General features: G+C 48.2%; 2 protein-coding genes and 1 long non-coding RNA gene across 10 annotated transcripts in view; 1 reads left to right on the forward strand and 2 right to left on the reverse strand.

The window, feature by feature from the left end:
- Positions 1-7,246, reverse strand: part of CD2H10orf143 (chromosome D2 C10orf143 homolog) — a 46,292-nt gene extending 39,046 nt beyond the window's left edge. For 2 of the 7 annotated variants that reach the window (XR_007460857.1, XR_007460853.1), the window contains exon 1: positions 6,792-7,142. Coding sequence is in view for 1 of the 7 variants with exons in the window: in XM_049645904.1 (XP_049501861.1) it covers positions 6,792-6,893 (102 nt within the window). In the remaining 6 variants the exon portion in view is untranslated. The other 5 variants (XR_007460854.1, XR_007460855.1, XR_007460856.1 and 2 more) reach the window with 5 other exon arrangements.
- A 16,106-nt stretch (positions 7,247-23,352) lies between these two features.
- Positions 23,353-54,931, forward strand: GLRX3 (glutaredoxin 3). 2 transcript variants are annotated; one of them, XM_049645902.1, is made up of 11 exons: positions 23,353-23,477; positions 29,535-29,643; positions 38,284-38,358; positions 39,098-39,299; positions 44,157-44,329; positions 44,569-44,630; positions 46,714-46,771; positions 48,503-48,555; positions 51,211-51,250; positions 51,345-51,437; positions 54,680-54,931. In XM_049645902.1, exons 1-11 carry the CDS (start codon positions 23,389-23,391, stop codon positions 54,728-54,730), a joined length of 1,005 nt encoding a protein of 334 aa, XP_049501859.1. In that variant the 5' UTR covers positions 23,353-23,388; the 3' UTR covers positions 54,731-54,931. The 2 variants fall into 2 exon arrangements, with proteins under 2 accessions (XP_049501859.1, XP_049501860.1); XM_049645903.1 differs by lacking the exons at positions 46,714-46,771; positions 48,503-48,555.
- A 14,120-nt stretch (positions 54,932-69,051) lies between these two features.
- Positions 69,052-70,279, reverse strand: part of LOC125933049 (uncharacterized) — a 1,266-nt gene continuing 38 nt past the window's right edge. The window contains exons 1-2 of the long non-coding RNA XR_007460859.1: positions 69,929-70,279; positions 69,052-69,272 (exon numbers count right to left, since the gene is read on the reverse strand). The exon at positions 69,929-70,279 is cut by the window's right edge and continues 38 nt beyond it. This is a non-coding gene — a long non-coding RNA (uncharacterized LOC125933049). The remainder of the gene's footprint in view (positions 69,273-69,928) is intronic.

Genomic DNA, 70,279 nt, shown 5'->3' on the forward strand with positions numbered 1-70,279 from the left:
ACAAATGGGCGAGAAGTACATAAAGATGCCCAACACTATTAGATATCAGGACAATGCAAGTCAAAACCACAGAGATGGCACTTCCCATCCACTTAGGATGGCTACAGTTAAAAAGACAAATAGCAAGTGTTGGAAAGATGTGGAGAAACCAGAACTCTCGAACAATGCTGCTGGGAATGTAAAATAGCATAGCTACTTTGGAAAACAATCTAGCAGTTCCTCCAATGGCTAAAGATAGTTAGCACAGGGGCACCTGGGTGGCTCAGTCAGTTACGCGTCCGACTTCAGGTCAGGTCACGATCTCACAGTTCATGGGTTCGAGCCCCACATTGGGCTCTGTGCTGACAGCTTGGAGCCTGGAGCCTGCTTCGTATTCTGTGTCTCCCTCTCGCTTCAGATTCTGTGTCTCCTTCTCTCTCTGCCCCTCCCCTGCTTTCTCTCTCTTTCTCTGTCTCTCTCTCAAGAATGAATAAACATTAAAAAATTTTTTTAATTAAAAAAAAAAAGTTACCACATGACCCAGAAATCCCACAACTAGGTTTATGCCCAAGAGAAAGGAAAATATATGTCCTTACAAAAACTTGCACTTGGATGCTCATAAAAACATTATTTACAAAAGCCAAAAAGTCAAACTGTACACTTAAATATGTGCCATTGTTATAGTCCAATAATAGTATTTAAACCAAATCTAACAGTACATTTAAAAAATCATTCAGGGGCGCCTGGGTGGCTCAGTCGGTTAAGCGTCCGACTTCGGCTCAGGTCATGATCTCGTGGTCCGTGGGTTCGAGCCCCGCGTCGGGCTCTGTGCTGACAGCCCAGAGCCTGGAGCCTGTTTCAGATTCTGTGTCTCCCTCTTTCTCTGACCCTCCCCTGTTCATGCTCTCTGTCTCAAAAATAAATAAATGTTAAAAAAAATTAAAAAAAAAATCATTCATCTCAATCAAGTGAGATTTACTCTAGGGATCTAGGGTGGTTCAATATTCATAAATCAATCAAAATGATTTATCACATTAACAAGAGAATGGATAAAAACCATATGATCATCTCAACAGATGCAGAAAAAGCACTTGACAAAGTACAACATCCATTCATGACAAAACTCTCAACAAAGTAGGTTTAAAGGGAACATACCTCAACATAATAAAGGCCACAAATGAAAAACCCACAGCTAACATCATCCTCAGTGGTGAAAAACTAAGTTCTTCCTCTGAGATCAGGAATAAGACAGGGATGTCCACTCTCGCCAATTTTACTCAACAGTGTATTGGAAGTCCTAGCCACAGCAATCAGACAACAAAAAGAAATAAAAGGCATCCAAACTGTTAAGGAAGAAGTAAAATTTCAACAATTTGCAGATGACATGACACTATATATAGAAAACCCTAAAGACTCCACCAAAAAACTACTAGAACTGACAAATGAATTCAGTAAAGTGTCAGGATACAAAATTAATAAAATCTGCTGCACTTCTACACTAACAATGAAGTAGCAGAGAGAGAAATTATGAAAACAATCCAATGTATTTTTTTAATGTTTATTTTTGAGAGACAGAACAAGCCCAAGTCGGGGAGGGGCCAAGAGAGAGAGGGACAGAGCACCCGGAGCAGGCTCTGTGCGGCCAGCAGCAAGCCAGATATGGGGCTCCAACTCACCAACCATGAGATTACACCTGAGCTGAAGTTGGACGCTCGACCAACTGAGCAATCCAGGCGCCCCAGAAAACAATCCCATTTATAATTGGACCAAGAATAACAAAATATCTAAGGATAAATTTAAGCAAAGAGGTGAAAGACCTGTACTCTGAAAACCATGAAACATTGATGAAAGAAATTAAAGAGGACACAAATAAATGTAAAGATATTCTAAGCTCCTGGACCAGAAGAACCAGTATCATTAAAACGTCTGTACTACCCAGAGCAATCTACAAATTTAATGCAATCCTGGCCAAAATGCCAACAACACTTTCACAGAACTAGAAACAAATAATATTAAAATTTGGATGGAACCACAAAAGACTCCAATGAGCCAAAACAATCTTGAGAAAGAACAAAGCTGGAGGTATCACAATCCCTGACTTCAAGATATTCTACAAAGCTGTAGTAATCAAAACAGCATGGTACTGGCACCAAAACAGACACATAGGTCAATGGAACAGAATAAAGAGCCCAGAAACAAAACCAGTTATATGGTCAATCAATCTATGAGCAAGGAGGCAAGAATATGCAATGGGAAAAGAGAGCCTTTTCCACAAAAGGTTGGGAAAACCAGTAGCTACATGCAGAACAATGAAACTGGACCCCTTACTTACACCATACACAAAAATAAACTCTAAATGGATTAAAGACCTAAATGTGAGACCTGAAGCCATAAAAATCCTAGAAGAAAACACCGGCAGTAATTTCTTCTGACATCGGCCATAGCAACATTTTTCTCGATAGGTCTCAAAAACAAAAATAACCTATTGGGACTGCATCAAAAGTAAAAGCTTTACATAGCAAACTACCAATAAAAACAAAAAGGCAACCTATTGAATGGAATGGGAGAAGATATTGGCAAATGATACATAAGGGGTTAATATCATGGGTGAAGGGATGGGCTAAATAGGTAAGGGGGATTAGGGAGGACACTTGTTGGGATGAGCACTGAGTGTTATACGTAGGGGATGAATCACTGGAAATCTACTTCTGAAGTCATTATAGCACTATATGCTAACTAACTTGGATGTAAATGAATAAGTAAGTAAAAAGAAAAAAAGGGATTAATATCCAAAATACATAAAGAACTCATACAACTCAACACCAAGACACCCAAATAATCCGATGAAGATGGGAAGGACATGAATAGACATTTTTCCAAAGAGGACATTCAGATGGCCAACAGACACATGAAAAGATGCTTAATATCATTAATCAGCAGAATGGTGAAACTAAAAAACACAAGAAATAACAGGCGATGGTGAGGATGTGGAGAAAAAGAAACTCATGCACTGTTAGTGGGAATGCAAACTGGTGCAGCCACTGTGAAAAACAGTATAGAGGTTACTCAAAAAAATTAATATAGAATTAGCATATGATCCAGTAATTCCACAACTGGCTATTTACCTCAAGAAAAACACTAATTCAAAAAGATATTTGCACCCTGTGTTTATTGCAGCATTATCTACAATAGCCAAAGTATGGAAACAGCCCAAGTGTCCATCAACAGATGAATGGATAAAGATGTGGTATATACATACAGCAGAATATTACTCAACCATAAAGAAGAATGAGGTCTTGCCATTTGCCACGCAGATGGATTTAGAGGTTATTACACTAAGTGAAATAGGTCGGTCAGAAAAAGACAAATAACATATGCTTTCAAGCAGAAGTGGAATTTAAGAAATAGAAGAAACAAAAACAAACAAAAAAAGACTCAAACACAGAGAACACCAGTGATTGCCACAAGGGAGGTGGGCGGGTGGGGGGATGGGTGAATTCAAGGGGATCAAGAGTACAGTAATCATGACGAGCGCAGAGTAATGTAATACAACTGTGGAATTATTACAGTGCATCCCTGAAACGATCACTGTATATACAGCATTCTTCAATTTTACTTTCTTACTTTATTTTTTTTAATGTTTATTTTCGAGACAAAGAGCGCGAGTGAGGGAGGGGCAGAGAGAGAGAGAGAGAGAGAGGGAGACACAGAAGCTGAAGCAGGCTCCAGGCTCTGAGCTGTCAGCACACAGCACAGAGCCCGACACGGGACTCAAACCCACAAACCATGAGATCATGACCTGAGCCGAAATCAGACACTTAACCGACTGAGCCACCCAGGAGCCCCTATACTTCAATTTTAAAAAATACATATCAACAAAGAAATATAAAGGTAAAAATTTTTAAAGAAAAAAACTAGTGATAAAAAAACGGTCAATAGCCAATTAATTTTTGCATCCTGATACGTTATTTCTACGGGTCACTGATAAAGAATGAAAATACATTAGAGGAAATGGTCACTAATCCCAGGATAAGCTGGAAAATGGGATCCTGGATCAACCGAGAGGAAGCTAGAAAAGATACCAATTGGAGGGTGAGCCCAGACACCTCGGGTGTCGCTTCCCTGGAGAATTTTTACAGAGGTCGTCAGGAAGGAGCACCTTCACGGACAGTAAAGGCTGAGTATGCATGAAGGTGGGCGTTCTGGGCACACCCTCTTCTTCCCGAACATGTAGGGTGGTGAGGGTGCGGGGGGCAGGGGGGCTGAAGCAGCCAAGCGCTGGATGCCTCCAAGTCTCAGGGTCAATCTCGCCAGGATTTCACTTCTCTTTCCTTTCCGCAGAGCCCACAATAGTGCTTGCTGTTCAGCAGGCACCCTAACAGGAATGATGAACCCTACTCATCGTCCATGGCTACATGTGGCACCACACTGGGCGAGCTTCCCACAATCTGGACACCCAGGGGGTTACGGGAGGCACCTGTGGCTCCGCCGGAGAACACTTGTGGAGCTATTACAGACATGGGTCCCGGCAGCTGCAGGGGTTTCTACAGCTCCACTGGTGGTTACAACGCACAGGGTGTAGACCCACTAGTCTGTGAACAGAGGTAGGACACGAGTTGCTCTTTGCACGTAACCAAACTCTGAGGAGGCCGGGGGGGGTGGGGGGCGTGTGTGTGAGAGAGAGAGTGAGAGAAAAGAGAATGGAAAACTTGGGACAAGGACTCAATCTGAATTATTGGATCAACGACTGAGGCACAATACAATACGAATAAGAACTTTATCAAATTAAGAGTCCACACACACCATGGCAATAAGACACCCAAGTCACCAATCCTTGGTAACAGGAAGTATTGCAGCCTCCAGCTGGGCACTTAATTTCAGCATCGCAATCTGCAAGATCATTCCAAGTTTCTCCTGTAAGCCTTTCTCGTTCTCTCTGATCAATAATGACCTCCAGTGCCTGGTCCCTGACAGCCTGTGGCATCACACCTTTCATCTCTGTATGGCCAATTCAGGGCTTGGTTGCAAGCCCCACATGGGAGGCTACAGACGTCTTAGGCTGTGACTAAGACGATAGGCTCTGGAGGCAGGCGGTGGGGTCAAAGACCTACGTCCACCGCTAGCTGTGTATCCTCAGACCAGCTGATTAACCTCCCTGTGCCTCCGTTTCTTCATTTGTAATATGGGAATAAAAACAGGTTGCTGTGAGATTCAGACAACCCACCTGCTAAGTGCTCAATGACGAGCACTACCTGTGACAAACGTGCCCAAAGCGGAAAACGCAGTGACAAAACCAGAGCCGGTGTTCTCCTGCAGCTCCACACCAATCTTCTCCCGTAAGAGCACCATTGCCCAGCCAGGTGCTCAAGTCACAGCCCTGGGAGCCATCCTGGGCTCCTCCTCTCCCATGACCTTCCACGTCCACTCCACCAGCAAGACTAGTCCGTTCTTCCTCCGATACACAGAGCCCTCTGTCTACATTCACTGTCCAAACTTGTAACCTCTCGTAATTTATACGCCCCTTGCCCCCCTCCTTAGCTCTGATCACCATCCCTTTCATTTTCCCCAGAGTCCCCAGAATAGGCTCTTAAAATGTCAGTATGATCATGTCACTCTACATTTACTTCCCACCATACGCAAGGTGAGCAGTGTAGTGATGACCTGGTGTTGACCTCACGTAAAAGGACACCACCAGGGAATGCAGGAAGCAGGTGACGGGAGGAACCTGGGTCCCTGGATGTCTTTGATCTGGGTAGCACCAGCCCCACCCTGTATTTAGGGTCCCCCCGGTCTGCTCACCTCTATACATTATGGACAGCAGGATCAAGCTTCCACCTCGTTGGAACCAATGTGGTTTGAAACCTTCAGTTACAGAAGCTTAATCTGTGCCCTAGTAACACGGTCCCTGGAAGTAGTGTGCTTCTGTGACAGGGTGTTAAGTGACACTGGCTTCGTGGCCAGGCAGTGGTGGGTGAGGAAACACATGCAGGGAAGGAAACTAGGCACTCGTTATGCTGTAAAATCATGCCAGAAAACTGTGCCTGCATGAACTCGGGAGACAGATCCCGTGCTCAGTAAGCCTGTGGGTCCAGAAGACACAGAACACTTCAGGTGCTGGGTATGTTGGCTGCTCGTTGGTGCTCTTAGCAAGGAACCATGAAATAAAGCAGGCGGGGTGAGACCAGCCAGTTCGCAAGCGGAGGTGGAAGTCACGGGGCGCTGCTCAGGGGCTCTGCCTTAACGTTCCAATCCGACGGTACTTGACTTCCAGTTCCCTAAAAGGCTAAGCAATCCCCTGCCTCCTATCCTGTTCCCCTTCCAGTCTCGTGCAGGCCCGATTACCCACCCGCGGATCTCGATCAGGGCTGTTATCACCAGTCACGTCACCTGACCCTGCTCCCTCGGGTCAAAGTGCTCAATCCAGGTGTGTCTGCTCACCTGGCAGCCCCACCACACCCAGCCCAGCGCCTGCACGCGGAGGCCTGACTCAGGAGCAGCAGCGAGCAGACCGCGGGGCGCCACCTGACCCTCACCCCGAGTCCACCGAGTCTGCCAGGCCGCACAGGGAGCCCGCGCTCCTGAGAGGGACCCAGGGTCCGGGGCCCCGCATCTCTGCGCAGGCGCGGCCGCGGGGAGGCGGAGTGCCAGAGTCGCGGCCTCGCCCCCGGTCCGCCCACCTTGGCAGGAGGGCGCCAGCGCTAGTCCGGCTAGATTTCCTCCCGGGCCGGCCCGCGGGGAGACACGAAGCCCAGTGGGCCCGCCCGGGGGCTCCGCCAACCCGTTCCTAACGCCCAGGCCCCGGGGGGGCTCACCGCGTCCCCCGGAACCTGCAGTTCCTCCGGCCTCCGCCGTCGCCACGGGACCGGCACCATGGTATCCCTGCGGCCCCAACCCCGAGTCCACGGGCCTCTCATGACCTACGGACTCCGGCCGCCCGCCCCAGCCACTGCATCCACGCCTCTTTGCCCCCCCCCCCACGTGCCCCGAGGGCGCCAATGAGAGACGGGGGGCGGGGCGCCGCGAAGACGGCTGGGCCTTGCTTCGCGAGGGCAGCAGACAGGAGTAGCGGAGACCAGAGTCTTCTGGGCAAAAGGGGACTTCCGCCCAGGGTTGTCATTTCGCACAGAGGGCCAGCCTGTCACTTCTCCAGTCACTGAATCGACTGTGGGACTCCGAAGACCTTACTCCTTCAGGGTCCTGCCAGGCTTCGACTGCTGGTGGCGGATCGGCAGGGGGAGCTCCCTCCTCCTCGCTCTTGTGATTGGTCATCGAGCGCCGTCGGCAACCGTCTTCCTGTGGCTGGTCGGTTGATGGATGGCGCAGCGAGCCAATCCGCGTGGGCGAGCTGCCCTGGAGGGTGTGTCTGGGAGCTGTAGTCTCGGGAAGGGGGCCTCACTTCCGGGCGGGCGTGGCTGGGGGCGGTACGGTGATCGCCCGCCCGGGTGTGGCCCTGGGCGGGGAGCTTCTCTGCGGGCTGTGCAGAGGAGGAACGGGGGCCTGGCGGGCCGCGCCGGCTGCCCTCTGCGCTCGCACCCTAGGGGAGCTGGCAGCCCCCGTAAAGGCCGAGGCGCCCAGCCCCGTACTCTGATTAAGTAACACGTGTCCGAGCCGGGCCTCTGCCGGGTATCTGCTAGCGGTGGGCAGGGCCGGAGCTCTGCGCAGTGGCAGTAAACTAGGTCTGCGAGGGCGGGGCTCCGGGACAGAGTTTCCCGTCTGTGGTAAATGGATGGATGGGCGGGGGCTGCGTTCTTTTCAGCTATTGTTGCGGTCGTTCCCCGCCGAAGCGTGAGCTTCCCGGAGCTGCTGCAACCTTCCTGCCACCATGAGGGGCGGCTGGCGGAAAACCTGGTGAAAAGTGCGACAGCACCTAGGCCGAAACGCCTTGAGTTCCGCACCAATCCACAACTACATGCCTGCCAGCCTCCGGGCTTTTTGTTGCATTTCAATTATTTGAGGGCTGAGTTTACCATTCTGCTGCAGGCAAAGGCATCTTTTTTGTTGCAAAGCCTGGTTCTTACCCGTTAAGGTGAAATGCGTGACTCCTCCACTCCGTTGGGCGTCTGGCTGCATGATCTTCAGCAAGCTAGGTAGCTAATCTATATCATTTTTGTTATTTATTTAAGATAATGATGAATCAGGGCATTATGAAGATTAAGTGAGGTGTATACATATAATGTACTTAGAACAACGACTGACACAAACTACTCAATAAATGGTATATTACTATTACTAGTCTTCCTATACTAACACTCCTGCTCCTAGTTGACAATCCTATATCAAAACCCTGGACTTAACAGTTGTGAGCGAAAGTTAACAATACTGTATATTTGAAAGTTGTTAAGAGACTCCATGTTGAAAGTTCTCACCATAAAACAAATAAACAAACTGTGTAAGGTGATAAATGTGCTAACCGATCTTATGGTAATCGTTTTGCAATGTAAACATGTCAAATCATTCCAGTTGTACGATGTCCTATGCCAGTTATATCTCAATAAAGTTCGGGGTGGGACTTTGGGGCTGGCTGTGTTTTGGAATTCAAAATCTTTAGGATTTTTTTGTTTTTGAAGCGCTATATATATATATATATATATTACATATCTAGTATGAAACGCCTTCAGTAGGGCCTGGGACAACACCCTATGATCAGACATAATATTTATGTGGCAAAATGTGTGAATGTTCAGAAACATTCACCTTAAGTGGGACATATAACTGCTTTAAATAGTCTCATATCCGTTCAAATGTGTTTGCTTGAAACTTAGGAAGAACTGATTTTTAGAACTGTTGGATTTCAGAGTTGAAAATAAGGTGCTATCGAGAACCTGTACTACTGCCCCTACTTTAAAAACTTTGTGGTTTTTTGGCCTTGCAGTTTACCTTAAATGATGTGCTGTGTGGTCCAGTGTCAGTATCACTGGCCTTTGGACTTGGGGCTGCTCTTTCAGGCACTTGAACCAACCATTGAGTAATGGGGGAACGCTTAGCCCACAGGCTGGTGACAGCTATTCTCCTTGACCAAACTCTACCCAGGCTCCCCTGAACTCTTCTCAACTAGTCCCTGACTCTGGGGTTTCCATGTTAGTCTCTGCATTGTCCAGGTTTAGCAAGAGTCTCCCACCCTTGCTCTCTTTTCAGCCTCAATGTCTGATGGGGTTCCTCATTCCCCACATTCCCCCAGGTGATGTCTGATCACCCCGGCCTGCCTTCAGCAAGAATCCTGTTGGGTTGATTTAGAAAGAATTGTCCCTCACCCCAGATGTTTCCTTCTAGGATTTTTCACCCACTGACCTCCCCCTACCCGTATCACACTCCTAGGCTATGAATTCCCACTCTTCTTTGTGTTGGGAGTTAATCCCACTCTTCCTCTCCTACTGCAAAACCCCGTGATAATAGTCTCTATATCTGTCACAATGGACCCCCTGAATAAAGTCTGCCTTACCACTCATGTCAAGTGTCATGCATTTTTTTTTCTTTAACACGATGTACAGCGATAGGTATATTTAATACATTGCAATTTAGTGTGATACGCTAGTTACCAAACAACAGTCAATTGGATACAATTACGATGTATACAAAACTCTGCTACTACTTAGTTTATTTAAATTAATATCATATATTTTTCAAACTCTAAAAATAATATGATATCTGTTAAATGATATTTATAGTACTTATTATTTCAGTATGTTAAAACAAATACATTAGTTATTAGGAAAAAAAACTGGAAAATTCTCAGGACGTTGGATTCTTGCATATGACATCAAAAGCATAGTCAACAGCAACAACAAAAGTGGATAAATTGGACTACATCAAAATTAAAAACTTACGTGCATCAAATAACACTATTAATACAGTGATAAGGCAACCCAAAAAATGGACTAAATATTTGTAAATCACGTCTCTGATAAGGAGCTAATACCTAGACTACATAAAGAATGTCTACAACTCAACATCAGGGAAAGAACCTGATTAAAAAATGGACAAAGGACTTGAATAGACATCTCTCCAAAGATGATTCCAAACAGCCAATAACCACATGAAACGATGCACAACATCAACTACTCATTAGGGAAATACAAATCAAATCCACATTGAGATGCCATCTCACGTCCATTAGGAGGTGCATTACAAGAAAACAAGTGTTGACCAGAATGTGGAGAAGTTAGGACACTTGAGCGTTGCTGGGGAGACTACAAAATGGTGCGGCACTATTAAAAACAGTATGGCATTTCCTCAAAAAATTAAGAATAAAATTATGATCCACAACCCTACTTGTGGGTGTGTAACACAAAATAACTGAAAGCATGGAGCTCGAATGCCCATGTTCATTGCACACTAGACACAGCAGCCAAAAGATGGAAAGAATCTAAGTGTTCACAGACAGATGAATGGATAAATAAAATGTGGTCCATCCATACGGTGGAATATCATTCTGCCTTAAGGAAAGAAACTCCGACGCCAGCTACGACATGGAACCCTGAGGGCGTTATGTGAAATGAAATAAGGCAGTCACAAAAGGATAAAGTATAATTCCAGTTACATGAAATACTGGAAAAATCAAACTCCTAGAGACAGATAGAATGGTGGTTTCCAGGGGCTGGGGAGGAGAATGGGGAGTTAGTGTCTCATGGGTATAGACTTTCACTTTGGGAAGGCGTGAAGAGTTCCAGACATGGATGGTGGTGATGGTCACTTAATACCATTGAACTCTACACTTAAAAATGTTCAAAATGAATTACCCTATGACCCAGCAATGGCACTACTAGGTATTTATCCAAAGGATACAAAAATGCTGATTCAAAGGGGCACATGCACCCCAGTGTTTATAGCAGTGCTATCAACAATAGTCTGGAAGTATGGAAAAGTATGGAAAAGAGCCCAAATGTCCATCGACTGATGAATAGGTAAAGAAGATGTGGTACGTATATACAATGGAGTATAACTTGGCAATCAAAAAGAATGAAATCTTGCCATTTGCAACAATGTGGATGGAACTAGAGTGTATTATGCTAAGCGAAATAAGTCAATCAGAGAAAGACAAATACATGATTTCACTCACATGTGGAATGTGAGAGACAAAACAGGTGAACATAGGGGAAGAGAAGGAAAGAATAAGATAAAAACAGAGAGGGAGGCAAACCGTAAGAGACTCTTAAACACAGAGAACAAACTGAGGGTTGCTGGAGGGGAAGTGGTGGGGGGGATGGGCTAGATGGGTGATGGGCATTAAGGAGGGCACTTGTTGGGATGAGCCCTGGGTGTCATATGTAAGAGATGAATGAATCACTGGGCTCTACTCCTGAAGCCAATGCTACACGGTATGTTAATGAACTTGAATTTAAACTAAAAAAAAAGGTAAGACAGAAATAAATAAATAAACAAATAAATAAAATAAAATGCCAAGAAGTCTTTAATAAGAAAAAAATGTTTAACATGGTGAATTTTACGTATATTTTACCACAATAAATATTAATTATTTACCACAAATAAATGAATACATTAAATATTAAAAGAAAAGCATTTCCCTGCACACCATTTACCATCCCTTGCACACCACCTTCCAGGGAAACGGCTCTCAGGTGACCTGAGGTCCGGTTCCACCCTGCCGATGTCCAGCTCCCAAGCGAGCTGCTTTAACCTCTCACCCCCTGCCCCTCTCAGTGTAGAAGTTCGGGGTGTTAATAGCGATGTCTGCCTCGGCGCGGTCCTGTGCGTCTTCCACGAGATACCGTCTGTACCGTGGCGAGCCTGACGTGCGGTACTCGGTCACTGTAGCTGCCCGACCATCTCTAGTCTGTCCCCATCTGAGCCCTGGACCATTCGGAGTCCAGGCGGTTTCTGGAGGTTCAGTTGGCATATGGCTGTCAAACCTAACTAGTGATGTTCACTGGGGCAAGCATTCATTTCTAAGCCTCAGTTTCCTCATCTGTACAATAGGAATGAAATAGCCTGCTCCTGTCACCTGCCTTCCAGGAAAGAGGGAGCTTCAAAGAGTAGCCTGCAGATGGCCTCGGAAACCATGTACAGTTCAGCCCGGTCAAGGGAGATCGCACGTGTGTTGTAGGGAGGGGGATGAGTGACAGTTCTGTTCAACTTTTGCAAAGCTATGAGTAGTTTTTCATGAACTTAAACACCCCCCTTTCACTCTCCAACGACTTCTTTTAAAACTTGCTACCTCTTCTTGTTGGGATGCGAAAGAGACAATACATCCACAACCTCCAGTCCAGAGACTGGCACACAGTAGGTGTTTAATGAATGCCCCTTCTTTTCCTTCTTGCCCTCTTATTGAAAGAAATTCTCAGCACTTTCTTTGGGCACAAGCATAAGGATACCTTTCTTTCTTTGAAATTCTCAGCTTTCAGACACTATCATAGTGATAAGGGTCATCATCTTTGCCTGGAAACACTTCCCCCTGCTCTGCAACAGCTTGCTTCTTCTTGTTCAGATGTTGGCGGTCCCGCCCCTCCTCAGAGAGGCCAAGCTGACCCGCTGACCTAGAGCAGCCATCTACACGCACCTCAGCCGTGGCCTGACTCCAGTCCTCCAGGACACTCAGCTCAGGGGTCAGTTTTCCTTCTTGCCAACCGACGTCCCGTAGGCCCCACCGAGGGCTGGTTCCCCACTGGCTGGGACTGGGCCTGCCGTCCATCAGGCGTCGGAGCTGGAGCCGTCAGCTTCGCGTCCCTGGTGTCAGTGAAGCCACGGCAGAGGTGTCTTTGTGTTCAGATACCAGAAACAGGCTCAGAGGCCTTACCTGTGGAGCCCAGGGCTGCGGGAGGACCGGCTGGCCGACCCGAATTCCCTCACAGCTCCGATGGGACCTCTCACCACTTTTGCTGCCCTGTAGCCCTTCCTGCCTGTGGAGAGCCTCCCGATTAGGCTGCAGGTGTTGCTGGAAACCGGGCAAGTTTGCTCACCCCAGCAAACAAACACCAGCAACAGCTCAGGTCTGCCATTGGCCCCAAGGGCCTTCGTCTCACAGGCCGAGTTTGCAGGCGCCCCGCTGGAAAGCGCGGAACCGGCATCGTCCCTCGAGAGGTGACCGTCTGTCGTGCGCCGGCACGAGTAGTCTATCCTGCACACTGCCCTCTGTGCCGGAAGTGGCTCCTGCCCAGGAGTGGGCGGTCGAGGGCCTTCTCCTCCCTGAGAACCGGCCCGTCTCTGCCTCCCTGGGTACGGCCTCACCTAGCTGCCTGTGTCCGCCCGCTGCCTTCCCTGACCAGGAGCCCTGTGCCTGTCTGGCCTCTCTCTTCCCACCTCTCTCTTTCACCTCGGGGCTCAAGGTCCAGCCAACGTCCAGCTCGCCCATGGGACCTCCCTTCCGTGCTCTGATGGCCCTGCGGTCCTCCACAGGAGCCACCCTCTGTCTGTCATGCTGTATCTTCCCACGTGGGCCCGTCTGGACTGGCCAAGTAACCTGTGCCAGGGGACCCCGACTCCAATGTTTTCTGCATCGAGCTGGCATACGACGCATGCCCTTTATTGGCGAGTTAACGTGGAACGTGTGCTGCCTACGAAAGCCTCGGCACAGTGCTTTCCTTTCCGTCGTGACGAGAAGCCAGCCGACAAGTGAGACCACCTTCAGACACAGCGCCAAGTCAGGACTGGAAGGGCAGCGCTTCACGCGCTGATGGGGAAACTGAGGCTCGCTTGCCTGCCCACTCACTCATTCCAAAACATTCCGTTGCCTGGAACGTGGAAGGTTCTCTGAGTGGGAGTAGGTCTGTGGTCCATGAACGCAGGGTCCGGCCTGCCACTCCCTGGAAGCTCCGTGAGCATGTTTATCTGTGTCCCCAGCTCCCAGCACGGGCAGGGCCCAGGGCGGGCACTCAGCGCGAGGCCAGTGAATGAATGAGTGCAGCACCGTTATCTGTGAGGCAGCGGCTCCAGCCACAGCCTGGGGGGCCTTCAGGAGGGCGCCCTGCCCTCTGGCCTCTGGGCGCCAGCTGTAAGGACCTCTCTTCTCGCCGGGCTGGTGAGTGGGAACGTAAGCTCTGCTATCTCTGGGCTCGCACCGTTAGCCTTGGTCTTCAGCAGCTTGTGAGGCCCTCGCCCTGCGGACAGACTGCTTCATCCCCAGAGGATCTGAATCTGAGGCACACACACGTCTCTCTCTAGAAGGGAGACGTTTGTTTCCCCGAGGGTCACGGTTTGTTCAATGCCATTTTAGTCCGGGCTATATTTTCCTTTATGGAAAGAGGTGGTATAAGATTTTTCTACATGCGATCTTGATAATGCTCCAGGAAGAGTTCGTTGAGGCCAAACATAGCCCAGCACGTTTCACCTTTCAAAATGCTATCTCTCCGTGGAGATGTCTCTGATCTAAGCCAGCTCCCTACATTATTTCCTGACACTGTAAGTGTACTCTTTGGGAATGATCAGCAGTAGATGATTATTTAATACTGAAAGACTTTGGGGGCGCCTGGGTGGCTCAGTTGGTTGAGCGTCCGACTTCGGCTCAGGTCATAATCTCAAGGTTCCCGAGTTCGAGCCCCGCGTTGGGCTCTGTGCTGACAGCTCGGAGCCCAGAGCCTGCTTCGGATTCTGTGTCTCCCTCTCTCTCTGCCCCTCCCCCACTCATGCTCTGTCTCTCTCTCTCTCTCTCTCTCTCTCTGTCAAAAATAAATAAACATTACAAAAAATTTTTAAAAAATACTGAAAGACTTTGTGACCAGTACAAATTAGAGATATACATGAGATGACATAGCACACAATGTGCGTGCCCCAACCCATCCCATAACGTCTGCGTAAACATTTGTTACATACAGAAGGCAAGCTTTTCATGGTTCATCGTTTTGCATTTTCTTCACAGGCGCCGTAAATAAATAAAAATATTAATAAACCACAACTGTGCCGCCTAAAATCAATAATAGCTTTATGTTTGAATGGAGGGATTAATTGGGTCTCCTTCTGACCTCTCTCTGCTTCTAATCACTCGGTAGTATTTGTCAAATGCCAGACACAGGTGTACTTTCTATGCTATGCTGTGTTTTCAACAATAGATTGAGATTTTAGCACAATGTTTTATATTTCATCCTAAATTTTTTTTATTTGCAAGTGTATGAAGTCACATTGGTTATGTTTGATAATCCATTTTTGGCATGTATTTTCATATAAATGATAGGGTGTTTGGGCCTCTCGGCTCTCACAACATAGTAAGGAGGACCCCTGCATGTGGAAATATGGCTGTGTGTGGGTTGGAAATAATAAGGATTATAAATGACTCACTAGGTATAGAAAATAAAGGAGAAGACTTATCGGGGAGAAGTAAAGAACCTTGCTCTCTTTATGCACCGCCAAAGAAGCCACCACGAAAGATATATTACTGTTTCCCTTCTTGTTATTTCTAAGGGGGGTTTTATTAACCCCTTTTTATCAATCAAAATAAATTGATTGCCAGTGAACGCAATATTTCCTGACTATATATAATTTGAAATTATAAAAGAAAAGCAAAGATGTGCAAGCTCATATACTACATCTCAGGTAAAGAAGAGACAAACCCCCTCCAAAGAGACTGCTAAATAGTGTTAAAGATTTGTGCAGCCAGCCCTTAGAACATTCTCTCTAAGGATATGATCAGGCCTGGGGAGTCTTCGGGAATCTGGCTTCCTTCTGCCGTGTCAGTGGCCAGGTGTCCCAGAACACTGCCATTTCATATTTATGCCCCATCATAAAAGGACATATTTCTGCAGGGTAAATATAGGGACGGTCAATAAAAACTCGGTCCTGGGTGAGGAAGGATGATTCAAGCGGGGAGAAAAGTGAGTGGCCGGAAACCCACTGTGCATCATGAAGAGGGGACCAGTCACTGCTTGTGATTCAGGGACCAAAAATGCATGGAAAGCTAGAAAATTAGGATTTCATCCAAACAGTGGAAAGCATCCCTCCTGGTCCGTGCCAGGCTGGTGAGAAGGCGGGAGGGTCCAGGACGATAGGAGTAAAACACAGCAGGATGGAACGGGGGCCCAGCCGGGCTTCCCACACGGAGGGGCTTGGGCTGCTGGCTGGTGGAGACCTCGCTGAACCAGGAGGCTCTTTGCCTCTCCCACCACAGGCCCTGGGGCGATCCAGCCCCACCTGCTGGGCTCGGCACCTGCCAGAGCCTTCCTGTGGGGTCTGTGGGACCCACCCTCTCCCTCAGACCCTTCCAGGGTCCCACACATTTGCCTCTTCACATAGGAAGGAGACTCTTCCCCTCCATCTCCGACTACTCATTGAACTGAGGAAAGAAAGAATGGTTGGAAAGTCAAAAGGGAATGTTAGCATTGACATTTTTAAGTGAGATACTTCTTTCGATTACAATAAGGCGTATTTCATATGAATGAGTGAATAATAGATACTAACTTAAACGTAGGCTAATAATGGAGTTACCACCAAGTTTTGCTTTACTCTGATGGAAGGGACACATCCATGGAGGTCTAAACTTCAGCTACTTTATCATGAGAATGTGAAATAGTGACTTATTTATTTTATATACATGCTACAGAGCAATAGGACCCAGGCATCATTTAAAAATCAGCGGTTTGCCAGACACCTTGGGGGGCTTGGTCAGTGAAGCATCTGACCCTTGATTTCAGCTCAGACCATGATCTTATGGTTCATGGGTTCGAGCCCCATGTTGGGCTCTGTGCTGACAGTGTGGAGTCTGCTTAGGATTCTCTCTTTCTGCCTCTCCCTGTGCTCTCTTCCTCTCTCTCTGTCAAAATAAATAAATAAACTTAAAAAAAAATCAGTGGTTTGCTCTTTTTTTTCCTTTCTTTTTTGTTTGTTTGGTTCTGGAGGAAGGAATTTTTTTCCTTAATGTTTATTTTTGAGAGAAAGAGAGAAAGAGAGAAAGAGAGAGAGAGAGAGAGAGAGAGACAATGCAAGTGAAAGAGGGGCAGAGACAGACACACAGAATCTGAAGCAGATTCCAGGCTCTGAGCTGTCAGCACAAAGCCCAACTCAGGACTCGAACCCACCAACCGCAAGATCGTGCATGACCTGAGCTGAAGTTGGATACTTAACCCACTGAGCCACCCAGGTGCCCCCAGAGCAAGGAATTTGAAGGCAGCAGCTGTTTTACAGGAAAACCGCCCCAACCATGAAAACCCAAAATGAGTGAGCCAGTTTGGAGACCATCTGAACTAAGAATCCTTTCTGGATTTGAAGCAGATCCAAATTTGTTCCCAGCACCAAGAGTTAGTATTTTGCCAAATCCCTGACATTGCCCCTGAACTTCCTGGAGGGCAGCTACTGGGAACGGGCACAGAGGCTCCCGAGCTGGCTGAGTAGAGGTGCCTTGAACGTCATGCATTTTGCCCTATCCTGCCCACTGGACTCCAGCGGGGGCGCCGTGGCGCTGGGCCAACGTTCACACAGCAACTCTGGAAAAGGTTCAAGAAGACAGATTCCAGAGGATTAAAATAAAAATCCTGGCCTACCTTAGTCCTGCCCCTGTGCAGGAAGCTGTTGTGGGTGTGGCGGACTTTCGAGGAATTTAGGCAAGTGTAAGACCACTGTGGTCATTGATTTAACCAAAGTCGAACCAGTCAGCTTCCCGGGTTGGGATGGCCTCTGCTGTGCACCGAGAACCGATGATTGGCTGTTAGCGGTGGGTCGCTGAGCTGTGTCTCTAAGGAATGTGTGTGTTTGCAGTGTTTCCCAGACCTCTGTGCCCTGAATCCCTTCCACAGACAGGAAGGGCCAGCTTCACTCATAGTGCCTATTGGACACCCCAGGTGTCCACTCCGTGTGGCGACCTCTCCATGCCAGAGCAGACTGTGAGAGGGCGCCAAGGTCAGGGGGACAAAGGCCCATGCATTCAAATGAGACAACATGGATGGAGAGCCAGGGTCTGTAAGGGTCCCTGTTGAGACGTGAGCTGTTGGGGCCACACAGCCTGAAGGTGCTTCCCTGGTTAAAACTTCTCAGCTCTCTTAAAGATTTTTTTTAATGTTTATTTTGAGAGAGAGAGAGAGAGAGAGAGAGAGCGAGCACAAGTTGGGGAGGGACAGAGAGAGAGGAAGACGCAGAATCTGAGGCAGGCTCCAGGCTCTGAGCTGTCAGCACAGAGCCCGACGCGGGGCTCAAACTCGTGAACTGTGAGGTTGTGACCTGAGCTGAAGCCGGACGCTCAACCGACAGAGCCACCCGGGCGCCCCTAAAACTTCTCAGCTCTCTTAAGAATGACTTCTGATTGACAAGGGATCTTGTTTGTGACACCAAGTCAAGTTCATCTGTGTCCTTAGTTCCTCAAAACCGATGCAGGAATTATAACCAGGAGCAGAGAATTAGCACCAAAAGGACTTAGAGAAGACAGAGTCACACATGGGCGTGCACGCAATACGGTCTCCCTGTGAAAGGTTGACGCAAGACAACGAGCAGCTGCATAGAAACACACACAGCGGTCACAAACACTCGTGGCCAACCAAGTGTCCTGTATCTGCAATGATCACACCCCGGGACCTGGACCTTCAGGTAGACAAACACGCACGTGCGAGTGTGCGTGTAGTGACAACGTGCGGAGTTGTCCTCACCACCACCCTTCCCCCAGCCCCGTACTGACATGCCTTCACAGCACAGTTCAGACTTGGTAAATGTCACAGGATGTCAAGTGCTGAGAAGGGCAGGAGAAGGTACTAGAAGTTGGCAGGTTGGGGAAAAAAGTACCCATTTGGTGGATCAGCAGAGCCTCTACAGACTCAGAATCAGTATTTGAGGCCAATCTGAATTCTGGCCTCTCTAGGTGGAATAAAGAAACCACTCAACAAAGGATGCTCCTTCCCCAGCCTGAGGAGGTGGCTAATGCCACCTACCGCCCGGAGACTGGTTCTGCAGCCGATTCCGGCCACCCCGTCTGGTCCTTGGTGGAAGAGAGATTAGGATTTATGCCAGGGATGGAAAACGGGCTGTCACCTCTCAGGACGGTGATACATTGTAGGGAATTAAAAATTAATTTAAAAATTATCTGGCTAAAGTGTTTTTGGAGATCGCAATAAATTGGATTAAGATTCGTGGACTACATTTCTTATAAATACATTTCTTCTGCAGGGCACCTTATGAGGTACGTTCATATTTTTTTCGTGGGTAGCAACCCCAAAAGCTTCATCCCAATTCTAGATTAGGTTATTGGGTACATGCTTACCTGCATAGTCGTATCTTAGGAGAAACTGGATTGCTGTGGAACCATCAGATAACACACATTTCTGAAAAGAAATGGAATGTATTTTTATTGGCACAGCCAAGATGAAGTATGTCTTGAAATCTGTTTTACAAATAAACTTGCACATAAATTGTCCATTCACTGCTTTGAAATCTTTTTTCACGTTTGAGGAGCTGTCAGAGGTCCCTAATAAACATGAGTCTTATTTAGTTTACTGGATATGTAATTCTTCTTTTCTTTGAAAATAATTATTTTTCAAGCAAGTGCAGCAAAAATACAACCAATAAAAATCTAGCTATGACAGCATAAACAACCTTTATAGCCAGCATATACATAGAGTTCTTCCAATAAAAGCAGTTTCTAGTAGGGAAAGGAACACAGAAAATTGGCCGACCGGTCGGAGATCAAGGTCTGGGCTCCTAAGGGTCGACAGCCTGTTTCTACTTCTCCATTGGGATAATCCCTGGCTATCGGGGACATTTGGGGCATCCCAACTGCTGGTATATTTCAACGTGGTTTGTGAGACACCCGCCCCAGGGCCCATTCTTGGGGCCACCAAAGCTGATGGACGGTAGGGTGAAGGTCCCCAGAGGGCTCCGGAGGGCAGGATGCAGACCCTCTACCTTTTGCATCCGGCCCTGCGGTCTCTCAGGAGGGTGGTGCCAGGATGCCAAGGTGAGTGGGCAGGGCTGGGGCAGGGGGACTAGGGTCCATTTAGCAGAATCTGGTCCAAGGATTCTACTCTGGATTTTGGTCACCTCCAACTCCCACTAGTCAGGGCTCCCTTCCAGGTGTGTTGTTTGGGCCCTTCCCAGCCCTGCGTCCTGGGGTGGTCTCACTGTGCCCTGATCATGATCCTTGGCCACCAGCACGTGTGGACAGAGCATGAACCCTGCAGCTGAAGGCTCCTGGGCGTCCCCAGCCAGGTGCAGACTCTTCCCGGGAAGCTCCGTGTTGGCAAGTTCTCAGCAGACATGCGGGTGCTCATTTATGCTTTTTATAGAGCTCCAGAAGATGTTATCGCAGCTTGAGAACAGAAATTAAAATATGTATCCTTCAGGTGCAAATCTACTGTACTTACAGTTTTACTGTTTCTCTGCAGGGGGGCTCCATTAATCTTGTAACAGTGAAATTCCTAAGGAAATTAATTCCCTCCAGTTGGGGTTATTCTCAACTGGTCTTCGGGGGCGGAGTAATTGGAATTTAAGAGTCTCTCTTAAAAGAAAGGAAACATTGGCCATTTTACTTGAATAACAACACTTTTTAATGCCATGCCTTGCCCATTAAAAACACTGGTTCGTTCTCTCCCCCCCCCCCCCCCCCCCCCCACCACCAGGACTCCTGTGTCTCTCAGATCCTTGGGGTGAGGTTTACAGAAACCCCCTCCAGGTGGGGACTTAATTCCAAGTCCTCACCTAGAGTGACCAGGTATTCCTGTCCGCCATGACTTATTTGTGTCTGCCTAGCTCCTCAGCACTGTGCCCTGGCAGGGAGTAAGTGACACTTGGCCCCAGGAAGGAATGATGTGTCATTAAAAATGCAGGGCAAAAATATTTCCTTGCCTATTTAGGAGCAGTTAATGTTAGCTGTCGTTACCTGGAAAAATAATGACCCCTCAGTCTCTCTCTCACACTCAACCCTCTTTAAAATGGGGTCCATTCACAGATGCAGGGTGGGGGGGCTGCTTTGCTGCCAGGAAGGCCTCCCGCAGCTCTGTCTGGAGCTTTGGTTCTCCCAGGCCAAGACTTCACAACGCGGGGTCCCGGCCTCCAGATCCCTGTGCTGTGGGTCCCTGAGACGCAGCACAGCACCCGTGGAGAAACCTAACTGTCCTGTCCTTTTCAGGGCTGGGCCGCTGTCCCAGGAGAGCTGAGCTGCGCCTGGTTTCTGACTGAGCAGGGTCTGGGAGCCCGGGAAGAGGCCCCTGCTCAGGGGACACTTAAGGTGAAATGTCACTGGCTTCCCTAAGGGGGCGCCGGGAGGGAATAGAACATGGCTAAATGATGCTTCTGTATGGGGTCAGCAGAAGGTCAGTGCCTGGGATGAACACACATCGGTACATAGGCCGAAAACAGCCCCAGTATATTGCTTTCCTGTGTTTTTAAGCTCTTCAACACTAACGGGCCGGAGGGAAAGCCAAGTCCAGAGTATTCTGTAACCGGCCAAACCAGTTTACTAGGATAATGAGCTTTTCCCTTTGGGTGCAACAAGCTTAGAGACGACAGCGTACTCATATGGGAGGGATGGGGTGCAGTGGGGTACATGAGACGGGCAGGAGGTGTAAAGAGAAGGCCTAGTGTGATCTTGGTGTTGGTCCTTCCCTGCCGAGGGTCTGGGTGTTTCCTTAGCTATGAAGTGTAGGTAGGTGGTGACGTTTTCACCTCAGCAGCCGGAGGAGCATTGAGTGATAAACACAGACTCTTTTGTGAGGGCTTCGGAAGGCTGACAAGCACTTTATACGTGTATATATGCTTATGTACCTGTAACTCAGATGCAACAGCCTCCCACATGTGGCTTGGGCTCAGGGCTGAGGGGAGTGGTCTTTTGTTGCCAAAGTCAGAGCATTTTATTTTTTTATTTGAGAGAGAGAGAGAGAGAGAGAGAGAGAGAGAGAGCCAGCAGGGGAGAGAGAGAATCCCAAGCAGGCTCCACGCTCAGCACGGAGTCCAACTCTGGGCTCAATCCCATGACGCTGGGATCATGACCTGAGTCAAAATCAAGAGTTGGACACTCAACCAACTGAGCCACCCAGGCGCCCCCAAAGTCAGAGCATTTTAAAGCTCAGAGGTCAGCTGCTAACCATTATGCCTGTGTCTAATGCCTATCACGCACTATGTCGATGGTGATAGCGGCAGAAAGAGCATGAGTGACAAGTGGTAATATAATCTGGGAGTTTTCCTTTTTTTTTTTTTTTTGTAAGTAGAGAGCATGTTCTGTAGCTGGTGTGTGCTACTATCAGCAAATTCCATTTGAAGGGGAAATCAGGATTTTTAAAACAGCCACATTCAGAAGGGGTGATTACTACTGCTTTTTGAAAAAGAATCACTATTGCACATTTCCCTTGTGCATTACAATTTCATTATTTTTAAAATTACAAAGACAGTCCATGTTCTTTGAAAAAATGCAAATGACACTAAGAAGTACATAATGTGAAAAATGAAGGTCTTCCCTTTCACTCTGCTCTTTTGCGGGGGCAAGCTCTCCTAACACTTTGGGGCACATCCTTCTGAAGAACTTTTTCTATGCTGTGTTCAGCTATAGGTAGTTATGTCATTTAATTTCTTATATTCCTGTTTAATATGGCCATCAGAGTGGGGTACCTGGGTGGCTCAGTCAGATAAGTGTTGGATTCTGGATTTTGGCTCAGGTCATGAGCTTATGGTTTGTGGGTTCGAGCCCTGCGTCCAGCTCTGCGTTGACAGCATGGAGCCTGCTTGGAGTTCTCTCTCTCTCTCTCTCTCTCTCAAAAATAAACATAAAAAAACTTTTTAAAAATGGCCATGGGAGTATACACCCTGTTTTGCAACATGGGGTTCCCCTCCTTCTATTGCATTTTTGCATAGTAATCTCTCGGTTTTATTTAAAAAACTTTTTTTTCATTGTAAAATAATTTTGTGTCACGTGCAGTTCTAAGAAATAATACAGAGAGATCCTGTGTACCTTCTCCCCCAAAGAGGACATCTTGCAAAAAACCATAGTACAAAACCACAACCGGGATGTCCATGATCACACAATCCTCCCCTTTTCTTCAGATTCCCCAGTTTTACTGGAATTCATTTGTGTGTGTATTTTGTCCTATGCAATTTTATGTTTAGGTTTGCATATGTAACTACAGTCAGGATACAAAACAGTTCCTCATGGCTCTCATTGCATTTTAAATAATGTAATTTTCCATTTTCAGTAACATCTATCCCATTCCATCCACACCTTTTGGTTAATTTCATTTTAGATTAAAATGCTATCCTGTGGGACGTCCAGACCTGACTTCACCTGCAGTCGCGCACACACCCTCCTCCCGGCTGCTGTAGAACTGTCTGGAAGGTGCGAAGCCTCCGGGAGCGGGGGCCCAGCGAGGCCGGCGTCCGCGATGCCTGGAGCACGCGGGTCAGGCGGGCGGGCGCTCCCCCGGAAGCTCCGCCCCGGGTTCCGTGCTCGCCCTAAGCGCAGGCCCGGGGCGGCCCGGGGGCGGGGCTTCCGCGCGCAGTCTCCCGGAGGCCCCGCCCCCGCCGGCCGCCCGCGCTCGATTGCTCTTGTCTGGCGGCTGCAGCATGGCGGCGGGGGCGGCCGAGGCGGCGGCGGCCGTGGTGGAGGTCGGTTCAACCCGGCAGTTTGAGGAGCTGCTGCGCCTCACAGCCAAGTAAGCGGGGCGGCGGGCGGCGGGGCTGAGGGGACGCACGCGGGGGGCGGCCTCCCGGGCGGCGGCCGGCGGCCCCCGGATCCCGAGCCTGGTCTCCGGGCCCGATCCCCGGCTCGGCCCGGACGCCCGGCCTGGCGGCCGCGGGGCGCGGCGGCGCGGCGAGTCGGCCCCGGGGCCGGGGGCGGGGCGCGGAGACCCCGCGGCCGCGTTGCCAGCAGCGGGCGGTTGAGGAGGGCCTAGCGGGTTAGGTGACTTTGCCTCCCTGGAGCCGAGCGGTCGAGACGTGTGGATACTCGGGTAGTGCTCGCGTGTTCCAGCTCACCTGCAGCCGCAGACGGGGATTTCCTGTTTGGGGAGCTGGCCGAGCCGGGGTCTGTGCTGGTTTGGCACACGCGCTCCTGGCCCTGGGGACGGCTCCAGAAGGGGACCCGCGGGGCTGCGCGGGATTAGGGGACACCGAACTGGGTGGGCGCGTACGAGCCAGGGCTTCCGGGGCCGCCCCGCGGCGCTCCTGCCGCCTCCCCCCGTGAGCCCTCCGGGGCCTGGGGGTTCTCTGAGCTTCGTACCGCTCTACTGCCGCCGGGTGCGGTGGGGGCTCCAGGGCCGGATGGCCGGGGAGCCAGTCCCCAGCCCCGCCAATACCTAGCCTTGTGACCCTGGGGCAGGCTTCATTACCGGGCCTCAGTTTCCTCGACGGTGAGATGGATTCTTAAGAGTAGCGGCTCCCTAGGGTTGTGGGGGGTGAAGGAGGCGGTGCGTGTACCCCGCGACCTCGCCTGGCGCGCGGGATCGTCAGCTCGGAGTATTTTCAGTATGGAACAGAGTACTTGCATGGCGTTCCCAGGCAGTAAGTGCCTGTGGACCCAATTCCGTGGGATTGACCCCCCCCCCCCGGATTTGATTTAGGGGCAGGTAGTGCCCTGCTTGGGAGAGCAAGTGAGACGGGGGGAGTTAGGTGCCTGTGTTGGAAATGGAGCAGGGTGAGAATTCCTGCCTGAACTCGCGGCTGGTCATGGGCTGGGGACGTGGCGGGGTCCAAGGTATTGGCCAGAACAGCTCTTTTGACTTTTGAGGCTTGCTTGGAAAATTGTTTGGGGTGGGGAGGAAGGAGAGAAATGACCAGTACTCATTGATGAAAGGTGGGTTCTGACTCATCCAGCGCTTGCGTTCCGATTACCGAGGACAGCCAAGGTGGACTCTTCCTGAAAGGACCAGGGCCTGCGCGGGCCTGCCCTCCGGACGTGTTTGAACTTACTATCACCTGAAAGACTGTTTTGCTCTGTGTGTTGCACAATTTGGTTTTTAGGTTTCATTTTTTATTCATAAAAATCCTTAAAATAACACAGTCCAGACCGTACCACGTATTCTTGCCGCTGGCCGGTACTTAAACTGATCCAGGAGACAAGACACCTTTTCCATAGCGATTAAACAGGCACCTGGGCAATGATGCATGGCATCCAGGAAAGGAATAAATCTGCCGGTTTCGGTGAAAATGGAAGCATTTACATTATTAAGTAGGGGCGCCTGGGTGGCTCAGTTGGGCCTCAGACGCTTGATCTCCTCTCAGGTCTTGATCTCGGGGCTGTGGGTTTGATCTCGGGGCTGTGGGTTTGGGCCCGCGTTGGGCTCCGCGCTGGGCGTGAAGCCTACTTAAAAAAAAATTAAATAGTACTTGGCATTGTAGTCATTTAAAAATCTGCTTTGTAAACATCACTTCTCAATTTTAAAATTTTACGTGAATTGAACTTTTTGCTTGCGTCATGTCAGGTGTTTGTAGATCGCTGACACCTCAGCTGGTCTGTGCTGGGCGGAATGTTAACACCCATCTGCAGAGTAATTGAGATTTTGCCCGTGTGTAAAATACTTACGAGTCGAGTATAGGTGGTATTTAATAAGGGGTAGCTGGTGTTATCTGCAGATGAGGAACTGCAGGAGCAGAACACCTAACGAGAGAGAAACTGCTATTTATCGAGCACCGTTTATCCTGCTGATGAAGAACCAAGGTCTGTTACGTTGTCCAAAGTCACGTTAGTTGGGATTTGAACCTGGTCCTCAAACGGCACACCATGCACACTGGATTACAGACAGAGTACTCTTACCTATAACCTAAGAGGGGGCGGCCGCAGCGTAATGTTTGTTTCAGGTTTATATCCTCATGCTACCAGACCCCGTACTTAATTAGAAAGCTAAGCATCTAAATATGAGAATATTGTGGGTGATGTAAAATAACTATTGATACTGTCATACTTCTGTGTTTTCAAAACATTTTCATATTTTTGTTTGATCTTCCCAACATTCCAGGGTCTTAGTTATTGCTCTTTTATAATTGGGAAGTTAAGATTCCATGATTAAGACCTAAATTACTCTTCAAAGCCATGTCAGTGATAATGGAATTTAAGTTGTGTAGGTGTACTTTTTTCGTTTTTTTAATTCTTAGAGTATAATTGACACAGTATATTAGTTTCAGGTGTATTATTTATTTATTTTTGCATAGATCAGTTCATACTATTATAAAGTTTGGTAACATTTTAATTAAGTTATTTTTTAATGTTTATTTGGGGGGGAGAGAGAGACAGACAGACAGACACAGCACGGGTGGGGGAGGGGCAGAGAGAGAGGGAGACACAGAATCCGAAGCGGGTTCCAGGCTCTCAGCTGTCAGCACAGAGCCCAATGTGGGGCTCGAACCCACGAACCGTGAGATCATGACCCAAGCCGAAGTTGGACGCTTAACCAACTGAGCACCCAGGCGCCCCTTAATTTTTAAAAATACAATCATATTGTGAGCAATTTTCCATGTCGTTAAAATTCCTTGAAAAATGATTCTTAATGTCTTGATAGTATTTTATTGTATGACCATTAAAAAAACTATAGTATTGTTGAAGAATTGGTTTTTCTAGTTATTTTCTATAAGATAATGGAAAAGTATTCATATACATAAATCTTGGTCTCTTTAATTACCTCCTTAGGATAGATACTTGACTGTGTGTAGGAAATTTCTGAAAGGTTGCAGTTTAATTTTTACCAGCAGGATATGGAAATGCTTGGCTCTCTCCATCTTTTTGGTCGTGGAATATTATTTAAAAAATCCCTTTCAATTTAGTAGAAAATGGTATCCCAGTTTTTTAAAAATGAGGTATTAACATACACACCATGTAAAATGCACAGATCTTAATAGTTAGGTATGATGAATTTTTATAGTTGTACATACACAAGCAATCACCATTCACAACAGTATCGAGCCCCAGAATGTTCTTTAGCTCCTTTCCAGTAATCCCCACCGCTGATCCACTTTCTGTCAGTGTAGATTAGTTCTGCCTGTTCTTGGTACTTTATGTAAATGGAGTCTACAGCTGCTGGTTTTTTATGTCTGGGTTGTTTTGCCCAGCATGTTTTCGAGATGCATGTTGCTGCATGGATCTGTCATTAGTTCCTTCTTACTGCTGAGGACTATTTTATTACATGAGTAGACAACAGTTTCTCCAGTTTGTAGACATTTGGGTCATTTCCAGTTTTTGGCTATCGTGTCTGAGGCTGTTGTGAACATTCGTGTGCAGGTCCTTTTGTGGGCCTCTTTTCTTTCTCCCCGTCCCCTTAGGCTTTGGAGCCTCCCCAGCATCCTCTGCAGAGGCTCATTCAGAGGTTTTTGAGGGGCAGGTAGATCACTTATGGCCTGCGTCACACTGGCCAGAGCTCAGTTCTGGGGCCCCAGACAGCTGCAAGTGTAGTCAGGCTGTATGCCCAGGAGGAGAAGGAAACCACACTTGGTGAAACACAGCATAGTCTCTGCCATAGGCCCTGAGGCCCACCTACCCACACGTTGGAGCTTCTGAGTTCTGCTGGACACAAGCGATAACCTATTGGTTAGGGACCCACAGTATGTCCTTTCCAGCCTTAGGTGGGTCTTTCTTGAGAACATGCTGCTTTCCTCTTGTGTGCCCCCGGGCAGCTCTCCCTTCTGCCTCAGTGCTGTCTGGGACTCAGACCTCCATTTTCCTTTGTTTCAGCAAATGACACGCTTCCTACCTGGGAAAACAGCATCTCCCCAACTCTCCTTCTACTCTCCCCTCCCCCAACATCTAACATTTATTCGTAGCTTTACCCATTCTGGATTGCTTCACTCCTGACCTGGAGCAGACTGCCCCTTATCTCAAGATGAATTCTTCTCTGCTCTTAGGTTCCCCTCCCCTGCCGCCCCAAGACTTTGCATCCTTAGAAGGCTCTTTTGCCTTCAGCCTTTTCCACTCCACTTGCACTACCCCCTCACAAGATAAACGTGAAGATTTTCTTGTATTAAAAAAAACAGGGGCGCCTGGGTGGCTCAGTCAGTTAAGCGTCCAGTTTAGGCTCAGGTCATGATCTCACAGTTTGTGGGTTTGAGCCCTGCATCCGGCTCTGCGCTGACAGTGTGGAGCCTGCTTGGGATTCTCTCTTCACGCTCTCTGCCCCTCCCCCGCTCACATTTTTTCTCTCTCTCGTAGTAAATAAATAAACTAAAAAAAAAAAAAAAGCCAATCCCTGGAGCCTGTCTTTGCCTCTGCCTGGGACTCCCCCTGTTTACAGACAGATCTCTTATTAAAGTGTAGATTTCTAGCAACCTGCTTCCTCCTCTTAGGTTCAGTCCCCCGCATGCTGCAGTCCGACTTGTGCTTCTGCCGTCCAGCGTTGCTGGTGCCCTGCCACCTGCATCAGATGGTTGTCATTCCTTCCTCCTCCTTCTCTTGACTTCTGTGAGGCCCTTTAACCTTTGAGGGGCACAACAGAATCGAGCCCCAGAATGTTCCATTTAGGCTCCATTTTCTGGTCTACTGCCGGGTTCCTTTTCCTTTGTCTGTCCCAACTCCTGTTGGTGAGTCCAGAGGCTCTGACCTCTGTGTTTTTGGAGAGCTTGTGCCAGCTCTGTTTGTTGATTCCCAAGTCTGTCTGCAGATGAAGCACAGACTTCTTTCCTGAGTTTGAGACCATCACTAGCAGCCCACCAGGTTTCCTCTCCTCTCAGGTTAGCGGCCAGTATATGTGACCCATGCCTGCTGCCACTGCTGGTCATCCATCAGTCACTGAAACTTGGAGTTGCTCTAGCCCTTGCTTCTAAGGTCACCAACCAAATCCTGCCCCTCCTACCTCTGAAATCCCTTTCGTTCTGTTCTCTGACGCTGGATGGGAGGCTCACTCTTCTCTCAGCCGTACTGTTTCACTGGTTTTACAGGTTGCCACTCCTTTGCTTACCCACAGGTTAGTTGTCCTTACTTCCTTTCTCTGTGTAACATTTTTTTTAAAATTGTGTTTTTTTCCTGCTTTTTCACATCTTTTCTGATTGGGGGTGGTTATATTTGAACTTAGAATTCTGTGGAAGGGTGTTTAAGTTCAGTATGAGGATAGACTTAAAAGATATCTTTGCCAAGACAATTTTGTATGAAAATAGTTGATAAATATACACTGAGATGCCTAAGAACTTAGTCAACAATTTATTAATCCACTGTCCTGTCTGTTCATACTATCAATTTTTAGAAAATCTTTTGTAGTATAATGTAAAAAAAGGATGTCGTTGTAAAAAGTAGTTTCTTTTTTTCCCCTTGTTTTCTGCCTGCGTGCCTTCATTTTCAACATTTTACTCCTGTTCCTGTGGTCACAACTATACCTCTGCCTCCACAGTACTGTGCTTAGGAAGTGAATCCTAGAATTTGTAGTGGCCATCTATGTGCAGTCCCTTTTCAGAGACATCGTGCAGACATCTAGTTTCCGCCTTTCCTAAGGATCTGAGAACATAATTGATTTATAGGACTGTGAGTTGAGATGGATGAATATTTAGAACCACTTCATATGAAGTAAGTCTTCACTCAAGAGATACCATTGACTTGAAAGTTCATCCGAAAGATTATCAAGACCTTGCAAGCCTTCCATTTCAGTCTTTGTTCAATACAACAAAATTGTAGCAGTACAAAAACAATTCAGGCAGTTCTTTACAGGTTTTTTGGTAATAGAATTGAATATATATACATATCTCCTTAATTTTAAAGACACTATAGCTTTAAAACATTGCGTTTTGTTGATTTCTAGGTCCCTCCTCGTGGTCCATTTTTGGGCGCCATGGGCTCCGCAGTGTGCTCAGATGAACGACGTGATGGCAGAGTTGGCCAAAGAGCACCCTCAAGTTTCATTTGTGAAGGTATTGTATTTCCAGTGTCGCATCTTTTGTGAGCTTAATTCTGACTTATGATGCAGACTGCATTTTACTAACGTAAGGGAGGAGGGGTGTGGGATTCTACATGTATAGTTGGTGCATTTGTTATTTTTGCAGTAGATTATTCTTAAAAATCTTAAAATTGTTTTGCATTTCTCAAGTACCGAGTAGTGTAACAATCACCATACTTTCCCTGACACATGCTTGGTAGATTGCAGGATGGGCAGCGGGGATGTTTGTGAACAGAAGCAGACTAGATCATTCAGTGTGGGCCATTGTGGTTTTAGTACGGTAAAAATACTAACAGAGCTTGCTTCATTGAAGAGCAAGGTGTGATGTGCCAAGTGATTGGAGAAAGGGTGTGTCAGGCGGCTGGGAACCTGGGGAACGGAAAGAAGCTGCTATCTGGGATCTGGGGTCAGGTAAATGCAGACCCATAGGAGAAACCGAAAGCTTTGCGGACCTGTTTAGGAAGCAGAGAAGGAAGGAATCTGGTGTCTCTCTGGCTTGCCTTGTTTTCACCCAGCTTTGCATGCTCTAGTTCCTAGTTTGTGTCTTGGGTGGGCACGTACTAGGAAGTGATAGTTGAGGCTGTGGATTAGCTACTTGGTTTAGCACATTTAATGCTGTCATTCAGGACTTAGTACTGGTTGAAACAACAAAGCCACAGTAGAGAAGCCGAGAATCTTAGAAATGAAACCCTGGTTTCAGAAACTTGAATCCTTCAGATTTAAAGAAACAAGAAAGACCAAAGCCTTATTTTATAAAACCAGAATTTGTGAGTTCAGAGGACATGTTTAGCAAATATACCCACATGTGGGGTTAAAAGTGACATCTCTATTTTCCGCTTTTTGTATCAACTGAAAACAGAATTCTGAGGGCTAATTCATCTGTGTAACAGGAGATAAAACTTTCAGGCAGTTTCTGTAGAGATAAGTGTGCTTTGAATGGTGTTGCAGTTAGATGTCTCAGAATCACAACAGCGTGAGAGGTGTACAACGCGAAGCTCCCCTGCACCTCCCCCCCGCCCCCTGCTGTCCTGCCCTATAAAGAAGGGGCTGCCTGTGTTAATTTTGCATAAATCCTTTCAGTGTTTTTTTTTTTTTTTTTTTTTTAATGAAGATAGAGCAAATGTAGAAGTAATAGCTAGCTTTTTAAAATTTAAGGACTTATTTAAAATTCCAATGAAATGTGTAAATGTAACCTTAGAATGTAACCCTAAAATGTCCAGTATAAATAATAGAAGGAGACATTAAAACTGCATGTTTGGTCAGTGATAAAAGATAATGATTACAAGTGGAATGAATGATTAAACATTTCAATCATAAGATTAATCAAGATGATGGTAATTGTTGCAAGTCTGCTTTTATGTGTATAATGTTACAGGTTTAGGTAACACATTGTTCTGAGCTGCCATCTGAACGGTTTATTTAAAGAGACTATAGAATTACTTCTCACATTGGTACCACACTTGGCAGTGAGATTTTAAGTTGTTCGCGTGCTTAAGTGTCTCGCCAGGCGTTGAAGTCCTGGTCTGCTTGGGATGCCTGAACCCTACTGCACCTGCCTCTCGGGGGTAGGGGGTGGCGCTAGGTGGGGCAGTTCTCCCAGGAGTCATTACTTTCTGAAAATTCACTCTGCGGAGTAGTTGGTCTTTAAATGGCAGGGATAACCTGCAGTGGACTTTGTAAGGTAGGTAATTTAAATGGTGAGCAAATACGAGGTAAAATATTTGAGAGGTCTGTTGGCATTCCCCAGTAAGAGAGGGTGCAGTTCATTCTAAAATAACTTTCTTTTGTTATTGAGAGCTTTTTGAACAGTCTAGGGAAGGGAACTGATGTTCTGCTCTGTGTCTTTTAATTTGATTTCTTAGTTTTTTTTGTTTGTTTTTTGACTGCCAACAGTCTGGCATTTTTGACTTGTGAATTATAGAGATCAGTCCATTTTATAACTTAGATTTCCAAAATCATCATGTAGGTGATCTCAAGCATAATGTTTTTAATACTTAATTTTTTTTTTTTTTTTTTTCCTGTTTGTTTATTTATTTTGAGAGACACACAGAGCATAAGCAGGGGAGGGGCAGAGGGAGGGAGACGCAGAATCTGAAGCAGGGTCCAGGCTCCAGGCTCCGGGCTGTCAGCACAGAGCCCGACGCGGGGCTGGAACCCATGAACCGTGAGATGGTGACCTGAGTCAAAGTTGGACGCTTAACCGACTGAACCACCCAGGCGCCCCTTTAATACTTTGAGTGTAGAGTTTTGTGACCACCAACAGTTTCTTGTTTTGTAGACAATGGGAAAGTGATACCTGAGAAAAGTTAGCGTACGTTTTGGTCCGAATTAGTCTGTGCTCACTGGAACAGGTTGTTGAAAGGCAGGACTCTCACGTTTATTGCACGTGAACGAACACCCTCCTTCCTGTACTGATGGGCTGGTGATGAAGTGCACACACGCTCCTTGGCACCACGTCTATGCCCGTGCCTTGCGGTGACTCACTGTTGCGCATTGGCTGCCCCATCTAGCCCGGACCCAAGGCTCTGGGCCCCACAGGAGGTTCGCACACCTCCAAGGCCTTCGAGAAGACATAGGAGTCACTCTTATTGCCCAAAGTCTTACTGAAAACTTAACATTTGTTCAGAGTAAAATTAAATGGCTAATTAAAATGTTACACGTCCTTGCTTTTCAAAATGTGTAAAGTCAGTTTGTTAGCTCTTTGCCTTTACATTTTTTAATTTGGTTTCTTTATTGTTTTTTTAATGTTTTTTATTTATTTTTGAGACAGAGACAGAGCATGAACAGGGGAGGGGCAGAGAGAGAGAGGGAGACACAGAATCCGAAGCAGGCTCCAGGCTCCGAGCTGTCAGCACAGAGCCCGACGGGGGGAGGGGGCTCGAACCCACATACTGTGAGATCATGACCCGAGCCGAAGTCAGACGCTCAACCGACTGAGCCACCCAGGCGCCCCAACTCTTTGCCTTTAAAACGGGAATACACGTTTATTGTTTACTCCCTTGTTTGGTAGATAGAATCTTTCAAGGTCTAGGGTGTGGTAGTGGGGTGGGAAGGAGCGAGAACAGCATAAGGCTCCTTGTGATGGGGTAGTTGGGTACCAGTAGTTCTATTCGAGGTCCGAGTCAAATTCGTCTTTTCGTAGGAGTGGCTGTTCATTTTTTTTAATTTTACGTTTGATTTTATTGTGATTTAAATTATTAATTGAAATATTTTATTCAATTTGTTACATTAAATTTATTTTTTTTTCTTCAAATGAGAATTGTATATTTTTAAGGTGTGCAACATGATGATTCAAATCAAATCCATTTTATATGAAGTCTCCCATGTACCCCTGTGGCTTTTTTTTTTTTTTTTTTTTCCATCTCCAAACTTAGTCTGTGCCTATGGTTCAACGATTAGAGAATATCTTGTACTTTTGTCTGTTCTGTCGTTTAATTCCTGTTTTGTTTGGCTTCTTGTGTAGGTGGTGGGATATTTGAAGTAGAGACCTGCACCTTACCTTGTTTTCATTTTTTTATTGCTTTCCTTTGTGTAATTGGCTTCCACCTCCTATGCCAGCCTCCCCCACCCCTCTTCCAGCTTGGTATTCTGATTCAATTAAGCCGTGGTACTCGTTTTACCATATAAGGCACTTTGGTACATAAAATCTCAAAGTCAAGCTTATTGGCCACCTGGTTGGTGAGGTTTTGTACTACTGTATTTCATTTAGTAGTAATCTGATTTGTATAGTTCCTGCCGAACTTGAATTTTATGTCCATTGTAACTTCAGATATGAAGGCAAAGGTATAGGAGTTAGATACTTAAATTTGTATTTTTTGATTCTTAAAAAATAGGAATTGTTATAATTTGATTCTTGAATGCACAAGCATCTTAAAATACAGCTCACAGTTCAGTTTCTAAGGGTCTCTAAAATCAGTATAGATAATTTCTATGTGGTTATAGAAATGTTCAATTCTAAATGTCTGTTCAGTTAGTATTTGTAAACAGACAATGTAGGGTCATCTCCAGAAGGGTACCAGCCAGCTGTGTAACTAGGTACCACTTAGCTGAATTCCTGTTTTTCAGTGTCAGAGAATACTGACCAGTTTATTTGGCATCTTAGAGAACGTATGTAGGATTCCATTTTTGGAGAACTCTAAAAATGCCCCTCAGATAATTCCAGTAGAATTGCTAAATCTTAAAAATATCCTAGTTTTTATTTATGCTGTCTTGGTAATTAAAAAAAAAATTAACAATTAACAGTTCATTAGCTATTCCTGGGCTAAGTTTCGTAAAGGTCTTTTAAAAAGCTATCAAAAACATTAAAGATCTATTTGGACAAGGAATTTGACTTCGAAAGGTTTTCCTTTAATATCACAAGTCACAGAGTTAGAAAGAAGCCTCTTTTTGATGTTTAACAAAATATTCCTGAATGTCAGGTTTAATTGTTCTCTCCTCAGCCTTGGGGATCAGTGCCACGCTGGCCAGTGGTCACTCCCGTTGTTGGCTTAGCAATAGTGACCACCATTTATTCAGTATTGTGTCAAAATTTATTTACCCAACACTTACAGGCCACTACTATGCTAGTCACTGGGGGTACACAACAATAGGGTAATCGGGTAACATTATCAAGGTAATTTCAGAGAATAGTTCTGAAAGGAAAGAAATCGGGTGTGGAAGAAGAGAACCTGGGCTGATGGGTGCTTTATTCCGGTCTGGCTGGAGAGCTGCATCTAGTAAGAGAGCTGGAAAATGAAAAGGAGCTGTCCTTGGGAGAGCCAGGACAAACTTTTAGGCTGTGGATTAGCAAGTGAGTACTGCTGGAGGGCCTGGCCTGCATATGTGCCACCGGTGGGGCCAGTGAAGGGGGAGAGGGTATGGCAGGAGGCTGGAAGGGGAGGCAACAGCCACATGACCTGTGGGCACTGGTGGAGTTTGGGTTTTATTTTGGGTGCAGTGGAAGTGGCACATCAGTTTCTGGTTTTAAGCGCTTACCTGGCTGTCCTGCGGGGAGTGAGTTGAAGTGGCGGAAGGATGCAGACTGGAAGCAAGTACGCACCTTAGGAGGCTATTTCACAGGCCAGGTAAGAGATGCCTTGGACACTGGTGGCAAGGGAGCATCGAAATGACGTCATGGTCTGATTTGGCTTGTATTTTGGAGGGGGAACCCAGAAGACCTGTTAACGGATTGGATGTCGGGTGAGGGAAATGGAGTAATCAAAGTTGTCTTCCTTTTGATTGGATCACTGGCTGGATGAAAGAAGACCGAGATGCCCTGGGGAGGAACAGGCTTGGTGGGAAGTGCCTGGTAGAGATCCACATGCAGATGTCAAGTGTGTAGTTTGGAGTGAGAGGGGAGGTCTGGCCTGGATACAACTTGGGTGTTGTCGCCACATTGGTGTTTCTTAGATGAGACCGCTCAGGGAGGATGAGCGTAAATAAGAGAAGTGCACTCAGAACCAAGTCCTGGGATGTGCCAGCCGTGGAGGGGTTGGCCAGATGTGAGGGAAGGAGCCAAAGAGACTGAGTCATGAGAGTTATAGGAAAAACAAAACAAAACATGGAAAGCCAAGTGAAGGGTTTCATGAGAAGGTGGGTGCGGTCGTACTAATGATGCTGAAAGGTCAGTAACATGATGAACAAAGAGTAACCATTGGCTTTGGTGAAATGGTAGCTTGGCGGTGTAGAGAGGAGCTTGGCTCTGGAGCCACACTGCCCTCCTCCACTGCTCACCATTGTTGGAATCTTGGCTGAGTCACCTAACCTCCTTAAATTCCAGTTTCTTCTGTTAGGTGTAATGACAGCATCTATTATCGTGCATATTAAATGACTCAGTATACAAACTGCACTTAGAACAGTGTCTGGCTTAGATTAATCATGGCTGTCAGCCATTACCATCATAGTGGTCTTTGGTGACCCTCTAGGGAGGGAGTTCCCTACCTCTGCAGTTAACCTTGCTGTGGTAACAGCTCCCTGCCTCTCCTCACCCGACTGCACACGGGAACGGTCTGAGTTTGAGAGTCATGGTTCAGGAAGTGGATGGTTCCCAACAAAGGCATTCTGTCTGAAATTCCATTCTGGAAACGTTCGTGTTTTGGTGAGGGCTAAAGTCATGTATAAATCCTATCTTTGAAATTTAATCTTTTTGATCGATAGAGTAGAAAAGGTTTACCATAGTATAGTGAAAAAAAAGCATGGGTTTTGTAGTCAGTCTTGGGTTTATTTCTCAGCTCTCCTACCCAGTGACTGTGTGTTTTGGGACAAGTTATATCTTTACGTAGCCCCCTGTAAGGTTGAGATGATAATGTACCATACGCTTTTCCAGGCGTTAAGTAGTTTAGGCAATTGAATGCAAAGAGCCTGTCGTGGTTTATGGCACCGAGTAGGTTTTCCATGAAAGATAGCTATTATTGACTGCCGTTGGTCTTTTCTGAATGCAGCTCACTTTTCAGTATTTATTTATTTTCTATTTTCATTGATAGAACTGTCATGTTGCTTTACATCCAATAAAAATGTTTCCAGAGAATTTTACTGCTGCAAAGGTTTTAGGGCCTCACATAACCCTTGATGTTCTGGGAGAATGGCTGTGCCTTTAGTGACAGTCCTGGCCCCTGCTCTGGGAGGATTTGTTTGTCACCACTGCCTTTGTCTTACGAAGAAGATGTCATCTCGCTGGGAGCTATTTTGAGGAGAGGTGCTTGTGGTGATCCTCCTGGCTTTAGGAATTTCAAGAGGATGATTTGCTTCCTAGAAGAATTGTCACTAAGGGAGACCCTTGGAAACCAGCAGGAATATGAGAAGAGGTCAACTTTAAGCAGCACAGAGGAATGTGTTTTTATGATTCCCGATGTTGCCTGTTTTGGTTTGGTTTAAGACCATAGTATCTTGTTTTTGCTGAGTATTGCCCCCTTTCTTTTATTAAAAAAAATTTTTTTTAATGTTTGTTTATTTTTGAGAGAGCTAGAGCATGAGCGGGCCAGGGGCAGAGACAGGGAGACACGGAATCAGAAGCAGTCGCCAGGCTCCCGGCTCGCAGAGCCCAACGCGGGCTCGAACTCACAGACTGTGAGATCATGACCTGAGCCGAAGTTGGACGCTCAACCTACTGAGTCACCCAGGTTCCCCTTAGTACTGCCCCTTTTTAAAATTTGTGTTATTTTGCTGTTAGAATCCAGTTGTACCAAAGATAGGGATTGTAACTGAGCCTCACCCAGTGCCAGTGTGTGCCGGGCACTCCAGGGGTATTATTTGCAAGAGAAAAATAACGAGCTGCCCTAGTCATCGCCTTCTCTGCTGTTATTTGCTTTGAGTATGCAATTGTATGAAAGAAAATGGCACAGAAGTTTTCAGAACTTTCAGAAAGCGTGTTCTACATAGTGGTCTCCAAATGCTTTGTCTTCTCTCTGTTCATTTTTTTCAGTTTATTGGACAGTTGATGTTGACTTGAAACGTATATAATTTTCACGTTAATACATTTTGAAAGATGAAGGTAATTAAAAATATTTGTCTAAAGGGCGTTTTAAAGAAATAAAAATAAAGTAGTAAAAGAGCACCCGGGAATGTGTGAGACAGAAGATAGAAACCAAAGACAAATGACTGTGCCTCCCACTTACCGTCCAGGTTCATTTGGATAGATGGATGCTGGATTGGGGAAGGCTCTAGATAAGAATAGTGTTTCAAGCCCAGTGGAAACCTTCTCTTCCTGGAAAAATACAGGATATATATCTTTAACTCTTTTAACAGTATAATTTATCAATAAGTTTTATTTCCTACAGGTATAATGTGAATTCAGATTTTTATTGGTTTTAAAAAGTTTATATTAAATTGAAAGTCCTGTGAGGGAAGGATACAATATTATGTCTTAGTTTTTCTCAAAGTGCATGGTTTACAAAATTCTGCACATAAATAGCTTACAGGAACTGTGTTCTAATTATTTAGAAATTGAGTTGTGTAAAATTCATGTCAGGTAACACATCGTGTCTCGTTGAGGGGCCTCAAGGAAATCATCAAGCAGAATGCAGTCATCTTATTTAAAATGCATTTAAATGTATGAATAGACCCAGAAGTAGATAACCTAGCAAGATCTCTGCCTAGTGTCCGGCAGCCTTGCAGGGGTTAAAAGTAAAATTTATCAGACATCAATAGTTTATTGAAGAAATACTCCTTTTTGCTTCATAATTTGCAGAAGGCTGCAACTGTCAGTCATGATGTACTGCCTCTTGAAATTAGTCAATAGAGCAAACAGCAAGAATTGCTGTGGGCAGAAAATAAGCACTGTAATCATGACATAACTGGGGTCAGTGATTTATGGATTTCAATATAGTAGTAGCTGCATATGATTGAAAATTTACTAGGTCACTAGTGCACCAAAAATTTTATTCACAGCCTCCAGGCATCTTTTGAAATGTGCAACAAAATAAAAACCTCTGAACCTGTTTTGACACTGCGGACTCAGTGGATGACACACCAGCCCAGTGAGTCTCATTTAAATGTAAATGTGTCATAAACTTTTGTACCAGACTCTTTAGAAACATCACCTACTTGAAGGGACGCTGCATGTGAATCTGGTAGACATATTGAAGTCGTAAAAAAGGACCTTTTCATAATCAAGCTTTATATTCTTTTGTTTTTAAAGTTGGAAGCTGAAGCCGTTCCTGAAGTATCTGAAAAATATGAAATTAGTTCTGTTCCCACCTTTCTGTTTTTCAAGGTAAGGATAAGGACGGCACAAGAGATCCCGCATCTGTGTGGGCCAGGGGGCTGAATCTTGGTTCCTTTACCCCTTTCCCTGATCCGTGAACGTTAGACACTCGGTTGTTCCTGGCTTTGCCCCGTTTTCTTGTGGTCTCCTTGTTTGCATTGATGCTAAAGCTTGGCCTGGGGCATCCTGCAGAAGTGATATGGGCCATGTAGAGGACCAGCAACCAGAATTGGAGCTTCTGGAGAACAATCCAGATACTTGGCTGTAGACCCAAAATGTCCCCTCCGTTGGGTAGAAGTTGGTTGCTTAGGGCATGTGCCTGGACATAATGGAACATCTGGCTGGTCCTGGTTTGATTAATGACTCTCTTAGGAAGCAGGTGCAAATCTGTGCTTCAGGGCACCCCCCGAGTGTCCCCACAGTTCCTCCAAATACTGCATTTGTACTTAGTAACAGATTAATCCCCACGAGGGTGGAGGAAATCTTTTCTCTTTAAGGTTGGACTCTGATCTGGTTTGAGGTGTAGCGATGTTTTCCTAGTATGTTCCCAAAAAGGGGATGAAAGAAAACAGTTACATATTTCTAAAATGGAGATGCATTCCGCCAATTGGTAATCAGAGTTTTAAAAACTCACCTAATAGTAAGTAGCGTTGACCTCTTTAACAATCAGCTAGAGCTGTGGATTCGTGCTTGTTATAATTTTGGAGCTTTGTGCCACACGTATTTTAAATGACTTTTTTAACTTCAGAATTCTCAGAAAATTGACCGATTAGATGGTGCACACGCCCCAGAGTTGACCAAAAAAGTTCAGCGACACGCATCTAGCGGCTCCTTCCCACCCAGCGGTAATGAGCATCCTAAAGAAGACCTCAACCTGCGCCTGAAGAAACTAACTCATGCTGCCCCTTGCATGTTGTTTATGAAGGGGACTCCTCAGGAGCCCCGCTGTGGTAAGAAGCTGCTTTCACACGGACGCGAGCAAAGTGGGCTCCACCGGCGTGGGGTGCGGCTGGGTGGGCGTGCTCCGGTCCTGTCGCACCGTCCCTCCTTCGCCTGTGTGGAGACGGCTTTAGGAAATCCGGAAGGTCCTGATTCCCGCTGACACTCTGTACTGAGGTGGTGAGAATCTGTTTTGCACCACAGACGCAGAGAATTTCAGAACCCAGAGGCTTCTTAGAAGTCATCCAGTTGAAGATTTTTGTTTATGTAATAAGCATCCAGAGACGGAAAGCCACTCAGCTTACTGGGAGCAGAGTTGGGAGGGCATTGCTGTTGTGTGAATGGGCTTTGGTCTGTTCAGTTCTTTTTGCTGTTAATGGTTTCCTGTCTCTCTTGGGAGTCTCTTTTTATTCACCTTGCCCAGATTGAGTGGTTTAAAACTTTTCAGAATTTTGGTGGTGGTTCTGTGTCTCCCCCTGTACTTTGGCCTTCCCTGTTGTCGCACATCGAATTATGCGACTAGTGTTCAACTACTGCTGTCATTTCCAGTTTATAGGTGCTCTTATTTTCTGTGTATGTATACACCCACCCACCTACCCCCCCCCCCCACACACACATATACATGTATATATACGCTTGTAATTTTCTCCTGAAGTAAGTTTTAGGGTTTATTTGACCCCTCTGGTATTGGGTTTATGTTATTTTCTTTTTACTATGCCTAGTACAACATTATTATGCTTCATAATTGAGCATTTAATGCCTTTTGATGATGCTGTTGAGAATCCGTTTGTTTCAACTATACAGGGGGGAATTTTTTTCAGATAGGTGGCAGTAAAATTGAGTGTGCTGTTGATAAGATTACTGCATGTCCAGCGTGACTTTTTAAAAATAACCTAGCTTCTAGCATAGCTTTAATTGTAAATTCTTCCCTATATGGTTAGCAAATGACATATTAGATTCTGAAAAAGTCCAGTTTTAAAGATAAAGTTTCATGTTGAGTCCTATCTTAAAACGATAAAAGGCTCCTTTAGCTCTCACTTCTACTTGAAAAATTTCCTTGCTGGCATTTACATGTCCAAGGATGCTTGCTGTTTAGATATTGAAAAGCAAACTCTGTCTCTACCAGAGTTAACTCCAGGTAGCAAGAGTCAGTCTCTGTTGTGGTTGTTTGTTTTTAATAGAGGTTGTGGCTGGTTTACTTTCCCCTGTCAGGCAGGAGAATCCTTTCTGGTGCTTTCTGTGGTGACCTAATAACAAGGACTTACAACGTGAGCCTGACGGGGTTTATTCAGTGCCTTCACTGAAATGTGACGAGTAGTGGAACTGGCTGTCACGTGGATGCACCTGTATGACAGGTTCCCACGTAGGAAACCTGCAGTAAAGCCGATACAGTGCTCTCTTCTTTGGGTTCGAACAGGACCGTCCTCTCACTCTTTTCTGAGTGGTGACCTCACCAGATCGGCAGGTGGTAAAACCGCAGCTTGGGGAAGGTGTGCTGAGGCAGCAGGGGGAGGCACAGTGGCCGGGTGTCACAGCAGGGGGGCTGCAGCCCAGTGCCACCCTTGGTGACGTAGGTACAGGTCAGTGACCCTTTCTGTGCCTTTGGTCCTTCCTTTGGTGGCATTGGGGTTGGAGCCAGTCTTGGGGATCCTCTTCAAATCAAATGTTGTATGATTATTCAAATAAATTAGAATCACCCTGAGGAATAGCCATTTTTCTGCTTACCTCTTCATTAGACTTAACTTATAATGCATTTCTAGTCACTTGTATGTTAACTGGCATTTAGAAGAGCGTATAAAAAGCAAGTGAGAGTAAAAAAGAAGCTTTCAAACATTTTGGAACAATCTGAAAAACATAATTACAGACATCTAGATAGTGAGAGATGTAATTGGGGAATTCAAACAAGATTTTTAGATAGATGTAATTTAACAGGTACAGTTTCATTTCAAACAAGTACTTGCTTTATTCTTTATAATTTTTATAACTATGTTTTTGACAGGTTTTTCTGTTTCCTAAGGTCTTGATTTGTGTAACAACATGTCTTTGTATCAAATATAGTAAGTAAGTGACGTATGGGAAATAGATCATTTTAGAATGTTGGTATTGTTGAATAAAACATCTATTCAAGGATCAGTTAGAAGGTGCCTTTCTTGTGCCTGTACCCTGCCACTTCCTTCATTGATGCTCCTCTGGCTCTGCGTCCCCCTTTGTGTGCCCTGCTACACGGACTCTTCATCTGGAAACTGTTCTCTTTCAGGAATGTACTCGACTTTCACCCTCTTCCTTTCTGAGCCCACTTAGTGGAAAATAGGTTTTGCTCTTGTGTTCGCACATCCGAGGTGAGGTACAAGCAGAGCCTCCTCTGTACAAGCAGTGACCGTCAGTGCTCGCGAACGCCACTGGCTGGTATTTCCATATTGGGAAAGAATTCCCTCGGAAGGCCCTGCTGTCAGTGGCAGCCGGTACTCCCCGTGGGCCCCCTCTGTGGAGCGGAGCTGCGGTGGTGTTTGATTAGCCGACCCCACCTTGCTTTCGGGTAATCAGAAAACATGAATGTATAACACTTAAATTTTCTGTCAGGGAAACCTTGAGAGCCATTTCAGGGTCTGCCCTGGAGCCCCGCTTGATCTCAGCCCAGCCCTTTCACACTTCACACCCTGTCTTTGTGGCTCTCAGCTTTGGCTTCTCCCGGCAGAACTGGGTAGTGTGTTAGGAGCTGGACGTGGTGATAGGGTGTCAGTCGTCAAAGAACTAGATTATTCTTACTCTGTGCTCCTCAGGAGGACAGGAAAGAGAGGGCTCTCGTGTTTTAGGCAGATTTTCAAGACATACTGAGATGTACATCTTTTTAAACAGAATGTTAAATCCTTGAACATGCAGGTTAATTAAGTTATTTGGGAATTCTTGTATCCATTTCAGTTAACAAAGCTTTTAGCAAAGCAAAGGGTATTTGAACCACGGGACAGACCTTTCTTCTGCAGCAAAAGTCATCTAACAGGGTTTTCTTTTTAAATCCGACACAAACATTGTAGGTTGAGAAGTGGGCTTTAGGGTTTTATTGTTACTAGATGAAATGTACCAGTCAGGCTTATTGTTCGTGCCTTCTGTCATGAGTAGAAATGACTGCAGACAGAAACGGTGGTTCTGTGACAGCCAAGTGGTTCTTCTACTTTTAAATATTTGTGTTGCGTGCATACATTTTTCTTAAAAGTGTGTAAATATTTTGTTATTGGAATGAAGCCTTCTCACTGTTTTATCCTTAAGCATAACATTTCCAGTCTGCTCCTTTAACCCTTGAAAACTGAACATTCCCCATCAATCTTTCTAGTCTGCATGTAATTGCCTAAAGCTAAAAGAAAGCTTTTCCTCAGCCGGTTACAGTAGAAATGAGTTAATATATTGGTAACAGAATAACCATCAGCAATCAGCCGTTAGCTGTTTACTAATGAACTCCCAGATGAGCGAAAAAAATTTCAGAATCAGTGCTTTACTTCAGGCTGTACATGAACTTAACACTTCAGTTGTAGGGAAAGCAACTTGTATGCCGTACAAATACCAGTGCTTCATCTCAGTAAACTGTAGATTTGAAAATTGTTTGGAGCTCAGTAGTACATCCCCGTTTTCATAGTAAAAGTGCTTTTGGAGGACACCAGGTGAAGCCTGTTCTTGCAATTAATCTTACACTGAATTTTATGATTTGATTTTATTTAAAAATACTTCCGATGCTGTGAAATCCTATAGGAATTTTGCACCTGAAGAACAGGTCATTTTCCAGTGAATTATGACTGTTTGAAAAGAAGGATGGTGTGTGAAAAGAGTAAAGTGGTACAAAGTATTGAAAAACAATTGGGAAGAATTAGCTTATGGAAAGAAAAATATCCTCTTTTCAGACAAGACGAATAGATTTATAAAAGACTGGTATTCACACTCTTATTCTTCAGTACTAATGTCATAATAAGAAAATGATGTCAAAAAAGTACAGGACAGAAATGTGTCACAAAAGTATAATAAAATCACGGAACATAAGATTGCCACTACGGTGCAGTAAAAAAAAAAAAAAAAAAAAAAAATCACATTACATACTTTGGGGAATGTAAATAGTTTTAAAAAGGAGACTGTCAGGTAACAGCACCAGATGAGAAAGACACTGTCAGCCTGTTGACAGTTCCTATGTAACAACACCAAAGACAGCTTTGAAACTCAGTGTATCCAGTGTCCACTAACAGAACCCATTCCTCCTCGACCTAGATACTTTATTCTGTTAAAGATCATATAGGCTGAGAGCTCCTGAAATGGACACTCAGGAAGTACTTCCAGAGCAACAGAAACCAAACGGTTGGGATTCAGTATGCTCACGGAGTGGTTAAAAATGAATGTTGGGATTTTTTCCCCCATCCAGTGTTCATTCTCATAGACTCACAGACCGCAGGGCTGGGAGGGACCGTGGAGGCATCCGAATCCGTCCCCTGATTGATGGGGATGTGCGGGAAGGTGGGGTAGCCATCCAGGGCTCAACTGTTTGTCTCCTTGGTGGGTGGGGCAGGTTCTGGGGCTTTCTGGCCAGCCTTATTTCTCCTACAACAAAATCATGCCTAATACTGAAGAGGAACATTGATAAAGAGAGACTTTTTAAAAAATTCACAAATGTGTTAAACTGTAAGCCCCACTTGAACACGTGGTTTACTTCAAGGTCAGATAAGGGGCTGTTGGAATTTGTTTTCTCTTTCCATGCTCTGTAGCCATGCTAATTAAATCACGGGTGAGATTGAGGCAGACATCTTTGTTCAGTAGCTAATGTGTGTTGTGAATTAATTTAAAATCATGTGTAAGAGAGAAGCTAAGTTCTTTATTTTCTTTTTCTTATGCAGGTTTCAGCAAGCAGATGGTGGAAATCCTTCACAAACACAATATTCAGTTTAGCAGTTTTGACATCTTCTCAGATGAAGAAGTTCGTCAGGGCCTCAAAACCTACTCCAACTGGCCTACCTATCCCCAGCTCTATGTGTCTGGGGAGCTCGTAGGAGGACTTGATATAATCAAGGTTAGAACTGAGAAGTCTGTACCTTGTAAAGAATGTTCATGTAGAGCACACTTTTATAAGTGCTGTAATAGATGTAAAGTATGAATTTCTTAAGAATCTCTACATTTACGAACATGAATCCGGAGTATATGCAAAGTGTTTCTGATGACATGGTCGATTGATACTCCGTGTCAGGGCGCGACCAAGGAGAGTTGGCTTGTAGTGAACGTTTCTTAAACTTACGCATGTGTTTGTTTCAGGAGCTGGAAGCATCTGACGAACTAGATACAATTTGCCCCAAAGCTCCCAAGTTAGAAGAAAGGTAAGTGTTTAAAAGTGTCAAATAGTCTACCATTTATTACTTTAAAAATATTTCCTAATTCTTGGTTTTTGCATTGCTCTTTCCATATAGAAACGAGGGATTTGTTTTCGTGTGCCGAGGTCATAAGAGTGTTGTTTGCAGTCAGACTAGTCGTGCGAACTTGGGAAGGTCTCGTTTGCACCGGAGACATTTTTGTGCCAATTTAACGAGCACGTGGAAGATATTCTTCGTTTTTATAGAACGAAATGTCATTGTCTCAGTGGAATGACTAAGTTTTACTTACTTCTCTGCATCTCGGAGCCAGGCTCCAGCGGCCCCGGTGTTCAGCCTTCAGTAACAGCCCCTCCTCTGAGCATCATCCGGACGCGGGCTGTGAAGAGTGTCCAGTGTGAGGAGCGAGGGCTGCGCGTGTGGTACCCGCGTAAACACTTTGGGGGCCTCGTGCTGCCTTTCTAACCACGATAACTTAAAATTCAAGGAGATTTGGAGCTGTAAAAATCGGTCTTTGTTTTATGAAGGATCTCAATCAGCTTTTAAAGATCTTATCTTATGGAAATTTTGGACTTTGGCCTGTAGGGAGACTTACAGGGATTTTTATTGTAATAAATTTGAATTAATGTAGAGGTTTAAAGAAGAATTTATTTTGAAATACATCCGTGTGTCAGCCGTTCGTAGTTGGGGCTTGAGTCTGTAAGGCGAAACCTCCCCTTGTAGTTTTCTTGCCATTCAGCATTTTGAGATAAAAGTGTCTAATAGTAAGCACCTCATTTATCTGTCCTTGATTAATAAATAGTGTCCCATATGTGTCAAACTGACCTTTAAGTGCCACACTTTCTCAAATGATTTAGACCCTTTGCTGCCTTTTTGGTAGGACAGTGAGTCTCCTAGTGCCTGTGTTGACTCTGGGTCCCCAGTTGTGTTCTTTGCCGAATAACCTGGGTGGCTCACGAAGGCAAAGTGGCCTCAGAAACCTGCTGTGCTTTGTGTGCGCTAGAATCTGCCTTCAGTCTGTCTTGCTGCTGTTTCTGTCCTCGTCTTCATCAGGCCTTCCGTCTCGTTTCCTAACGTGCTGTGTCTGTATTTCCTGTGGCCTCAGACTAGATAGCTGGAGTTACATAGAGAGTTCTGTAGAGACACGCTTGCATTTTGAGTAATCGCTTGAAGTGCTCCCGGCAAGCACGGGGCCAGAGCCTGAGTTCCTGGCTCTGGCGACGTCTCTATGAGTCGGACGGAAGCACTTGTTCTGGTTTCCCGGGCCCAGATAGTCGGGTCGCTGCAGGTGACTGATGGCGATCAGCACCATATTCTTTATTTCTGAGTTTTTCTGGGACTCGCCCATCGTACTCTACCGGAAGTGTACGTGACGAAGCTCTGAGCAGGATTTGGGTGTTCCGTTTGTGATCACTTTGTTCTCTGAGGAGGTGTTGAGCTGTGAGTGACCCAGAGCACCGGTGGGAGGAGGATCCGGTGACGTGACCACCACAGGTTGTCCTGACGCCGACTGTCCTGGGGTTTGTGACTGACCCTCAGGCGGCACGCAGACGGCTGCCGCTCCTGACAGCAAGTGGGGGATGGCCTTTGGAAGATCGTACGAAGCGTGAAACGCGAAGTTAAGACAGGGGCGTTTGATGTGAGCAGCTGGTGTTCTGGCACTTAGCACCTCCCGTTCCCGCTGTGACCTTGTGAACATCGGGGAGCGTGGGGCCGTGTGCCGCCTCGTGGCGGAGAAGGGAGCCCACAAGATGTAGTTCTGGAAACTGTGGGTGGGCTCAGGGTACAGGCCCCTTCCTGAACAATTCCTTACTGAATTGGCTATTATTATTTTTTTAGTGCTGTGAGTTGATGGGCTTGAATTGCAACTCGAAGGAACATTCGTTGCCTTAAAAGCCATATTGTGTTTTATGGTGGCTCAGGGAGAGAATGAAATAAAGGAAAATGTCAATGCATTTGCTTGTTTAATACCACTCAAAGCTGTGAACTATCATCCTGCTATCCCTCAAATATGCATGTTACTCCTGAAGCGGAGCAAAAGTGGTGTTTAATAATTGAGCTGAGCCATTTTATATCAATTTTCTCTCTTCAGGCTCAAAGTACTGACAAATAAAGCTTCTGTGATGCTCTTTATGAAAGGAAACAAACAGGTAAAGAACTCAAAAATGGTTTTATTTGTAATTTCTTTTGATGCTAACATCCGCAACTAGGGGACGCTTAAATCTTTCCTCCTGGCTGTGGCTAATGAAGCTACAGTGGCATCAGGAAGTTATCCAGGCCTTAATTGGTGCTTATGGAGATCAAACAAAGTAATCCACATCTTGCCTGACTTCATCATCAACATCTCAGCGGGGTGCATTTCTCTTTGCTGCCAAACTTGGTCGACACTGTTCACCCTCTCCTGGTTCTGTTAGTTGCTGTCTCGTCCCCACTTGAGTCCCTGGGCTCGTGTAGTGAGCAGTTTGGTCCACACGCGTCCCGGGCACAGGGAGCCTTGTCGCTCTCGGGGGCACCGGTTTGATGACTGAGTGAAAGTTTGGCAGTTCTTACTTGTAATGGGGTGGTTCCTGGAGCTTGTTGGATGAAGGAGCATACTGGTTGTGCATCGTTTGGAGGACCAAGTTAGATAAGAGCACTCCCACCGGCAGCTTGAGCAAAGCTGATTATCATTTGTATTTGGACTAGAACGGAGATCTCCAGAAACCGGGCTGTGTTCCCTTCCTTTATTCTCAGCCAGTGACAGAGGTAGGCAGGTGGGACAGAGTCTGGCTCGTGGCCCAGGGGAGGAGGTGAAAGCCCTGGGGGGCGAGGCTGGTGGAACGGAGGGACGGCAGTCTGTCTCTTCCGTCGTCCTGGGCTGCTTGCTTCACCTCCCAGGGCCTCACGGCCCCTTGTGTGAGTGGTCAGTGTGCTTCCCGGAGAACGAGGTTGTGATAGCGAGTGTGAAAGTTAACATAACTAATACAGTAAAACCAGCTAGTTAACGTAAGTCGTCAACGTAACTGTTACAGTGTAAGCAGGAACCGGGAAAATGGTGATATATGTCTCAGCATGCTGAGATCACAGATCAGGACCTAGATTCTTGGACTGGTTCACTAATTTTATTAAAACAAAATAGAGGAAGTTAATAATTCCCAGTAGTGGTAAAGTCATCTTTTTATATCTTCTTGGTGATTGTTTAAAGCAGGTTTTTATTCCCAAAAGAGTTTGTTTCTGGAAGTCAGCAAGTATTCATACATCTTGGGAGCAGAGTTACTTGCGCTGTTGAGGAATGCATGGGGTGCCGAGTCTTCCCTCCAGGGTCGCTAGGATTTGGGACCTGGCGGCCTGACAGAACCGTCTTGCCCTTCCATAACCTCAGAGAAGCCTGGCACTCTGTGACTCTACAACGTAAAGATACGTTTTAAAAACTGGGGGGTAAAAGTCCAGTTGGGAACAGGCAGGTGATGATCCCGCTCAGTGCACAAAGGTTAGGTGAGGCGAGGTCATCTGAGAGCGAGTGGAGAAGGAACTCGAGTCTTGGTAGAGCGGCAAGGTTCCCCTCTGAGGACCGTGTCACCACAGAGACTGTCAGGTACCAGGACACGTGTCATCCCCGGTGGGTAGAGCCTGAAGGAAGTCTGTGGGCTGGGAGTCCAGGGTCATGTCCGGATGGGTCAGGACTTGAAAGGGGGGTGGGGTGGGGATTGGTGGCCTCCTGAAATCCCAGCTGACCCACTGCTCTGTGATGCCAGAGGCACTGGGAGGCTCGTCACTAGAGTGCGCTGTGCCCACTGTGTCCCAGGGACAGAGCGTCCACAGGACCAGGCCAGTGGGCTGAGTAGGAAATGTAATCCATCTTTACATGTGTGTGTGTTTTTTTTTCCCCCTTCTAAATTTAGGAAGCAAAATGTGGATTCAGCAAACAGATTCTGGAGATACTAAATAGTACTGGGTAGGTAAATCTTGTTTTCAAATGGTGTGTTAAAGAAACTCCCAATTTTCCGTCCTGCCACTGATGCCTTTCGGTTGTTGTGGCTCTATCTGTATATGTTTATCTATTTGTTTTTGCTGTGGTGCTTTGTGAATGCTTTAACTTAGACCACAAGAGGATTTTTTGGACAGTATCAACTGATTGGTAACATAAAGGAGCTTCTTAGGCAATTACTGGAATAACTATTTGTCTGCTTTCCCAGAGGAAAGTTAATAACTGAGTTCTTGAACACGCACAAAGATATTTTAGGGAAATGTATTAGAGGTTTTTAATTTCCTTAAAAACTATTCTAGTTTTCAACATTTTATCAAAGCATAGGGCCCATGTACAGGTCATTCTGTGCATCTCAGAAGCAGGGTAAATTGAAGGCTGTGTTCATGCTTTTGATCTGCTCAGTGATAATGCTGCCAGGTAAGAAGATTGCAGTTGATTTTTTTCTGATTAGAAACAAACCACTTGTTTGGAGATCCTTTGCCCATATCCGGTAGAGTTTATCAAATGTGTTTGCTTATTATTATTATTATTATTTTACTTATTTCACAACACTTTCTTTTTAATGTTCTTACTATGCTAGCCATAGCTTGCTTTATTTAGTTTTTAAGTTAATTTTTTAGCCATAGCTTTAAAGAGATTAACCATTTCTTTGAAGTCGTGGGGAAGGTAATCTTTTGAAATATTTAGACATTCGTGGGCATGGTTGAAAGTAGTCAGTTGAGTAGCACAGGTTAAATACAACTCTGGGGACATGAAAAGCAAAGATTGATTTCTTCAATTGATGGTGACATTTTACAGAGGAGAGTCTAAAGAGTCTTTTGTCATATGGTCTCTAGCCAGACCTTCCTCACCCTGCCCGAGGACAGAGCAGAGGCTGGCTTGCTTTTGGTCATCAGTTTTTATGGCCCCGTTCTCTGTCTTCTGTCACAGCTCCCCGGTGTGACACGCTCAGTCCACCTGTCTCTAGTGACAGCGTGTCCCCTCAGGGCGTTCCTCCACAAGGCCATGAGGCCGGGGCACAGGAGCATCGGGCCGTCTCAGCTCGTATGTTCGGTGGAAAGTCGCCCAATACCTGTCTGATCCTGTTTGGATTTGCAAGTACCTGCTCCCCAGAACAGAGGGGCTTCTTTGGAGACAAAGCGCTCCCAGCTGCAGACTTGCTGGTGCAGTCGGCTCTGCGGTGAGCGGGGCCGTGGGGACCTTTGCCGCTCTTCACCTTGAACAGACTGTCCTCTTGCTGAGAGCTGTCAGTTTGTGGAGAAAGCTCTGGCTTTTTATTCCTTCCCCTCCATTCTTACACCCCTCTTCGCCTTCTCTGCCCAAAGACACATGCCTCGAGGGGCCGTGTACCGAGCATACACTGAGGTACGGAGGTACGGAGGTACTCTGTGCACAGAACTTTCAGGAGATGCATCGGCTGTCGTGACTGCGCACACACCTGCACGTGCGTGGGCCCGGTGCCTCTCAGCTCCCTTGTGGACCTGTAACTCGCGTTTATCGTACTGTTCAGACTAGATCTGCCTCCTTTAGTTCAACCTGAAGGGAAACTTACATTGGGTCTTGTTTTGTTTTTTTTTTTTAATCTTCTCTTGCTTTCAGACAGTCCTGTTGTTGGTACTTGGTGCTGATTTATCCTGTCATCTTGTTTTTTTGACTGTTTTCTGCACCATGAACGGTTTTCTTGGGAACTTGTTAACTGAGTGAGATTTCCCTGTGAAGGTGGTTTTGGTTTTATGGAACCCGAAATTTATCTTTTATGTGTGGCGTTTTCTTTGGCCAGTTTGTGGGACTGCACGTATCTCCGCAGTCTCCCTGCAGGAATTCAGTCCTACATTCATACTGATTCCCTGACCACCAAACAGTGAAGTCCTTCTGAGTAGATATGGCTGGATTTCCATGCAGCGATTTTTCATTCATTATAACAAGTAGAGTTCATTGTACAGCATGAATCCACACCACTCTCACGGGTTTGTGCGTATTGAAAACAGCATGTGTGTTCTGAAATAAGTTCGCTTTCATGTGGGAATGCACACCTCTGTAAGGTGGCGTCTGTTGGCAGCGTCATCGTCCTGGGCAGTGAGCGTCCGGCCCAGCCCGGGTGTCCGCGAGCGGTCAGACGTCAGAGCTGCTCCCCACTCCCTGAGCAGCTTCCAGGACATCAGAAGCGGCGGCTCCGGGGGTGAGGGCTGGGAACGGAGTGTTAAGGACAGACTCGTGTAAACTTGGGGTACAGGTCTAACCTGGGGTTGGCACACTGCAGCTGGCCGGCTACTTAAGTAAAGTTTTATTGGCACACGGCCACACCCACTCCTGTCTGCCCTGTGTGGTTGCCTCTGTGTGATGCAGAGACTAGCCTACAGGGCCTGCGTGTTTATGGCCTTGCCCTTTCAGAAAAAGTGTGCTGACCCCTGTCTAATCCAGTATTGTCTAGAGAAAAGTCCAGATGAATTTGTACCTACCTGACAGATTGAGAGAAGTAAAGTCATTTCCATTTTTTATAGTGAATGTCATTAGCAACGAAACAATTTACTTTTCCTGACTGTTTTTTAAAACACCAAGTAGGCTTGATAATTTTTGTTTAATACAACTATTTCCTGTTAAAATGTTCTCTCCTTTTTGTAGTGTTGAATATGAGACATTTGATATATTGGAGGATGAAGAAGTAAGTTCTGTGTTTTATGTTTCTCACCCTTTGCCTTTAGTTTTACTCATTAGGGTCTAATAGTAAGGTTTCAGAGTTTCTCTTGTTTCCGTAGGTTCGGCAGGGGTTAAAAACTTTCTCGAATTGGCCCACGTATCCTCAGCTGTATGTGAAAGGGGAACTTGTTGGAGGTCTGGATATTGTTAAGGTAAGGTCGGAGTTCATTTGGCATCCTAAAGATGGGAAATGTTGGCATGTTTGAAAATTACAATTTCATATTGAACAGAAACTTTGGAGCTTCCCTGACTCCTTTCCTTCCTGGCCTCCTGTCCAGTCACTCTGGCTCACTTTTGATTACCATTTCTTTTAAAAAGTTTTTTTATTTTTATTTTTTTATTTACTTTTACTTTTTACATGTGTGTTTTTGAGAGAGAAAGCACGAGTGGGGGAGGGGCAGAGAGAGGGGGATAGAGAATCCCAGCAGGCTCCATGCTGTCAGCACAGAGCCCCATGCAGGGCTCCAAGTCACGAACCACGAGATCATGACCCGAGCTTAAGTCGGACGCTCAACTGACTGAGCCACCCAGGCACTCGCCCCGTGTTACCATTTCTGTGTCCCTAGTACCTTGTCCTCCCACTGTCCCTGTTGGATCAGGCTGTGCTCACCCGTCCCCTGAGCCAGCCTAACCCCCTGCTGTGGGGCCTTCTTGCCTCCCCGGGTCTTCTGCACAACCTCCTTCCTCTCCCGAAGTGCTTCCGGCCAAGGCCAGAACTGTAACTTGGCCTTCCAAGATGCTCTGATTATGGCCAAGCTCGAAATGTGATTTTTACTCCCACGCTACTAAATCTGATGGAACTGTCTTCCATGTTTTTAGCCTTTCTTTCCTCGTCCCCCCTCTGCTTTGGATATCTTGTATTCCATAGTTACATGTGTTCTGTGCCCTCCAGGACCCTTGTTGTCGATGAATCGTGTATAGATTCTTGAAGCCAGAAATATTTCGCTCCTGTTCCTGAAGTTCTTCTGTCCTTTTATATTTACGTTGTATTGTATTTTTGTGTTATTTTGCCTTACATGCACTGGGGTGATGGAGTGAAGAGTGCCGGGCTACGGGCAGGAGGCCTGACACCCAGTGCTGCCTGGTCCTGTCAGCTGTGTGACAGACCCGAGGCCCCTGACCCCGGCTTCCTAACAGAACTGTGCGAGGCTGCTGTGGGCCTTCCCCACGTCCAGCCTGGCCTCAGATGCTAGGAGATCGGTTAGCTCTGTCAGATCGTAAGCATGTTTAGAAACGATACCTTTTCTTATACACCCTTGACATCTTTGACCATTAATTTACTTGTTTAGTTTGCTTTAAGGAAACCCTCCGCGAATGCTCAGTGGGCAGGACTTTTCTTGGGGCGCTTACACCTGATAGTGCCTATGTGTGCCACACGCTGTTTCTTAGCCTGGTCCCGCAGGGACGCTGCAGTGCTAACCCCCCGGGAGCAGCACTGCTCCTAGTTAGGTTTTAAAATAAGTTTTAACTCCTACTTTGGTCTTGTTGGGAGGACTCGAGCCCAGTGCTGAGTGACATCAGCTCTGTGGGCCCGGACGTGTGGCGAACACGGGGCAGGCGTGCCGTCTGCTGCGGAGTGCTGTTTGACGTGGCGCTTCTGAAGGCAGCGAGTGAGGCATTTTTACTAGTAAAGTGTCTCATTCCTGGAGGAGAAGAACAGGCTTAACATAGTAGCTCTTGAATAGCCCTGAAGCAACAAAAATAGATCTGCATTTGTTATGTTATATATGTGTTTTATTTTTTTAAGACACAGTCTTCAAACCCAAATACTCCCGAGCCTGTTCTTGTCTGAATGTTTTATAGCCTGTACCTTAGCCATTGCTAACTCTTGGGAAGATAACAATCGATCAATCTCATTTAATTCTAAAGCCGAGCTGTGCGGGCAACTTCGTTTTAGGTATAAAACAGGATGTTACAGGACTCTTGATGTTCACCTGCTAAAAAGACACATCTGGACATTTGTGATATTGGTAACATTTTCTCCCGAGAAGATAACTGGGAACAGTTCTTAGGTTGCCATTTTAGTCCGTTTCCCACAGAGCACGGTTCTTCCGTCTTTAGTTCCGTGGAAACGTCCTAGTTGCCAGGTGGGTTAATTCTGGCTGGCCTTTGAGAGCACTGAGTGCTTTTTGTTGTTGAATGGTTAGATAAAGAACTTACCGGTAATTCAATGACTCAGTCAATCTAGTGTCTTGAGAAAAATAGCAACTAATTAGTACATATTCAGTGAGGTCACGTTATCACTACTGCAGAATGTTTGTTTACAGAGGGAATATTTAGATAAGGTCGGTGCACATTAGTGGTGATGATGATGGCGATCCCCGTGTGCCAGGCAGGCTGCCTTAGTGCTTAGGCCGTCCTCACAGCACCCTGAGTTCCTTGTCCTCAGTCGTCAGATGAGGGGACACGGATGAGAAGTTAGGTAATCTGCATGTGATGTCACAACTCGTGAGTCCTTGAGTCCAGATTCCACCTGCAGGCTTCTGGGCCTCTCTGTGAGCAGCATGGCCTCCTGCCCTCCAGGTCACGTGCTCAGAAAAGTCCTGCCTGGTCCTTTAGTGCAGTAGGATGTGTGCTTGTTAATGAGTTAATGTTGGAAGATCCCAGAACATCACTGAGAGTTGTCTGAGTTTATATGACAGAATCACACCTGATGGGGTTTAACCAGAGATGAAGTCACATGGAATTTAGTGTGTGTGTGTGTGTGTGTGTGTGTGTGTGTGTGTGTGTGTGTTTGTGTTTTAAGTAGGCACCATGCCCAACGTGGGGCTTGAATTTACTATCCTGAGATTGAGAGTCGCATGCTCTACTGACTGGGCCAGCGAGGTGCCCTGATTTTCGTGGTTTTATTGATGGATGTTCATGCTGCTTAGTAATAACCTGCAAATTTACATCAGATTAAATGTTTGTCTTAAACTAGAAAATCTCATTCATCATTTATTGTCACATTTTAAATTTGATGGCTGTGTTCCAGATTTTAAATCTGCAAGATAGCACACAACATTTCTGGATTTGTATGTCTTTTTAGTGGTTTTTGGCCTTTACATGTACACTTTTACGCTCGTAGTACTGCGGCCTTTCCAGGCTGGGTTGAAACAGTGAAGCCTGTGTACCACCCGTGGGGCTATCTATGGGTGTTTTGCTCTAATTGCTGTGTTTGTTAATGCTGATCAATCTTTGGTTTTGGAATGCCTTTTAAAACTTCAGTTCTGTAATCTGATAGTGTTTATGGCATAATAGTTAGTTTCAGCGTGTTGGTGAGCTAGAGTTTTAATCCAGTGAAGTGTTTCTTCTGGTCTCTGATAACGGATGCAACCTGTGATTGTTCTTCAGACGTTTCCATTTTTCATCTGTCCGCATACATGTTGTTTTTGCTTTCTGTTTTCGTCGTTAGGAACTGAAAGACAACGGTGAGCTGCTACCAGTACTGAAAGGAGAGAACTAGAGGCTTGTACGCTCAGCGCCCGACTGTTGCGGGAACCACTTGGCCACAGCTCCGTGCTCAGAGGTGGGCGAGGGGCAGAGACTGCGCCTCACCCCGTTACGCTCTGTGTATTTCACAAGCTTGTGCTAAATACATGTATGTGTTGTTTTGTTTTTTCCACCAAACAGAATGCAATAAACATCTTCAAAATCCAATTAAAAATACTTGTGTAAAGAAGGTGTGTTTTTACGGTGATGTTAAATATGTAGTAATTAGCCTGCTTTAAATTTCTTTTTCGAAATACGTGGGCACCTTGTAGCAGTTCAGAAACGGCAGGTTTCAGGAAATTCAGAACTGTGAAGCTGTCTGAAATCCACATTAATACTTAGAACAGCTCATAGACCAAACCAGTGGCTCCCCTCAATGGCCAAAGATCGCTTTACAGCTTGGAAAAATTCAACTGAAAATTTTCCTCTGACAGCATCCCTGTGTGAGGCGCTGGTGAGATCGCACAGGCCATGTAGGGCTCTGCAGACGTGGAGACTCGTTTCAGACAGCGCCGGCGGTGTGTTAGTGGGCGGCGGGCCAGAGGAAAGTGATTTCTCGTGAGCGCGTTGCCCTCACGTGCTCCAGAACAAGGAGAAGAACAGGGTAGGCCGGGGGATGACAGTCGTCAGTTTGTGTTAAGCACCACAGTTTATTTTAGTCATTATGCTGAAAGCATCGATTTAGCCCTTAAATAGGCTGAGAATATCCTGAGGTCCATGAAAATTTCAACAGTTTTGATCCTGACTCTCACGTATTTAAAAAATAGTTGCTCTGTTAGGCCTTTGTTGGGCGTGCCTCAAACAGGTGGCTGAATTCACCTCCTGGGTTTGTAGATTGTGTTTGGTGCCCATGGCACATGTTTTCTTCATTAGATTTTCCCAGCTTGTTGGTCTGGGTGGTTGAGGCTCCACAGAAGTGTCTGGTGATCATAAGGAAAGGGTGCAAAGGTCAGCAGTTTACATGAGAAACCAGAGGAAGTGCACGAAGATCTAGTGAAGTTATTAGCCTTTCACCGGGACACGAGCACCCGGCTGTTTCCTTGCTCTCTCTGTGTAGAGGAGAGATCTGATGTCTGTTGTATGTCACAAAGGGCAAGTCTGCACAAAATCCTAAAGGTGGTCACGGCCCTCCTGTTGGAGGAGGACACCTGTTGTAGTGGGTTTCCTTGCCAGTGTGTGTAATTAGATGGGGCTCCTTTGGGCATTGATGCATGAACTTCTTTTTTCTTTTTAAAACAGAAATCCTTGCATAAGCGAAACCTTTACAACGCAGATGGAAATGGAATTCTAACTGAAACTCTATGAAGCTTCAGGGATGCCGTGAACCACGGAGGAGTGCTTAATTTTCTCATATCCGGTGTCCCGACACTGAAAGCCTTGCGTACTGCTTTTGTGATTTTTTGCTCTGTCTGCAAAGTGCCACCTGTCAGCAAGCCACCTTTTAACTTCCCCTTATCCCAAGTGAGAATATCTATCTTTGTGGTCGCAGATTTGATAAGCTAGTTTTTTTGCTAATGCACATTTAACTAAAATGCGTAAATTTTAACGAATGCCCACCTGCCAATTTGGGAACCACTGATCTGGCCAAGGTGGCTGCTCGGGTAATGTGAGATGCTCATGCATCGTAGGATGACCTCCTCCTCCTGTGGGTGACTCTTGTGTGGTGCAAAACTCTGATGGTGTCACCCGTGATTGAACATCATAGTTTGAGTCAGGGTGAGTGTTCAGTTTTTGGGGGACATGTCACTTTGTTAAATTCTGTCAGTTGTGGGTGCCATTGGCTCCAGGGATGGTGGAGGGGCGGTGGCGCATATTTCTGTTTTATAGGTGTTTCCAGCTAGACATTGGGAAGATCAGGGATCTCGTTCATGCCAAGTGATTTAGTTGTTCCTAACCTAACTTTATTAGGTATGTTTTAGGAGCAAGGCAAGCGATTCTTGGGCCCACCTGATCTTGGGAGCTCCATAGGCAGTCCCAGATCCGGCTTTCTAATCAAAATGAGCCTACCCTCATAGGAGCGTTTTGTCAAAATTGAAATCCTCTCTGATCCACAAATCCTAGAGAAGGCTGTGCCCAGTGCTCGAGAGACCATTCAGCTCACAGTGTTAGGTGACCGCGTCATTGGGATGCTGCCCTGTCCAAGCCGTGGTGGGGGGCAGGGCTCACCTGGGTGCTGTCGCAGGGTTTTAGTGAGTCCCGGATGTTTTGGAGGAGCAGGGGCAGGGCTGAGCTGCTCTGCGCGCCGCCTAGCTCTGCCTGTCAGGCTGCCTCCCTGTGCTTGTGCTTCTCTGTACAATGGAGCTCATCGTGGGGCCCTGAGGGGCTGGGGAGGGCGGTTAAGTCTCCAAGGGCAGCCGGCACTGCTAGAGGCTCACGAGGGGTGGCTGCCATTGGGACTTGGCCTGTTCACCCCCACCCTCAGGGCCGCCCTTGCAGAAAGGCGTCCTCGAGGAAGGGCTGGTAACTCCTCCTGACTTGCGTGTCCAGGCAGGAGGTAACTTCCTTTCCAGGGAAGGGTTCTTAGGGAGTTAGCATCCACCTGGAGAGAGGAGCCTGCAGGAATGGATCCCCCTCCATTTTTTAAGCTCTGATTTTGTTTCATAACCAAAAATAGAAAAAATAAAACAAAAAGCCAACGAGAGGAGTTGGGAATTCTGTGCAGGGAGGAACTCTGTAAAGTCAAAACTTGCTCAAGAGTGCAGCTGTGGCCTCGGAGCTGGGAGTCCCCTTCAGGATTCGGTGACTCCCCAAGGCTGGGGCCCACTGCCACCACCAGGCTCCCCCGTGAAGGTGGGGGATCACGGTGCCTTTATGTGTGTGGGGAGGGGCACGGGCCGCTCCCCCTGGAGCTGCCCACCCCTAGGTGCACCAGGTGAGTCTCAAGTCTAAGGATTGACCTGCAGGAGGCCCGGTAGGTAGGTGTGTTGAAAGTTGCTGTAATAATGTCGATGTCCCTCGTGAAGATAACAGGATGGAGGGTTGGCTTTGCCCATGCGGCAGCTTACTAGACGTTTTTGTGTCACGTTGTGGGACAGCTGAGGCTTGCGGAACCACGCTTTTCTTGGCCTCCGTCAGGAACCCCAGGCCGTGTCCATCTTAACAGGTGGTTGACTTGCTCAAGAAGGGCGAAGACAATGATTTTCCATGTTCAGTCTACAAGAATCTTAGTTTCAAATTGAGATGGATTTTTTTATTGTATTTATTGAGATTGATTTTTAAAAACAGCATGTTTTGGGGCGCCTGGGTGGTCAAGTCAGTTGAATGTCCAACTTCGGCTCAGGTCATGATCTCGCATTTCGTGGGTTCGAGCCCCATGTCGGGCTCTGCTGACAGCTTGGAGCCTGAAGCCTGCTTCGGATTCTGTGTCTCCCCCTCTCTCTGCCCACCGCCCGCCCCCCACCCCCCAGCTCATGCTCTGTCTCTCAATAATAAATAAACGTTAAAAAATTTTTAAATACAAATAGCATGTTTTTATAAATAGAAAATCTCATTTTAGCAAAACTACGTTGTAGTCATGAAAAGTTTAATTGCTCAGTAGAATAACTGCAATACATTCGAAGTGCCTGACTTCGGTCGCCATCCCTTTGTGTCCCTGGAAGGAATCATACAGACGTGTCCTGTGGTCAGAGAAGTTAAAAGCTTCAGATTAAAATAGGAAATAATATTTCTGATTTAGTTTTTAATTAAAATCCATTTTCTTAAAATGGACAGTTGGTTCTTGTTTTTCCTAAATAAAAGTAATTTGGTTCTTTGTAGATAAATTCATTTTTTTTAATGTGTTTCAAGTGTTGGGTTCTAGGAATGGGTAGAAGTTGAAATAACTTCCTGACGCCTCATAAACTGAAATGTATAGTTCCAAGCAAGACAAGGTTTCATAATTGGTCTCCCAACTCTGGTTTCAGAGTCTTGGCTTTTTTCTCCCATATAGCTTTGTCTGTTACCTATAGACGTTCACATTTGATAGACGGGAGTTCAGCTGGCCTCGGGGAAGGTCAGGGACCCGGGAAGGGGGGTGATAAGGCTCACCTGTGTGCTGGGCGTATATCGGGGCTCACCATGTGCCGGCTCATCTAGGGCCGCAGCAGCCTTTGTGGAAGGACTCCTGGTGTGTTAAGTCACTGCCGGTTTCCAGGGCCAGGAGCTAGGATTTGAAGCAGGACCCTTGACCTCAGCTCCCCCGTGCTGTGCTTTGAGCAGGCCACGTGCGTGTAGGGCCTGAGCCCAGGGCCAGCCATGGAGTTCCCAAGGCCCGGTGCAAAATGCCATTGTGGGCCCCTTGTTCAAAAAGCAGGAAAAAAGTGCCCTTACAGGTGCTAAGGCCTAAAGCTGCTTTCTTGCACATTCTCTACCTGTCATGGTTTTTAAAATTTGCAATTTAATGTTCTAAGTAAAGTTTACAATGATTAGCACAAATCCATTTTTCTTTATGTCATGCAGTGATGCTTTTAAATGCAAATGTAGGAGCATTTGGCTTGTATGTGGAATACCTGACCCTAGTTTGGTTTTTTCACTGCTTCTGCCTGCGTATTTTGTTACCAGGACATCGCCAATGTGCACAGCGCCAGACTTCACCTCTCGCTCACTTCTCGATTGGTGCACATTCTCTCAACGTTCACCTTCAGTGCGTGGTGAGTGAGGAGGACTGGGTGCTCTCTCTTTCCTTCTGTCAGGTTCCCTGTAGGTGACTGGCTAGCACAGGGGGTGACAGACTCAGAAGGGATAAGCATCAGTCATTTGTTTCTTAGACCGCTGTTGCCTTCGAAATTCCTGTGCACAAAACAAGTTGTGGTTTGAACAGAAAGCATGGTTGCTTGCGGCTGTGTGCTCCCTGCTTCTTGATCATACGTGTAACATGCTCACCTGTGCCGGCCTCGAGTCCCACTGACTTCCCAGGCATCGGGGGCCGCTGGGATTCGGTGCTCACGGGGCATCAGGAATGCTGTGTGTGGACTGGAGCCGTGGACCTGTGCATTACACGTGTCTCCTCACGTGCGTGCTCCCCTATCCCATTACGCTTCCAGAACACTAGCACAAAGGTAAGATGATAAGGAATTCCAAGTGCCAGAGCATGACACTCGTGTGGGCCCTTCTGAGGGCAGGCCTGTGGGACTGACTGTAAGGCCCATGAAGCTGGGCCTGCCTCAGAGGGTGCGGTCTGAGGAGGGACGGGTGGAGGTCAAGCCCTGGCCCCGGTGTTCTTTCCTAGAGATTCTGTCAAAGAGCCAGGTCGTGAGTGGAACCACTACCTGCTAAGGAACCTCCTCTCTGAACTTGATCAGAACAGTTCACTAGTTGGTGCCTGGGTGGCTCAGTCGTTTAAGCAACCAACTCCTGATTGAAACTCAGGTCACGATCTCGTGGTTGGTGAGTTCGAGCCCCAAGTCGGACTCTGTTGGAACAGAGCCTGCTCGGGAATCTCTCTCTCTCTTTCTTTCTCTCTCTCTGCCCCTCCCCTATTCATGCTCTCTCTTTCAAATATAAATAAAAAAACCGTTTTCTAGAGAAATGTACACTTAACCCCAAATGCGGTTGCACTGTCCCCCGAATCCTCTGTGTGTGTGAATTCCTGTGTTAATGATTTAGTGAAACAACAGCTATCACTTACCTGGTGTTAACCTGGAGTCAGGTACCGCCCTACATTCATTAAAACACTGAATTCTACATTGTCCACCCCATCTTAACAGATGGGGAAACTGACGTTAAACGAACTGAACCGGTCCGGGTCGCACAGTTCCAAGTAGACCTGGGATACGGCCCTTGGTCATGTGGTTCCAGGGTTCAGCCTACTGCTCGCGGAGCCCCTGAACAGGCTCGTCCCATCCCCCGTGAGTCGGGAGGCCGGAGGACCCTGGGCCACAAGCGGTGCTAATGCGCCGCGCTGGTACAGGAGGTCAAGGCAACGACCAGCGTCCTCTGCCTTCATCAGGAGGGAAAAACTGATCATCGCAGGAGCCGCCCTCTGTGGAAGGCCAGGTGCTGCTGGTCGCACGGCGGGTACTATTGAGAAGCTGCTAAGGACCCAGCACAGTGTGTCACCGGCACCCTCTTTGCCTTGGGGAAACAGGTTCAGAAATATGCCCGAGCCGCTAACCAGAGAGTGGTTGGGCCAAGGTTCAACACAGCGAGGGGTCTTCCTCAGCAGGTGCTGCGCTCCGGCTGGCGTGGGGGGCGGGGCTCGCAGAGGGTAAGTCCTGGCCCACGGCTGTACCAGCGCGTGTGGTCGGAGGGAGCCCCTCTGCTCAGGGCAAGCCCCCTCCCGCCTCGGTCTGGGTCCCGGGGCCCCAGAGGGGCGACTTGGTGCCCTGGGGTAGCCTGGGGAGCAGGCCGGCGCTCCGGGAGCTAACCTCCACTCCAGTGTGCCAACAGCGAAGTTCTAAATCAAGTGAACGAAACGTTACAATGTGTGCTGTCCTCTTATCTTGACAAATACAGCCCGCTAATGACCTGGAGGAGTACACGTGAATTTCGAGTAATCTGCCGGGAGGGCTCTTCTGGGTCCGCCCCGCACTTCCCGCCTTCAGTTTTCCTCCTCGCCTCCAGGGCCTGGCGCACAGGTGCGGCGCCCCAGCCCGACCGCCCGGGTCTGTGCGCAGGCTCCGGGTCCGCGCGGGGAGGGAGTGCGCAGGCTCCGGCGGCCCCCATCCCCCCCCCCCCTCCGCGGAGTCTCGGTCCCCGCGCGCCAACTTTCTTGAAGGGCCGGCTCCGGGCACGCCCCACTTCTGGAGGGGAGGGTTCCAGTGCGAGCGCCTCCTGAGAGGTAAGTCCCAGTGCGTCCCCCTCCAGACGGGTCGGTGCCGGTGCGCCCCCCTCCCGAGGGGTGGGTGACGGTGGCCCCCTTCCCGAGGGGCTGAGGGTCTCGGGCGCGTGTGCGCCGGGCCCGCGGGCTCCTCGAGGGAAAGCGCGCCGACGCGCGTGCCTGGAGGCAGATGCCAGGGTCGGAGCGGGTCGCGGGCCCTGCCCGTCTGGGTCCCTGTCCCCTGCATGCCGCGGTCGCGGCGTCTCCAGGGGAGCCCCTCTGGCCTTCACCTCCAGGGCGGGTGACTGCGGGCAGTGACGCTAAGCTCTCCAGCCCGCGCGGCCTGGTAGAGGCTCGGGGTGACCTCGGAGGGACCGGGCCGCGAACTGCCACGTCCGGAAAGAATCACACCAGAACGTCTCAAGCCTCAGTCCCTGCAAATGCAAAACGGCCCCGGCCGGTGCTTCGACTCTCTGGCCGCTGCCGGATCGTAGGGGGTTGCGCCAGGTCGGCCCCCCCGAGGGGCCTCCACGCCGGCCGGGGATCTCGGGCGGGCGGAGGCGGCGCATGTCCACGCGGGAGCGCTGCGCACCGCGTTTCGGATCGACCCGCGTCGCCTGCAGGGAGGCTGCCGGGCGCCAGGGGGCGCGCGAGGACCGAGGAGCGCTCAGGATCGGGCCTGCGGAGCCCGGAGCGCGTGCGCTCGGTGCAGTGAGCGCGCCGCGCCGTGTGCGCGTGCGCTCAGTGGCGACGGCGCACCTGCGGGACGGCGGTCCCGTGCCTCTCTTGCTTCCCGGGAGCGCGCCGCGAGCACCTGCGCGGAGGTCACCCGAGTGACTCACGTCGTCCGGTCCGCGAGTTCCAAGCGTTGGGGCCTCGTCTTCCGTCCCGGGGTGTTCACGGTGCCGTCGCCACGGCCGCCCCCTGCAGCCGGGCCCCGGGAGGCCTCGGGTGCGGGCCGCAGGGGACCCCGCAGGGCTGGCGCGGTGAGCGGTCCTCGCCGAGAGCTGGCGCCTCCGGACCTGGCCGCGGCGGGGGGCGGCCTCCAGCAGACGGCTCCCCGGGGAGGGCCCGGCCCCCGCGCTCCTGCCGCGCGCGCAGAGGTGGCCGCGCAGTGCCGGGGCTCAGTGCCCGGCGGCCTCCGGGCTGTGTGGTCAGCTCCGCGCGTGGGACTTCTTGTTATTTGGGCCACAGTAAACCCTCAGTGTCCCGTTGAAGAGGGGAGACGGTCGGCGGGTGGGGGGGGGGGGCCTGCCAGACAGTGGGAACCACGTGAGTTTAGAGTTTTTTAATTAGTGTTTATTTTCTAGACTAGTTTTAGATTACAGAAACATTAAGTCCGTGGTCCTGAGGGTGCCCATATACCCCCCACCCCGTGTCCCCAATTATGAGCATCTTACCTTAGTATGCTTCATTTCTTATAATTAACGAGCCGATATGGATACACTATTGTTAGCTAAAGTCCAGACTTTTTCAGATTCCCTTAGTTTCTACCTGATGTCTTTTGTTCCTGTCTCAGGATCCCAGAGAACACTTAGTTGTCATGTTTTCTTAGGCGCCTGTGTGACGGGTGCCTCAGACTGCCCTTGTTTTTGATAACCTTGGCCTCGGAAGAGGCGTGCTTGGGTACTTTGGAAGATGTCACTCTTTTGGGATCTGAGGTTTTTGCCATAATTAAATTGGGGCAGTGGGTTTGGGCAGGAGGTCTGCAAAGGTAAAGTGCCCTTCTCATCACCCTGTGGTGAGGGGCCATATTGTCAACATGACTTTCCACTGCTGACCTTCACCTTGATCTGGCTGAGGTCACGCTTGTCTCCACTGTCCGGATACTGTTTTTTGCCCCTGTCCATACCGACTGTCTTTGGAAGGAAGTCCCCACACTCAGCCCATGTGTAAGGGACCTCTTCACCACCAGGAATTCTTTGACGTGGAAGTTTTGGGAGATTTTTCTCTTCTTTCCATTTGTTTGTCCAGTCAGCTGTGTCCTATCAGTATGGACTCACAAAGTATTTATTTTATGCTTAAAAGGTAGGTCAGAGTAGGGCTTTAAGGTTGGGTAAGTCTGGAGGTGTATACATAGCTTTTGTTATATGGGTCCCTATTGTTGTCTGTGTTTGGAGTATTTCAAGCGAAGTGAAAAAAAAAAATAGGGTCAGGGTCATCGTTGAGGGCCTGAACCAAGCAGGTGGACTGTCAGTGTCCCCATGGCACCCCATGATGGGGAGGGCTAAGCCTGGATGGGTGGCCGCTCTGGCTGTTCTCTGCCCCTTCTCTCTGCCCTAGCTCCCTTCTAGGGTCACGTCCAGGGCTCCTGGGGCACAGGCCCAGCTCCCAGTGGCGTCCGAAACCTGCCATATTCAGGTCAGGGCTCTTGCTCAGCTGACACAGACTGCGGGCAGGCCTCAGATGGGCTGGACCAGGGCCCTGTCCTCCCAGATGGCCTCCCTGGGGCACACGCACACTGCCTTTTACTGGACTGCAGTATTGTTGCTGTGGAGGAAAATGTGACTTTGAAAGTGCTGGGCTGGAGGGCATCTGTGGGCCCCCTGTTTCCCACAGGGATCTTCAGACAGAGTCACCATTTGTGTCCTAAATGGAACTCCTATCCCTGATTTTGGGCCACACCCCCAGCCAGAGGGAGGTGTGTCTGTGGGGGCCTGCTTGGACTGCATCCAGCCTGGGCTGATGGATGTGGGCTCATTATCTTGTCTGTCTTGGGGGATGGTATTAGCTTGGCAGTTAATAAAGGATTTTAATTAAAGAGGGAAGAATCATTTTGGCAAAGTAGCCTCGTTCCCAAACTCAGATGACCTATCAAAGTTATAAGTTTGGTTTATTTCCATACGAGGCCCTGCTGTTTAGCAGGGAGTTTGGTGTGGAGCCTGGGGGAGATGCTGGGCACCCTGGTGGGGGGGGGGAGCCTGCTTTCCCCTCTCTTCTCTGCTGTGGAAGCCCGGCAGCCCTCCCGATCCTTGTGTCTTCAGTCTGTCCCCTCTGGCCACCCCCAGGACCCCCAGCAGGTGTACATGTGCCCTCTGACTCTCTCTGTGTCTCTGCCTTGCAGGGTTTGGCTCTTGCAGGGGCTGCCTGGGGTCTGCAGGCCATTTGGGCTGTTGCAGCCTGTTCTGCGAGTGCTGGCCGGTGGGACCTTGACAAAACTTGAGATAATTGTAGGTTCACATGCAACTGTAAGAAACAACACAGAGAAATCCCAGTACCGTCACCCGGCTCCCCATAGGGGGCGTCATGCAGTGTGCTAACAGCACATTGGTACCAATATGATGCACCGGCCGTGATCAGATTTCACCAGTTGCGTGTTAACCTGATTATCACAGCAGATCTCTGGTTTCCAGGGTCAGGTGACAATCCAGGCCACTGCCACCCTGTGCAGCCTGGCGATTTGGTAAGACTCCCTTCTTTCTGTGCGTGCTCAGCGTTAATTGTTTTCATGTAAATAGGACGTTTATTCTCACTCTCTGCACCAACTTTGGCCACAGTAGCAGCACTGTCCCTTCTTCGCCTCTGGTCCTGTCCGGGCCTCCCTGTGTCTGCCACCATGTGGGGTTTGGGGGGGGGGGGTCTCATACACACGGGATATGTGGGCTTGGCTGGGGGCTGGCTGGCCTCTCCACCCAACAACCTCCCCCCACCGCCCCGCCAGCCTAAGCTTGTTCTCACCGTGTCGCAGTGTCCAGGAGAGGGAGTGGGCGTGTGCAGTGCCTCTGGGGCCCAGGCGAGAGCTGGAAGCCTGTCCTTTGCTCTGCGGCTGCAACCAGCCCCAGTTCAGGGCCAGAGAGAGACTCTGCCTCTTCCGGGGGCTGCAGAGGGGCACTGAGAGGGGCCGGGTTGCAGGGAGGGAGATCTGGGGCTCTCCTGTCCTGGTGCAGCTAAGCTGCGGGGGCAGAGGCTGGTGCAGGTGTCCTGGTCAGTCTGGGAAGAGAGGCTGGCATGTGCTTGTGAGTGAGTGCCTGTGTGCTTGCTTGTATGTGTGTGCGCACACACGCACGTGTTCGGGAGGTACAAGCCCGTCTCCAGCGTGTCTTGTTTGTGTTCCTGTCAAAAACCCGGATGGTTTGTGGAAGGCCAGAGCCTGAGTCCAGATGGGGGCTAGGGCAGGAGCTCCGGCAGCGTGTGGTCCCGTCTGCTGTCCAGGACGGACCCTGAGATGCTTGCATGTGACCTTGCAGAGTGTTGCCAGGAGCACGTGTTAGTTCAGTCCCTGCTTCGGTGAGGCTGTTCTCCATGACAGGGTCCTGTGAAAGACCCGTGGGCACAGCAGGTCGCAGCGGGGCACCCAACCTCCCACTCATCGGAACGGCCACGGTCAGTGACTCACCGGCTGCAGCCGCCCCCCTGGAGGCTCCAGACTGAGGGAGGCCTGCGGGGCATATGGGCCGTGCCCTCCTGACCAGGGTGCCCCCTCCAGCTGTAGGGGTCCCATGGGCCCCGGAGAGGAGGGAAGTTCCCCAGCTTCCCACAGTCCCTTTCTGCTCCAAATCCTCTCTGTCGGCTAGACTCAGATTCGATGGACATTTCTTCTCCAGGTACGAAGTGCTGTGAACCAAGAGAATCTTTCTTTTATTAGGAGATAAAAACTGGGGACTGATTTCTTTTAGTGCTCAAGGCTGAGACCCTCAGCGCAGATTAGTCTGTAGGGAGAGGGCGAGCGATGCCCCCAGGTTCTCCACAAACGCCGATGACCTACCTAACTGTTGTGTGTTGTCGTGCTGAATGGACGCCGTGCAGAAGCAGCGTGTGACAAAGGTACCAGCTGCTGGCACAGCCCTCTGGGCCCTGGGATGGAGGGACATGCATGTCTCTCAAGCACCAGAGTCAACACGGTGACGGAGGCAAGCCGCTCAGTGACAGTTTTTCAGGGAACATGTTTGGCTGCCTGTGCAAACACGCGAATAATTGATTTCAAATACAGATCAGAATAGAAATTGTGAAAAAGACACCAAATGTTTGGCCAATAGAAATTAGTGTTTTCTCAGAGCCCTGGGATCTGTCTGAGGAACTTGTCCTGTTTTCTCCTCAAGCTGGAGGTGGGGAAGGGGATCCCACCTGGAGGTTTCACGGCGCAGCAGGCTGCATTGTAACAACAACCCTCCTCAGTCAATGCTGGTGAGGTGACTTACCAGCAAAGGTCCTGCGGCTCTCAGTGCGGTCTGCGCTGCAGAACATCAAGAGAGCACTTTGGGCATGATTTTAAAGTACATTGTGCACGACAGACATAGACTCAGTCGGGGGACTGAGTGGAGGCACCTGTTCCTGGCAGGGCCACACCCCCTGGCACTCTTCGTAAATGGAAATAGAGAAATCTGGTTGCTCCTAAAACCCCCCTCTAACTTGGACTCGTTATTTCCGGAAGCCCAGATGATGAGGCACCCCTGCCTCAGGACCAGCTTCCAGGCGGGGTCCTGGCTCGTGGTCTGACTGGGTGGCCCTGGCCTCCCCTGCCCAGCTCCGGAGGCTTTGTCCAGAGCAACGGTGGCTTCATTCTTGAAGCTTGCTTTAAAATGCACTGCTTTTTAGTGTAGACTTTGCTTAGAAATGAGTATAAAAGTCACATGCGTGGTCTGGAAGGATTTACAAGGGGGTGGCTGGAAGGTGGAAATCAGTGACACTTTGCTTTAATCAGATTTAGTTGCTTTGCGCCTAGAGGGAAGTCAGATTTCAAAGTACGGCTGGCCTATCTGAGATGCTAATCCTCTGCCCTCCCCTGGCGGCTCCCTCCCCCTGTTCCAGCAGGTGTCTGTGCTCCAGGCCGCCTCCAGGGGAATCTTGCCTACTTCTAGCTTGGCTCCCTGGGCTCCCCGCCTGCCTGCAGGAGGGTGGATGGCTGGGGGAAGAAGGAGCATGGTTTGGGGGATGGGGCGGCGGGTGAGGAAGGCAGACAGGGAAAGGGAGAGACGATGAGTACTCCCCAGGTGGGTCCTGCTTGCGGGGGGTTGTCTCCCCGGGTGATGGTGGGTCTGCAGGAGGGGCCAGCCCTGAGTGATAGGGGGATGCCAGATGGCCAGTGCCGCTGGACCCTGGACATGAGGCTCCCCTGGGGTAGGGTGGGGATGCCCTCAGCGGGGCTGCGACCCTGCCCCCCACCATGCCCCCGTGTTTGGGCGTCATGCCACAGGGAGGCCCCAGGAGTGACAGATGAAACATGTTCCTGTGATTCAGAGAAAAGGCAGGAAGTGTTGTTTCTGGAATGTGTGCTCTGGGAGACTTGCCTGCACCCCACGCCCGTCTGCGAATGTGGACTTGCACAGGTTCGTCCTTGCCTGTGCTAACCTGGTGGTGGCCTGCCTCAGTTTGCTCATCTGTAAGTGGGGCTGGCAAGGAGGAGTGTGGTGGAGGCCCCACGTCCCAGGGGCCCGGTCTCAGGGTGGCCCTGTGCCAGCGGTGAGTCAGGGGCGCAGAAGGGGAGGTGAGTGCTGGAGGGAAGGAGGTGCCCGGCTGGGAAGGACAATGAGGTGGATGGGGGGTTGGGGCAGGGTGGGGATGTTCCCAGGCAGAGGCAGCAGCAGCATGGCGCGTGGGGGATTCTGGGATCCGGGATGGAGGGGGGCAGGTCCCCGAGAGCTGCCGTCAGAGGGTGCTGTTGGGTGGGGGTAAGAACTGGCGAGGGTTGGGGGTTGGGGGTTCTTGCGAGGGAGTGAGGGAGCCAGGGGCCTCGGCTGCTGGGCAGCAGGAACCAGCCAAGGAGTGGTGGGCAGGTGCCAGCGGAATGAGGCCAGCCTTGCTCTTTGGTGGCCAAATGTGTGCTGAGCCCAGAGGGGCTGCTAGGGCCTCTGCAGTGAAATGTGGGCCCCTTCAAATGTGTCAGGGTGATGAGCCAGAAGCATGTGATGTGCAAAGGGGCAGGGTGTCCCCAGGGTTGGTGGCTCTCATAGCCTCCTGTCTCCCTGGGGACCCAGCCTCCCCTGCCTTGTGCTGCCAGAGTCATTGTTCCCAGGATGATGGTGGAGCTGGGCCCTCTGTCTTCCTGCAGCTTTGCTCCTGGCTGCAGGAAGGGCGCAGAGGCCCCTTGTGCCCCAGAAGAGTGTGTGTTTTGCAGCCTCCTGCAGCCAGGCAGCTCACCCCCTGGAGGAGGTCCGGAGACCCTGGCAGTGGGCAGAAGGGCTAGCCTGGGGGCACCTGGGGAACTCCGTCAACTGAGCGTCCAACTCTCGGTTTTGGCTCAGGTCATGATCTCATGGTTCATGAGTTCAAACCCCACGTCGGGCTCTGCACTGACAGTGCAGAGCCTGCTTGGGATTCTCTCTCTCTCTCTCTCTCTCTCTCGCTCTCGCTCTCGCTCTCTCTCTCTCTCTTTCTCTGCCCCTCCTCTGCTCACAGTCTCTCTCTCTCTCTCAAATACAAAAAAACTTAAAAAAAAAAAAAAAGGCAGGGCCAGCTGGGAGGGCCCTGTGCCAGCTCTCCCGCCCCGCCCGTTAGTGCCCGCCAAGCCACGTCCCTTGAGCCACACTGTTCCCTTTGGGAGGAGACGCAGGCGTGAGCTCCATATTTCAGAATTAACGTTTCCTTCAAGCGAACACTGGAAGTCCCATAATTTCATTAGGTGCAATCAAAAACTCCATTTGCTTTTATTAGTTTGAAAGCTGCTCGCAGAGTGGCCTCGAGGACAGGGTGGCTCGCAAGACAGGAGGAGGAGACTCCTCCCTGAAGGTCACCACGGCCGTGACCTGCAGCCTCTCTCATCCATGCTGCTGGCCGCGGGGCAGCCTCGGGGGCTGGGGCTGCTGTCCTTAAAGATCCCTTGTCTCCATGCAGTGGACTGTTACTGAACATTAAAAGGAAGGAATGCTGACACGGGCTGAGGCCCGGGTGAGCCCTGGAGGACGTCACAGAACAAGTGCCCTGAGATTCCACTCGCAGGAAGGATCACAAATAGTACAGACAGGGAGTTAGTTGAATGCGCTTTCCAGGGGATGAGGAGAGTTAGCGTTTAGTGGGGGCAGAGTTTCCGTTGGGAAGACGAGCAGGTTCTGGAGACGATGGCGGGGACGGCTGCACCACGGGGCACAGGCATTTAATGCCACTGAACTGCGTGCCCCCAAGTGGTCGCTTTTATGTTCTGTGTATTTCACTACAATTCTCAAAGTGAAAAACGGGCGCCTGGGGGGCGCAGTGGGTTAAGCGTCCGACTCCTGATTTCGGCTCAGGTCGTGATCTCACCTGAGATCAAGCCCCGCGTCAGGCTCTGCGCTGACGGCACAGAGCCTGCTTGGGACCCTCTCTCTCTCCCTCCCTCTCTGCCCCTCCCCCACTCACACTCACGCTCAAACTTAAAAAAATAAAAAGTAAAAAGATTATTATTATTATTTTGGCCTTGGTCAGCTTTGCGTTAACAAAGGCCCCTTGAGCCCTCAGTAAACCTGGGTCACCAGACGCAGATAGTAGGCGAGTTGCCGTGGGCTCTGGGAGGTGGGGACTCACGTTGCAAACACACCCAGGTTGCTGGCTGCCCATGAATTTGGGGGTGACCCTCTGCCATTGCTTCTCCCTCTGTGAGTGGGGGCGGCACGGTCAGCGTCCTTCCTGGAAGTTGAACGCAGACACTGAGCAGCATCGAATGAGTTTTCTACTCTAAGTCCTGGGGTGAGGTCACTGTAACTGGGAGGTGGCCACGTGTCCCGTCTCTGCTGGCTCATCTCCGTTCACGCCCGGCACAGTTATCAAGGCCCTCTGTCCGTTCTCCGGAGCGTCTCCTCGTGGGGTGATGCGTCCTGGGGCCGTCCTTCCTAGAAGATGCCATGACGGGCCAGCTCCTCTTTGAGTGGGTTTATG

This window comes from Panthera uncia, chromosome D2, assembly GCF_023721935.1.
Source record: "Panthera uncia isolate 11264 chromosome D2, Puncia_PCG_1.0, whole genome shotgun sequence".
Taxonomy (NCBI): domain Eukaryota; kingdom Metazoa; phylum Chordata; class Mammalia; order Carnivora; family Felidae; genus Panthera; species Panthera uncia.

Coding starts and splice junctions, on each gene's coding strand:
- GLRX3 (XM_049645902.1), top strand. CDS start 23,389: ATGGCGGCGGGGGCGGCCGAGGCGGCGGCGGCCGTGGTGGAGGTCGGT. Junction 29,644..38,283: donor CTCAAGTTTCATTTGTGAAG/GTATTGTATTTC, acceptor TTGTTTTTAAAG/TTGGAAGCTGAAGCCGTTCC. Junction 44,330..44,568: donor GAGGACTTGATATAATCAAG/GTTAGAACTGAG, acceptor TGTTTGTTTCAG/GAGCTGGAAGCATCTGACGA.